Source organism: Spinacia oleracea, chromosome 3 (assembly GCF_020520425.1).
Source record: "Spinacia oleracea cultivar Varoflay chromosome 3, BTI_SOV_V1, whole genome shotgun sequence".
NCBI lineage: Eukaryota > Viridiplantae > Streptophyta > Magnoliopsida > Caryophyllales > Amaranthaceae > Spinacia > Spinacia oleracea.
This window is the reverse complement of record NC_079489.1, coordinates 119,648,963-119,721,051: the sequence shown is the minus strand read 5'-3', so window position 1 is coordinate 119,721,051 and position 72,089 is coordinate 119,648,963. Positions and strand designations below refer to the sequence as shown.

At 39.3% G+C, this 72,089-nt stretch overlaps 3 protein-coding genes across 3 annotated transcripts; 2 read left to right on the top strand and 1 right to left on the bottom strand.

The window, feature by feature from the left end:
* The first annotated feature begins 40,805 nt into the window (after positions 1 to 40,805).
* On the top strand, positions 40,806 to 50,239 carry LOC110777198 (uncharacterized). The gene is made up of 8 exons (XM_056840718.1): positions 40,806 to 41,001; positions 43,904 to 43,936; positions 44,019 to 44,117; positions 45,083 to 45,196; positions 47,610 to 47,739; positions 47,990 to 48,287; positions 48,390 to 48,444; positions 49,891 to 50,239. Exons 4-8 carry the CDS (start codon positions 45,194 to 45,196, stop codon positions 49,963 to 49,965), a joined length of 561 nt encoding a protein of 186 aa, XP_056696696.1. The 5' UTR covers positions 40,806 to 41,001; positions 43,904 to 43,936; positions 44,019 to 44,117; positions 45,083 to 45,193; the 3' UTR covers positions 49,966 to 50,239.
* A 1,601-nt stretch (positions 50,240 to 51,840) lies between these two features.
* Positions 51,841 to 52,807, bottom strand: LOC110777197 (uncharacterized). The gene has a single exon (XM_021981804.2). It carries the CDS (start codon positions 52,620 to 52,622, stop codon positions 51,978 to 51,980), a length of 645 nt encoding a protein of 214 aa, XP_021837496.2. The 5' UTR covers positions 52,623 to 52,807; the 3' UTR covers positions 51,841 to 51,977.
* A 1,511-nt stretch (positions 52,808 to 54,318) lies between these two features.
* LOC110777199 (uncharacterized) lies at positions 54,319 to 54,966 on the top strand. Its single transcript, XM_021981806.2, has one exon. The coding sequence runs from the start codon at positions 54,319 to 54,321 to the stop codon at positions 54,964 to 54,966; it is 648 nt and encodes a 215-aa protein (XP_021837498.2).
* Positions 54,967 to 72,089: the final 17,123 nt, after the last annotated feature.

Below are 72,089 nucleotides of genomic sequence, written 5' to 3'. Positions count from 1 at the left end.
CATATTTCGTAATCGTAATATGCAGCGATTGCTAACATTATTCGAATAGACTTTAGCATTGCAACTGGTGAAAAGGTTTCATCGTAATCCACACCGTGGACTTGCCTGTAACCTTTTGCAACCAATCTAGCTTTGAAAACTTCAAGTTTCCCATCCTTGTCCTTTTTCAGTTTGAAAACCCATTTGCTTCCAATGGCTTGGTAGCCATCTGGCAAATCGACCAAATCCCATACTTGGTTTTCAGACATGGAGTCTAATTCAGATTGCATGGCTTCTTGCCATTGCTTGGAGCTAGGGCTCGTCATAGCTTGCTTGTAAGTCGCAGGTTCATCACTTTCAAGTAATAGAACGTCATAGCTCTCGTTCGTCAAAATACCTAAGTACCTTTCCGGTTGAGATCTATATCTTTGCGATCTACGCGGGGTAACATTTCTAGATTGACCATGATTCTCACCAGATTCTTCTAAAGATCTCTGAGTTTCATCCTGAATGTCATCTTGAGCATTCTCTAGAGTTTGTTGTTCGACTCGAATTTCTTCGAGGTCTACTTTTCTCCCACTTGTCATTTTGGAAATGTGATCTTTCTCCAAAAAGACACCATCTCGAGCAACAAACACTTTGTTCTCAGATGTATTGTAGAAGTAATACCCCTTTGTTTCCTTTGGATAGCCCACAAGGATACATTTGTCAGATTTTGGATGAAGTTTGTCTGAAATTAATCGTTTGACGTATACTTCACATCCCCAAATCTTAAGAAAAGACACATTTGGAGGCTTTCCAAACCATAATTCGTATGGAGTCTTTTCGACAGCTTTAGACGGAGCTCTATTTATAGTGAGTGCAGCTGTATTTAGTGCATGTCCCCAAAATTCTAATGGAAGTTCGGCCTGACCCATCATTGACCTGACCATGTCTAGCAAGGTTCTGTTCCTCCGTTCTGACACACCGTTCCATTGTGGTGTTCCAGGAGGAGTCAATTCTGATAGAATTCCACATTCTTTCAGATGGTCATCAAATTCATAGCTCAGATATTCACCGCCTCTATCAGACCGCAGTGCCTTGATCTTCTTGCCTAATTGATTCTCTACTTCACTCTGAAATTCCTTGAATTTGTCAAAGGATTCAGACTTATGCTTCATTAGGTAGACATAACCATACCTACTGAAGTCATCAGTGAAAGTGATAAAGTAGCTGAAACCACCTCTAGCATTTGTACTCATTGGTCCACATACATCTGTATGGATTAAACCCAATAGTTCATTTGCTCTTTCTCCAACTTTAGAGAAAGGTTGCTTTGTCATTTTGCCAAGTAAACATGATTCGCATTTACCATAATCCTCTAAGTCAAATGGTTCTAGAATTCCTTCTCTTTGAAGTCTTTCTAAGCGTTTCAAGTTTATATGGCCTAATCGACAATGCCACAGATAGGTGAGATCTGAATCATCCTTTTTGGCCTTTTTGGTATTTATGTTATATACTTGTTTGTCGTGATCTAATAAATAAAGTCCATTGACTAATCTAGCAGATCCATAAAACATCTCTTTAAAATAAAACGAACAACTATTGTCTTTTATTATAAAGGAAAATCCCTTAGCATCTAAGCAAGAAACTGAAATGATGTTTTTAGTAAGACTTGGAACATGGAAACATTCTTCCAGTTCCAAAACTAGCCCGGAGGGCAACGACAAATAGTAAGTTCCTACGGCTAATGCAGCAATCCGTGCTCCATTTCCCACTCGTAGGTCGACTTCACCCTTGCTTAACTTTCTACTTCTTCTTAGTCCCTGTGGATTGGAACATAAGTGTGAGCCACAACCTGTATCTAATACCCAAGAAGTTGAATTAGCAAGTATACAGTCTATAACGAAAATACCTGAAGATGGAACGACTGTTCCGTTCTTCTGATCTTCCTTTAGCTTCAAGCAATCTCTCTTCCAATGCCCCTTCTTCTTGCAGTAGAAGCATTCGGATTCAGAAGTGGGTTGACTGACCTTCCTCTTTGCAGATTTGGCGCCAGTTTGCTTAGTTGGGCTGGCCTTGTTGCCACCTTTCTTAGCATTCCTCTTCTTTCCAGATTTCTTGAACTTGCCCCCACGCACCATAAGCACATCCTGCTTATCACTTTTGAGCGTCTTTTCAGCGGTCTTCAGCATACCGTGAAGCTCAGTGAGCGTTTTATCCAGACTATTCATACTGTAGTTCAGTTTGAACTGATCATACCCGCTATGAAGAGAATGGAGGATGGTGTCTATAGCCATTTCCTGAGAAAATTGCTGATCCAGCCGACTCATATTCTCAATGAGTCCAATCATTTTGAGAACATGTGGACTTACGGGCTCGCCTTTCTTAAGCTTGGTCTCAAGAATTTGCCTATGAGTCTCGAATCTTTCGACTCGAGCCAGATCTTGGAACATGTTCTTCAACTCACTGATGATTGTGAAAGCATCTGAGTTGATGAACGTTTTCTGCAGATCCGCACTCATGGTGGCGAGAATTAGACATTTCACATCCTTGTTGGCATCAATCCAACGATTGAGGGCAGCCTGAGTGACCCCGTCGCCAGGAGCTTCGGGCATCGCCTCATCTAGGACATACTCCTTTTCTTCCTGCATAAGAACTATTTGCAAGTTCCTTTGCCAGTCAAGGAAGTTTTTCCCGTTCAACTTCTCCTTTTCGAGAATTGATCAAATGTTGAATGAATTGTTGTTTGCCATATTAAAAACTACAATTGAAAAGAATAAACAAATAAATAACCATTCACAGTTTCTCTTAATAAACTTAAATTCTAGCATTCATGCATAATTCAATGTTTATTAAGCATTTTATTCAAGTTATGTGTTCCGGCAGGTGTGAATAAAATGATTCCAAGATCCTAAAATCATTGAAGAACTAAGCACAGTTTGTCGACTTAATCCTAGAACATCTTAGGTAAGCAAAAGCCTTTTGCTAATAGTCTAGAAACTATTCTTGGTTGATAGGTACGTCTAAGAACTTATTAGGTAAACCTATCGAATTTGCCACGACATAAAAGGACTCCTTACTTATATCGTTGAGTTTCACCAAAACTAACATGTACTCACAATTATTTGTGTACCTTGCCCCTTTAGGACCAATAAGTAATACCTCGCTGAGCGAAAACTATTACTAGATTGATGTAAAGGATATCCAAGCAAGTGTATATTTTGGCATGGCACCTTTTAACTCAATTTTTAAGTTTGGAACTTAAGGCTCTTACTATGTTGGTTAGATTTTAAGTGAACTAAAATCCTTAATCATGCAACATAATCAAGCTTTTGATCTCATGCATTTTAAGACATATTTAAAACAGTAAATAACTTAAAACATGCATAAGATATTTGTGATCTAGTATGGCCCGACTTCATCTTGAAGCTTTGACTTCAAAGTCCGTCTTGAAAATCTCCGTGGGAGGCACCATTTTCTTCAAATAGGATAAGCTATAACTAATTACAACTATTTGATGGTACGCAGACCATATTTGAATTGAAAATTAACTTTGGTGCTTTAGACCAATTACATTCAAATTAATGGTACGCAGACCATATTTTCTATCCTATTTGGGCCATACTAGTCACTTCATAACCTGCAAAACAGTACATATACAATATATACCATTCACCCATTCATTATCATGAATGGCCCACATAGCTGGTTAGTAAAACACATTATGCATCACGTAAACATTTGCAGCAATTAATCAAGGGCACCAATAATCTACCAATTATTCAGTCCTTATTAATTCTAATCAAGTTGTTTTAACCTTAAGGATTTGTAGACCTAATCAAGAGTTTATGACTAAAAAGCGCTCCCACTTAAACCAATAAATTCATATGCTTTACTAATTTTAAACATAAAATTGTATTTCTAGTCTAACCGGAAACATGCAAATTTAATTAAAATTTAAAGCTCATATCAATTTATAATTGAATCCAAAATTTAATTTAATTTCAGTCGTATTTAAATTAATTCATGATTTTAATTTTAGTAGAATAATTAGAATAAATTCCATTTATTATAATTATAATATTCAAAATTAAAATCCAAAAATTAATTCAAATTATTAATTTTAAAATTAATTAAAATTACGTGAACTGAAATTTTCAAATTAAACATTCAAAACGATCTAATCGTAACGCAAACACCCTACGCGTTGCACGCCCATGGGCCGTACGCACACAGCCATTGCTGGCCATGTGCGCGCAGCCCATGCGCTCGTCGCATAGCTGCTGCTGTCCTATCGCAAGCCTCCGCACAGCGCCCCATCGCACGCGAGCTATCGCTCGCAGTGCGCGCGCGCGAGATCGCTCGCTGGGCGCGCGACATCGCTCGCTGGGCGCGCTGGCTCGCTCGCTGTGCGCGCGAGCCATCTCTCGCTGGGGCGCGACATCGCTCGCTGGGCGGGCGACATCGCGCGCTGTGCGCGCGAGCCATCGCTTGCTGGGGCGCGACATCGCTCGCTGGGCGAGCGACATCGCGCGCTGTGCGCGCGAGTAGTGCTGGGCGCAGCGCTCGTGGCACGCGAGCTTGCGCTCGCTGCGCGCGAGGCTGCGCGCACTTGTGCGAGGCAGCGCGCGTTGTGGCGCAGCTCGCTTGCTGCCCACACGCGACTGCCTTGGCTCGCCCCTCGCCCATGCCTATTCGTTCATTGCTCGTGGCACACGACACAAGGCAGGGCTGCTGCCTTGTGCTCGTGCACTACGCCCTTGCTCATTGCATTCGTGCCGCACGGGCGACGAGCTCCCTTGCTCGTCGTCGCATGCCCGCATTATACAACACCCCTTAAGGGTAACACGAAGCGTCCATTGCTTCGTGCGTGCAAGTTATTTGAACGAATCGCATAAAAATTTAAAATTTATATTTAAAATTAATGACAAATTAATAAATAATATTAATTTCATAATTTTAGGGCGAAAAAATCGAAAATTTATTATCCAATTGATTTCCGATTGATATGGATTCAAGTCTAGGTCATAAAAATTTAAAATTTATCGTAAATTTACAATTTTTATGGTGGTTTTTAATCATAGGTTTCTAATTAAATTACAATTAATTATGAAAATCAAATTAATTCTAAATTATTCTAATTTTCAACAAATTAATCATAATTACAAATTAGATTGCATAATTAACAAGACTAGGCATTCAAACTTGTTAAACATATGCAGTAGGTCAATCAAAAATTCAAGATTTATCAACAAGAATCGCAAATATTTAATTTAACATCTTAAATTTACGAAATTTTGCATTCGAAAAACTAAAACCTTCGAAAAGTCATAGTTAGTCTTCGAATTTGAGAATTCTGGGTTCGGCAGAAAAATACTATTTTTGTCAAAATTTTAGAATGCCTTTTACATGCGGAATTGACACAAAAATCATTCAATTCGGATGAGTAATGAAGAAACTGCCGAAAAACTGCGTACGTATAATTAAATAAACGCAATTTGCAATTAATTAACAATTACGAAAAAATTAATCACCCCTTTTAATTCTTGCAAATTTGTAATATTTAACCATGTTCATGCAATTTAGATTATGAAAATAATAAGGGGCTCTGATACCACTGTTAGGTTATGATACATATGACATTACATAGATCATGCGGAAACAACCATTAACCCAGGACAACATATTATTTACACATAATCATATAGCATAATTTAGATGCATACTCTTTGTTGCGTGCCCTCCCTAGCTGCGCCCGAACCGAACAAGAACAAGTCTTTTAGGACTCCAAGTGTCGTCCCTCCGTAGATAGTCCACAGCACGTCCGGATCCGCCTTAAGATTGACCAACTAGAATCGCCCTTAAGGTACTAGAAAATTTCGGCACTTTATGAGCAAGATGTGTGTTTTAATTTTCTCTCAAAAACTCACTTTTTGAATACTTTGAAACTTGTGTATAAATTATGACCCCTAGGCCTTTATTTATAGAGTTATGGAAAAGGAATCGTAATCCTAGTAGGATACGAATTAATTGGAATTAGAATCCTACATGAATTCTATTTAATTAATTTATCCAATTAGGAATAGAAATTTAATCATACACTGACTCTTGTAGATTCAGGAATCACGCATGAGCACAAACTCACACACACACGGCAGCCACAAGGGCTGCCCATGCGCGTGCGAGCAGCAGCCCACGCAGCACGGCCCACGCATCCGTGGCCCTTGGCGCGCGCTGGGCCTGCCTTGCGGTAGGCCTGGGCGCTGCCTTGGCTGGGCTTGTGGCGCGCATGCTTGCTGGGCGATGGCCCCGGCTTCGTGCTGGGCCTTCGTCCGGCAAGCCTCGTCCGATGCTAATTCGTACGATACGCTTCCGATTAAATTTCCAGTTCCGGAATTTATTTCCGATACGAACAATATTTAATATTTCCGATTCCGGAATTAATTTCCGTTTCGAACAAATATTTAATATTTCCGTTTCCGGAATTATTTTCCGATTCCGGTAATATTTCCGATTCTGACAATATTTCCGTTTCCGGCAATATTTCCGATTCTGGTAATATTTCCATTTCCAATAATATTTTCCGATACGTACCATGTTTCCGTTTCCGGCAACATCTACGACTTGGATAATATTCATATTTCCGATACGATCCATATTTCCGTTTCCGGCAATATCATCGTTTCCGGAGTATTCATTTCTTGCCTGTGACGATCTTAGCTCCCACTGAAACCAAGATCCGTCGGTTCCGAATATTCATAGATGGAGTATTTAATGCCATTAAATACTTGATCCGTTTACGTACTATTTGTGTGACCCTACGGGTTCAGTCAAGAGTAAGCTGTGGATTAATATCATTAATTCCACTTGAACTGAAGCGGCCTCTAGCTAGGCATTCAGCTCACTTGATCTCACTGAATTATTAACTTGTTAATTAATACTGAACCGCATTTATTAGACTTTAACATAGAATGCATACTTGGACCAAGGGCATTATTTCCTTCATTATCAACTGCAAACCACGTACGGCTATTGACACGTGCGTCATACTCATTATTTCCAAAACCTGCTCTTACACCACCATTAGCATAATGACCATGTAACTTGTTTGGATACATCCTGTTGATATACCCTTGAGCCGTCCCCATGCTACTCATTGGCCTTGGTTGATGTAAACTCATGACACTAGCCCGAGGCTGCAAATTGTGAGTCCTAGCAAATATAATCCTCATGCTTGACCAATACCTATACAAATTATCCTATCCCATTCAACCCATCTTTCAAACCGTCTTGAGTCACGAATAAAAAAGAAGACAAATGAAAAGTACAAAAAATGTAAATAATACGAAAGAAACTTTGCAAAGCGCCTTTAAAAGTTCGTCTAAAAAAGAAAAAGAAGCATTTAGCGCACCAAAAAAAGATCCGCCCAGAAATAATTTTCAGCGCCCACAGCTGGGCGCCGAAATCTTTAACGCCCCAGCCTGGGCGCCGAATCTCTCTCCTCGCAAAATTTTGTCCAGAAGTTCTCGTCATTTTATCCGCACATGCACGAAAAAAATAACAAACACTTGGAGGGGTACAACACGTATTCAGATATAAGTACCACCAAAAAATACATGTACTCGAAAAAAATATAAAACAAATTTTTGGCTTACGGCAAAGCGGCAGATTAAAATAATAATAAACTTCACTTATTTCACCCTATTTCAAACATTACGATTCCACTCGAACGTACTTGTTTAAAATCAGCATTCTAAGAAACCATTTTCTAGGCTAAGAACTACGCAAGACCTGATTCCAAATTAAATCTATTTAAGGCGGATACGTAGGCAATCCATGATTCGGTCCAACCAATTTGCAAAAATATTAAAGCCTATAGAAAAACAAGAATAAAGAATAGAAGTCCCTTATTGAAATTTAATTACTTGCAACCCAAGTCGAAAGAAAAGTCAAAGGAAGAATCCAAGTCACCAAGATGCCAAAACGAGCACACATCAAAAAATAATAAGGGTACATACCCTTGCCAGGAGGAGCACTCACACTCCTAGGCACTTAGCCAAGACTCAAAAGATCGCTTTGCCTCAATCGAATGGGGGCTAGCGCAAGCGTCCATGACCTCTAAAGTACTCGACTTGACCCTCCCTAAAAGCGAACTAACTCACTTAAAAGACTTTCTTTCACCACTAAACATAGTCGTTCGCTTAAAGACCTTCTTTCACCACTAGACACGGTCATAATCGTCAACAAGTAATAAAGGCAGTAAGCTTGCAATAAAGAGGATTGTTCTACGGCGTCGCCCCATCGTTCCTTCGAACTCAGGGCACCCGTTCATGGTAATTCAAATGCTTGCTAATCCCCTTTGGAAAAAATAAGACATTGTCAAATAGGACTTGGCACTTAACCGAGGCTCACCCTACTCAGACATGTGACACGGGCATCTAAAATCGAAATCTGAAAGCATTATTAATGGGAAGACATAACAGCAACTGGGGGCTAAAAATTGAAATGAGAGAGCTAGGGAAAGAACTAAGTATACCTTGACCTTTCGTGCAGACATACACCAAGTAAATCTAAGTCAATTTGAAAACGGTTTATATTCCCGCAATTCTGGAAAAGATGGCCCTAAAAGCCTAAAGCATATGCCAAACGGGCACAAGTATATCTTGACGCCTGCACCCTGGCTTTCAGCAAATCCTTAGACAGCATTCCAAAAATCGTAACAGTATTTTGATTCACTCATCTTGTACGAACCCTTCTATAAGTCAACCTACTTAGGGCACCTTGGATTGTACACAGTAGGACTCGGATTTCAAATAATTTTCAAAGACTTCTTCGAACATAATAAAGAGTCGTTGGTTTAATCTAAGTATGCGTTTTGCAAGTGAGTCAAAGATATTTCTAAATATGATTATGGGTAAAGAAAGGCACCTAGCTTTTGGTCAAGGCACACTTCAACATGTGATTACCTTGACCATGGCAATGTCGCACAATACGACATTTACAAGAAAAGTAGCAGATCACTACTCGAACGCACCTCGCACTAAACAAGTCTGGTTCAAACTATTCATGATCCATGTCACCATGAATGCACAAAAACGTATGCAAGGCATTACAGCACCAAGCCAATCCCGTAGCTACAGTTGGAGGCTTGAGAAAAACACTCTAAAAATGCTCGAAATGACGATTTCATCGCAAATTCTCGACGCTAATGATATACATATGTCATAGGGGCTCAATCCTAAGCTTTAATCGTGTAAAACGAACCTTAGAATGGCTACAACCCCTCCCAAATTCTAAGCATTACTTAGAGTATATAAAGTCGCCCCACTAACAAGGGTAACTGAAAATCACGAGTCACCAAAACTCCGATCAAACCACTGCACACAACGCTCGCCCTATAAAGCGCCCGTTACACAGTCTACATCGTTCCAAAGCAAAAGCGAAAGAAAAAAAATCAAAAAAAAAAACTGTCAAAATTCTGCCCAGGAATCATTTTCAACGCCCAGAGCTGGGCGCCGATATCTTTAACGCCCCAGCCTGGGCGCTGAATCTTTCTGCTAGCCATGTTTTGCCCAGATATAAAAATAAGAAAGAAACACCTATGAATCCTCGCATCGAACGAAGTAATAAGCTGTGCAAACCCACGCAGAAGGTGCTACATTTGTTCGAGCACCTGAACGAGGCGTGATGAAGTACTCCAATGCAAAAAATAATAAAGATATCCCAACACCTGGAGAAATGTTCTAATACATGCGGTTAGGCCACACAAGCCTACGTCGCACCATAAGTTCAACTATCCCACGGTACAAGTCTAAAAAAGAGAGTAAGGCATATTGCACTAATGCGGGCACGACCAAAGAGCATGTGTAAAAGAGGCAAAGAATACTTATCGCCCAAATTCAAAATGCAAGCCACACGACTTCTACATTAAGGATTAAAGGTAGCAAAACATTACCTACCACGGAAGGGATAGCTCGCACCCACACGAGCAGGAACCCCAAGGCATTATTATCGAAAGAACCTACAAAAATCGTACGCCAAAAGGAAGCATCCCAACATGCATACTTGGGGGCTCCAAGCTGAAGGAAATAATGCCCTTGGTCCAAGTATGCATTCTATGTTAAGTCTAATAAGTGCGGTTCAGTATTAATTAACAAGTTAATAATTCAGTGAGATCAAGTGAGCTGAATGCCTAGCTAGAGGCCGCTTCAGTTCAAGTGGAATTAATGATATTAATCCACAGCTTACTCTTGACTGAACCCGTAGGGTCACACAAATAGTACGTAAACGGATCAAGTATTTAATGGCATTAAATACTCTATCTATGGATATTCGGAATCGACGGATCTTGGTTTCAGTGGGAGCTGAGATCGTCACAAGCAAGAAATGAATACTCCGAAAATGATATTGACGGAAACGGAAATATGGATCGTATCGGAAATATAAATATTATCCAAGTCGTAGATGTTGCCGGAAACGGAAACATGGTACGTATCGGAAAATATTATGGGAAATGGAAATATTGCCGGAATCGGAAATATTGCCGGAAACGGAAATATTGTCAGAATCGGAAATATTATCGGAATCGGAAAAATAATTCCGGAAACGGAAATATTAAATATTTGTTCGAAACGAAAATTGATTCCGGAATCGGAAATATTAAATATTGTTCGTATCGGAAATGAATTCCGGAACCGGGAATTTAATCGGAAGCGTATCGTACGAATAAGCATCGGACGAGGCCTGCCGGACGAGGGCCCAACACGAAGCCAGGCCATCGCCCAGCAAGCCAAGCGCGCCACACGAACAGCCAAGGCCACGCCAGGCCCAGCGCAAGGCCAGGCCCAGCAGGCCATGGCAGCGCGCGCAGCGATGGGCTGCGAGCTGTGCTGCTGCTCGCGTGGGCTTGCGGCTCGCGTGGGCCGAGCGGCCGTGTGGGCTGTGCGCGGGCATGGCCTGCACGCTCGTGGGTCATGCTCGTGTAGAGTTTGTGTTCACATACGAAACCTAAATTGTGTAGGATTTGTTTGATGATTAAATTCCTAATCCTAAAAGGATAAAATTAATTAATTAATTAGAGTCCTACTAGGATTCTAGTTTAATTAATTAGTATCCTAATAAGATTCCAGTTCCTTTTCCATACCTCTATAAATAAGGGCCTAGGGTCATTATTTGCAGGTACGATTGAAGTATTCAAAGGGTAAGTTTTTGAAATAAAATTAACCATACACTTGCAAACACTAGTCGAAATTCCTAGTAACCTTAAGGGCGATTCTAGTTGGTCTAACTTGAGGCGGATCCGGACGTACTGTGGACTATCTACGGAGGGACGACATTTGGAGTCCTAAAGACTTGTTCTTGTTTGGTTCGGGCGCAGCTAGGGAAGGCACGCTACAACATGTATGCATCTATTCTATGCTAAATGATTATGTGTAAATAATATGCTTTCCTGGCTTTATGGTTTTTCCGCATGATTTATGAATTGTCATATGTATCATAACCTAACAGTGGTATCACGAGCCTCTTATTATTTTCATAATCTAAATTGCATAAACATGGTTAAATATTACAAATTTGCAAGAATTAAAAAGGGGTGATTAATTTTCGTAATTGTTAATTAATTGCAAATTGCGTTTATTTAATTATACGTACGCAGTTTTTCGGCAGTTTCTTCGTTACTCATCCAAATCGAGTGATTTTTGTGTCAATTCCGCATGTAAAAGGCATTCTAAAATTTTGACAAAATAGTACTTTTCGGCCGAACCCAGAATTCTCAAATTCGAAGCCTAACTATGACTTTTCGGAGGTTTTAGTTTTTCGAATGCAAAATTTCGTAAATTTAATATGTTAAATTAAATATTTGCGATTCTTGTTGATAAATCTTGAATTTTTGATTGACCTACTGTATATGTTTAACAAGTTTGAATGCCTAGCCTTGTTAATTATGCAATCTAATTTGTAATTATGATTAATTTGTTGAAAATTGGAATAATTTAGAATTAATTTGATTTTCATAATTAGTTATAATTTAATTAGATACCTATGATTAAAAACCACCATAAAAATTGTAAATTTATGTTAAATTTTAAATTTTTATGACCTAGACTTGAATCCATGTTAATCGGAAATCAATTAAATAATAAATTTTCGATTTTTCGCCCTAAAATTATGAAATTAATATTATTTATTAATTTGTCATTAATTTTGAATATAAAATTTTAATTTTTTATGCGATTCGCTCATATAACTGGCACGCACAAAGCAATGGACGCTACGTGTTACCCTTAAGAGGTGTTGTATAGTGCGGGCATGCGACGACGAGCAAGGGAGCTCGTCGCCCATGCGGTACGAATGCAGCGAGCAAGGGCATGGTGCACGAGCACAAGGCAGCAGCCCTGCCTTGTGTCGTGGGCTGTGAGCAATGGGCGCATGGGCAAGGGCGAGAGCAAGGCACGAGCAGTCGCGTTAGGGCAGCAAGCGTGCTGCACCACAGCGCGCACTACCTCGCGCAAGCATGGGGAGCCTCGCGCGCAGCGAGCGCTAGTGTGCGTGCGACGAGCGCTGCGCCCAGCGATGGCGTGCAGTGTGCTTGTTGCGACGTGCGACGAGCGCTGCGCCCAGCGATGGCGTGCAGCGTGCTTGTTGCGACGTGCGACGAGCACTGCGCCCAGAGATGGCGAGCAGCTTGCTTGTTGCGACGTGCGACGAGCGCTGCGCCCAGCGATGGGCTGCGGCAGCATGCTTGTTGCGTCGAGCGCTGGCGCGCGCAGCGAGCACTGGCTCGCGTGTTCGATTGATGCCTTGCGATGGGGAGCAGCAGCGATGCGACGCAGCGCATGGGCTGCGCGCACATGGCCAGCGATGGCTGTGTGCGTGTGGCCCATGGGCGTGCGTTGCGTGGGGTTGTTGCGTTGCGATTAGATCGTTTTGAAATTTTAATTTGAGATTTTCAGTTTACGTAATTTTAATTAATTTTAAAATTAATAATTTAAATTATTTTCTTGGATTTTAATTTTGAATATTGTAATTATAATAAATTTTATTTATTCTAATTATTTTACTAAAATTAAAATCATGAATTAATTTAAATACGACTGAAATTAAATTAAATTTATGGATTCAATTATAAATTTATATGAGCTTTAAATTTTAATTAAATTTGTATGTTTCCGGTTAGACTAGAAATACATTTTTATGTTTAAAATTAGTAAAGCATATGAATTTATTGGTTTAAGTGGGAGCTCTTTTTAGTCATAAACTCTTGATTAGGTCTACAAATCCTTAAGGTTAAAACAACTTGATTAGAATTAATAAGGACTGAATAATTTGTAGATTATTGGTGCCCTTGATTAATTGCTGCAAATGTTTATGTGATGCATAATGTGTTTTACTAACCAGCTATGTGGGCCATTCATGATAATGAATGGGTGAATGGTATATATTGTATATGTACTGTTTTGCAGGTTATGAAGTGACTAGTATGGCCCAAATAGGATAGAAAATATGGTCTGCGTACCATTAATTTGAATGTAATTGGTCTAAAGTACCAAAGTTGTTTTTCAATTCAAATATGGTCTGCGTACCATCAAATAGTTGTAATTAGTTTTAATTATAGCTTATCCTATTTGAAGAAAATGGTGCCTCCCACGGAGATTTTCAAGACGGACTTTGAAGTTAAAGCTTCAAGATGAAGTCGGGCCATACTAGATCACATTTATCTTATGCATGTTTTAAGTTATTTATTGCTTTTAAATATGTCTTAAAATGCATGAGATCAAAGCTTGATTATGTTGCATGATTAAGGATTTTAGTTCACTTAAAATCTAACCAACATAGTAAGAGCCTTAAGTTCCAAACTTAAAAATTGAGTTAAAAGGTGCCATGCCAAAATATACACTTGATTGGATATCCTTTACATCAATCTAGTAATAGTTTTCGCTCAGCGAGGTGTTACTTATTGGTCCTAAAGGGGCAAGGTACACAAATAATTGTGAGTACATGTTAGTTTTGGTGAAACTCAACGATATAAGTAAGGAGTCCTTTTATGTCGTGGTAAAATCGATAGGTTTACCTAATAAGTTCTTAGACGTACCTATCAACCAAGAATAGTTTCTAGACTATTAGCAAAAGGCTTTTGCTTACCTAAGATGTTTTAGGATTAAGTCGACAAACTGTGCTTAGTTCTTCAATGATTTTAGGATCTTGGAATCATTTTATTCACACCTGCCGGAACACATAACTTGAATAAAATGCTTAATGAACATTGAATTATGCATGTATGCTAAAATTTAAGTTTATTAAGAGAAACTGTGAATGGTTATTTATTTGTTTATTCTTTTCAATTGTAGTTTTTCATATGGCAAACAACAATTCATTCAACATTCGATCAATTCTCGAAAAGGAGAAGTTGAGCGGGAAAAACTTCCTTGACTGGCAAAGGAACTTGCAAATAGTTCTTATGCAGGAAGAAAAGGAGTATGTCCTAGAAGAGGCGATGCCCGAAGCCGCAGGCGACGGGGTCACTCAGGCAGCCCTCAATCGTTGGATTGATGCCAACAAGGATGTGAAATGTCTAATGCTCGCCACCATGAGTGCAGATCTGCAGAAAACGTTCATCAACTCAGATGCTTTCACAATCATCAGTGAGTTGAAGAACATTTTCCAAGATCTGGCTCGAGTCGAAAGATTCGAGACTCATAGGCAAATTCTTGAGACCAAGCTTAAGAAAGGCGAGCCCGTAAGTCCACATGTTCTCAAAATGATTGGACTCATTGAGAATATGAGTCGGCTGGATCAGCAATTTTCTCAGGAAATGGCTATAGACACCATCCTCCATTCTCTTCATAGCGGGTATGATCAGTTCAAACTGAACTACGGTATGAATAGTCTGGACAAAACACTCACTGAGCTTCACGGTATGCTGAAGACCGCTGAAAAGACGCTCAAAAGTGATAAGCAGGATGTGCTTATGGTGCGTGGGGGCAAGTTCAAGAAATCTGGAAAGAAGAGGAATGCTAAGAAAGGTGGCAACAAGGCCAGCCCAACTAAGCAAACTGGCGCCAAATCTGTAAAGAGGAAGGTCAGTCAACCCACTTCTGAATCCGAATGCTTCTACTGCAAGAAGAAGGGGCATTGGAAGAGAGATTGCTTGAAGCTAAAGGAAGATCAGAAGAACGGAACAGTCGTTCCATCTTCAGGTATTTTCGTTATAGACTGTATACTTGCTAATTCAACTTCTTGGGTATTAGATACAGGTTGTGGCTCACACTTGTGTTCCAATCCACAGGGACTAAGAAGAAGTAGAAAGTTAAGCAAGGGTGAAGTCGACCTACGAGTGGGAAATGGAGCACGGATTGCTGCATTAGCTGTAGGAACTTATTATTTGTCGTTGCCCTCCGGGCTAGTTTTGGAACTGGAAGAGTGTTTCCATGTTCCAAGTCTTACTAAAAACATCATTTCTGTTTCTTGCTTAGATGCTAAGGGATTTTCCTTTTTAATAAAAGACAATAGTTGTTCGTTTTATTTTAAAGATATGTTTTATGGATCTGCTAGATTAGTCAATGGACTTTATTTATTAGATCACGACGAACAAGTATATAACATAAATACCAAAAAGGCCAAAAATGATGATTCAGATCTCACCTATCTGTGGCATTGTCGATTAGGCCATATAAACTTGAAACGCTTAGAAAGACTTCAAAAGGAAGGAATTCTAGAACCATTTGACTTAGAGGATTATGGTAAATGCGAATCATGTTTACTTGGCAAAATGACAAAGCAACCTTTCTCTAAAGTTGGAGAAAGAGCAAATGAACTATTGGGTTTAATCCATACAGATGTATGTGGACCAATGAGTACAAATGCTAGAGGTGGTTTCAGCTACTTTATCACTTTCACTGATGACTTCAGTAGATATGGTTATGTCTACCTAATGAAGCATAAGTCTGAATCCTTTAACAAATTCAAGGAATTTCAGAGTGAAGTAGAGAATCAATTAGGCAAGAAGATTAAGGCACTGCGGTCTGACAGAGGCGGTGAATATCTGAGCTATGAATTTGATGACCATCTGAAAGAATGTGGAATTCTATCAGAATTGACTCCTCCAGGAACACCACAATGGAACGGTGTGTCGGAACGGAGGAACAGAACCTTGCTAGACATGGTCAGGTCAATGATGGGTCAGGCCAAACTTCCATTAGAATTTTGGGGACATGCACTAAATACAGCTGCACTCACTATAAATAGAGCTCCGTCTAAAGCTGTCGAAAAGACTCCATATGAGTTATGGTTTGGAAAGCCTCCAAATGTGTCTTTTCTTAAGATTTGGGGATGTGAAGTATACGTCAAACGATTAATTTCAGACAAACTTCATCCAAAATCTGACAAATGTATCCTTGTGGGCTATCCAAAGGAAACAAAGGGGTATTACTTCTACAATACATCTGAGAACAAGGTGTTTGTTGCTCGAGATGGTGTCTTTTTGGAGAAAGATCACATTTCCAAAATGACAAGTGGGAGAAAAGTAGACCTCGAACAAATTCGAGTCGAACAACAAACTCTAGAGAATGCTCAAGATGACATTCAGGATGAAACTCAGAGATCTTTAGAAGAATCTGGTGAGAATCATGGTCAATCTAGAAATGTTACCCCGCGTAGATCGCAAAGATATAGATCTCAACCGGAAAGGTACTTAGGTATTTTGACGAACGAGAGCTATGACGTTCTATTACTTGAAAGTGATGAACCTGCGACTTACAAACAAGCTATGACGAGCCCTAGCTCCAAGCAATGGCAAGAAGCCATGCAATCTGAATTAGACTCCATGTCTGAAAACCAAGTATGGGATTTGGTCGATTTGCCAGATGGCTACCAAGCCATTGGTAGCAAATGGGTTTTCAAACTGAAAAAGGACAAGGATGGGAAACTTGAAGTTTTCAAACCTAGATTGGTTGCGAAAGGTTACAGGCAAGTCCATGGTGTGGATTACGATGAAACCTTTTCACCAGTTGCAATGCTAAAGTCTATTCGGATAATGTTAGCAATCGCTGCATATTACGATTACGAAATATGGCAGATGGATGTCAAAACTGCTTTCTTAAACGGCGTTTTAACATAAACTGTGTTTATGACACAGCCTGAAGGTTTTGAGGATCCAAAGAATGCTAAAAAGGTATGCAAGCTAAAGAAGTCAATCTACGGATTGAAGCAGGCATCCAGGAGCTGGAATATACGTTTTGATGAAGCAGTCAGTGACTTTGGTTTCATCAAGAACGCAGACGAATCTTGTGTATACAAGAAGGTCAGTGGGAGCAAAATTGCTTTCCTAGTATTATATGTCGACGACATATTACTTATCGGAAATGACACTCCTATGTTGAACTCTGTCAAGATTTGGCTTGGGAAATGTTTTTCGATGAAAGATCTAGGAGAAGCACAGTACATATTGGGCATCAAGATTTACAGAGATAGATCTAAAAAGATGATTGGACTTAGTCAAAGCACTTATATCAATAAGGTGCTTGATAGGTTCAAGGTGGCAGACTCCAAGCGAGGCTACCTACCCATGTCTCATGGAATAACTCTAAGCAAGACTCAGTGCCCAAAAACACTTGATGAGCGTAGACGAATGAATGGGATTCCATATGCATCATTGATTGGTTCAATAATGTATGCTATGATATGTACACGCCCGGATGTTGCGTACGCACTCAGTGCTACGAGCAGATACCAGTCAGACCCAGGAGAGGCGCATTGGACTGCTGCCAAGAATATTCTGAAGTGCCTGAAAAGGCACAAAGATGACTTCCTGGCCTATGGTGGAGATGATGAATTAATTATTAAAGGTTATACGGACGCAAGTTTCCAAACCGACAAAGATGATTTCAGATCACAGTCTGGGTTTGTCTTCTGCCTCAACGGAGGTGCAGTAAGCTGGAAAAGCGCTAAGCAAAGCACCATTGCGGATTCTACAACTGAAGCGGAGTACATTGCTGCACATGAAGCAGCAAAGGAAGCTATATGGCTAAGGAAGTTCATAGGTAAACTTGGTGTAGTCCCATCCATTAAAGGACCAATAGCCCTGTATTGTGATAATAACGGAGCTATTGCACAGGCAAAGGAGCCTAGACACCACCAGAGAGTCAAGCATGTACTTCGTAGATTTCACCTTCTACGAGAGTTCGTTGAAAGAAAGGAAGTCGAAATAAGCAAAATTGGAACTGATGACAACATATCAGATCCATTGACTAAACCTCTGCCGCAGGCGAAGCACAACTCGCACACTGCAGCTATGGGAATCAAGCATATTGGAGAATGGCTTTGATATCCTTGTTTAATGTTTTAAAGTTTTAGAGTTTAAATCTTTGTAAAACATTATTGGTTAATCATTCACAATAAATGAAGAGAATTCATTTTTCCATTTAATTTGTGGTTTATTAAATGATGAGTCCCTTCAATTTGGCGATATATTCAAGATAGACTGTCAGGACCAGTCCTGTGACTAAGAAATGTCTATCAAGTGAACTTGAATGTCAAAGGTTGAAAATGGTCCCTAGTCGGAGTTTTCTATAAAATTGGACGCATAGAAAACGTTAGACGATTAGAATGCAAGATGACTAGTAGTTCTGTTTCTTGAACTATGTGGACATGGCAATGTCATAATCATTTGCATAGATACTTACTTTGGGAAGACTAGTATCGGACAAGACCTATGAAACTTTACTGTAAGAGATGAAAATCTGTCATAAGTAAATTTCATTAAAATTATTAGACACTAAATCCTCAATACCTGAGTGATTTGAGATTACTTGTTTGAGAACTGGTTGCTTTGACGTTGACCAACCGTCGCACCGTAAAAGGAGGCTATAAAGGCAACGCTCAGGTAATCACCTATCAAACGAAGTCTAATCTCAAGATCGCAAGATTGGGATTGTCCTCCCATAAATCGGGATGAGATGCTTAAAAGTTGTACAAGGCCACTCGGAGAGCTAGAAACTGTGAAATGCATGGCCGTGCTCGGATGAATCATAGGCTATGATTATCTGTTTATTTGATCAGTTGAACTCTGAAACCGAGGAACACCTCTGGACATAATAAGGATGACAACTCTTACCTTATGTTCAAGAGCAAGCATCGAGAGACAAAGGAATTAGGAAATGCACACTTGTCCCTAAGGACAAGTAGGAGACTGAAGGAAATAATGCCCTTGGTCCAAGTATATGCATTCTATGTTAATTCTAATAAGTACGGTTCAGTATTAATTAACAAGTTAATAATTCAGTGAGATCAAGTGAGCTGAATGCCTAGCTAGAGGCCGCTTCAGTTCAAGTGGAATTAATGATATTAATCCACAACTTACTCTTGACTGAACCCGTAGGGTCACACAAATAGTACGTAAACGGATCAAGTATTTAATGGCATTAAATACTCTATCTATGGATATTCGGAATCGACGGATCTTGGTTTCAGTGGGAGCTGAGATCGTCACAAGCAAGAAATGAATACTCCGGAAACGATGATATTGCCGGAAACGGAAATATGGATCGTATCGGAAATATAAATATTATCCAAGTCGTAGATGTTGCCGGAAACGGAAACATGGTACGTATCGGAAAATATTATCGGAAATGGAAATATTGCCGGAATCGGAAATATTGCCGGAAACGGAAATATTGTCAGAATCGGAAATATTATCGGAATCGGAAAAATAATTCCGGAAACGGAAATATTAAATATTTGTTCGAAACGCAAATTGATTCCGGAATCGGAAATATTAAATATTGTTCGTATCGGAAATGAATTCCGGAACCGGGAATTTAATCGGAAGCGTATCGTACGAATAAGCATCGGACGAGGCCTGCCGGACGAGGGCCCAGCACGAAGCCACGCCATCGCCCAGCAAGCCAAGCGCGCCACACGAACAGCCAAGGCCACGCCAGGCCCAGCGCAAGGCCAGGCCCAGCAGGCCATGGCAGCGCGCGCAGCGCGCGCAGCGATGGGCTGCGAGCTGTGCTGCTGCTCGCGTGGGCTTGCGGCTCGCGTGGGCCGAGCGGCCGTGTGGGCTGTGCGCGGGCATGGCCTGCACCTCGTGGGTCATGCTCGTATAGAGTTTGTGTTCACATACGAAACCTAAATTGTGTAGGATTTGTTTGATGATTAAATTCCTAATCCTAAAAGGATAAAATTAATTAATTAGAGTCCTACTAGGATTCTAGTTTAACTAATTAGTATCCTAATAAGATTCCAGTTCCTTTTCCATACCTCTATAAATAAGGGCCTAGGGTCATTATTTGCAGGTACGATTGAAGTATTCAAAGGGTAAGTTTTTGAAATAAAATTAACCATACACTTGCAAACACTAGCCGAAATTCCTAGTAACCTTAAGGGCGATTCTAGTTGGTCTAACTTGAGGCGGATCCGGACGTACTGTGGACTATCTACGGAGGGACGACATTTGGAGTCCTAAAGACTTGTTCTTGTTCGGTTCGGGCGCAGCTAGGGAAGGCACGCTACAACATGTATGCATCTATTCTATGCTAAATGATTATGTGTAAATAATATGCTTTCCTGGCTTTATGGTTTTTCCGCATGATTTATGAATTGTCATATGTATCATAACTTAACACAAGCTACGAAACGACCATAGAAAAATAAAAAACTCGAAGCAAATGTTTGAACGATCAAGAAGGCACGATGCTTGAGCCCACTTCATGAATGGGCCTGAACCCTATCAAGCTTCTAAGCAAACTATTCAAAATCAGTCATTGCTCAAAAAAAAATGATTCAAACAAACTGATTAATGGACCGCACACAACGGCCATTCTATGAACGCTCGTTCGCACATACATATCATCATTCTAAGTATCGAACATTCACGAATGCGTTCAAAAGGAAAAATATACAACAACAAGAGCGGTCAAAGTCTTACGCCTCAAGGTATGTTCCTCGGGCCATATAGACTCGCCCAACTATTGCAATAACTGTACGCCTTAAGAGAAACAGTTCCTTAAAATAATCGCCCCAAAGCGACAAGCACCGTAGTCCACCAATCGGCTACGGCTTCTCAAGAAAATCATCACGTTCTAAAAACAAAAGAAAAGAGAATACATAGAACTTCCAAGTGAAATAACGAATGAACAAGAGGCCAACTGTGTCATCAAAAGACATGCCCAAACAACACTTTCAACGCCCCACCTGGGCGTGAATTATTTCAACGCCCAGGCCTGGGCGCCGAAAATGAAGACAGGCTCAAAAAAGGCCCTAACTTCTAGTGGGCCCTGTCGCATCCATTCGACTCGAAAATTGCCGATTTCCTTACTGAAAGTCGCACCTCACGACTTTGTCAAGAGTAGCACACCACTACAAAGATGGCTCGCACTTACGAGCACGATCCCAAACACAATCAAGGACATCACAAATTGCGTATCCCCAAGGAACCCCTTTGACAAGAAATGACCGTCAAGCACGAATGCTTGGGGGCTCGAAAGAAAATATATATTTCAAAAGAGAGTATGAAAAGTTAAAACAATATTCCCAGACTACGCTGTACGAAGTCCCGTGTTTGGATGTCTCAAAAAATAAAATCGGATTACGACCTCGAGACAAAGGTGGTCGTTGATACTTATACATAGTCCCCTAATCAAGGACCCATGTAGTAGCAAAATTGAGCTGTAAAGACTAGCTCAAAACCATGAAAAAGACCACAAGACAAAGGTCCGTCTAAGCACGTTGTCAACCCACATTCAGGTTACAACTAAATCCGAGCATCCCTCGAAAGAATTCGCTCTTGCAAAGAATGAATAAAAAGAAATTCTCAAAAGAAATCACAAGAACAAATGAAATAGGGACTTGCCCACCTCAATCAGGCAAGATCGGCGCCACGAACCACGCGAGTTCTAAATCAAGAAAAAAACGAATTCAGGGACGTCCACCCTCAGCGGACAAGGCTCGCCCACCTTCAGCGGGCGGGGTCTGCGTCACTAGCCGCGCAGGTCCTCAGTTTTAGAAAAAATAGAATCTTCAAAAAAAAAATGAAACAGGCTCGCCACCTTCAGCCGGCGGGGTCTACGGCGAAAACCACGTAGGTCCTTATTTTCAAAAAATGAACACAAAACAAATTTCAAAATAGATTCGTCCACTTCTATCGGACGGGGTGTCCACCCTTAGCGGATAGGTTCGCCATCTTTAGCCGGCGGGGTCTACGTCACAAACCGCGTAGGTCCTTATTTTCAAATTTCAAAAACAGATTCGTCCACTTCTATCGGACGGGGTGTCCGCTCTTAGCGGACAGGCTCGCCATCTTTAGCCGGTGGGGTCTGCGTCACTAACCGCGCAGGTCCTTAATCGCTGCAGCGATAACTTTTTTTGGTTTTCCGTTTTTCCCAAAAAAGAACGATGTGAGTAGCTTTTGGTTTTCCGTTTTTCCAAAAAAAAAGAACGATGTGAGTAGCTTTTGGTTTTCCGTTTTTTCCAAAAAAGCGATGTGAGTAGTTTCCCTTTTTTCCAAAATTTAAAAGATTGGTTTTCCGTTTTTCCAAGAAAAAAGAACGATGTGCTGGATTTTCCTTCGTTTTACGTCCCATAAAAACAAGGGGGTTTTCTCGTTTAGCTAACCCTGAAAATGAGAATCTTTAAAAAAAATTTACCTCGTGATTGGGCTTGGCCAGGCCCAATTACACTTTATAGCTTTGATTTCGAAAACATCTGTAGCTACTCCCAATGACAAAGTGAGGGAGTTCCTACGCCTCTTTAGATACTTAAAATGACAAAGTGAGGAAGTTTCTATACTATCCGTTGACAAATCCCAATGACACGTGAGGGATATGTCGACACTTCAAGTGATGACCCTTAAGTCAAATGTTATCACTCGGGGGCTCGTGAGACCCTCGCAAAAACAGGTCACCATGACTTGTGTGACGCACTCCGTCTAAAACTTTGACCATCGTCTTACTCCAACACTCAGTCAAAGTGAGGGCTAACTGTAGACACCTACTTTTGTCCCTATTCCCGAAAGGGAAGGTTCGATGATAAGAATATAAAATCTCCACTTGGCAACGCATCTCCTATAAAATAACGAATCTCAATCACCCTTTTGATTTCACCCGAAGCCTGCTATTTATGGAAACCTGCTAAAAATAGTAACTGCCGTAAAGGGTAGTTGCTAAAAGTAGTAAGAATAAAAAGATAGAAACCTGTCAGAATTAGGTGTTGCACTCCAACATAAATCCTAAAAGAGATAGAAATTGTAAAAGGAATTATATTCCTATCGCAGTTCGATAAAAGAGTTAATGTATTAATTAAACTCATAACGAACCTAGAGTTTGTAAAGGGCCCAGACGCATTCCGTCGTAAATTGATACGCACCAAATAACTCGGATTAAGTGTCTTAATGAACTCCGTACCATAGAGTCCAATCTGACAAAGAATTCTGCCAGACCCTATTTTCAACGCCCAGCCCTGGGCGCCAAAATCTTTGACGCCCAGAGCTGGGCGCCGAAAATACCTGGGACGGATTCTTTTCCTAATCCGTTTCGTATTCAAATTCCTGAAAATCTATCTTTCGACGCCACTCTTTCCTATAAATAGACCCCTAAAGCCGACGTGAAAAGGACAACAACACAAAATTATTATTCTGAGTATTGACTCTGAACCCCTAAGCCTAAGCCTCACGCTGCAAAACTGATCACGCGTTCTGTCGCAATCGATCCATAAATCGAACAGAACGTATCCTGTCCCATAATTTGAGATTCGTTAAATAAAAGGAGAAATAGCAAAGTCAAAGTGGTTAGTTTTCTGAGAACCGTGACGCACCTCTCAAGGGTGCGTCGTAATGTGTCCCTTTTCCATGGTTTAATTGCTTTCCTCGCCCTTTTATGAACTGTTAAACTAACTAAATCTGATTGTTCGATCACGCTTAATAAATATGATATTTTTGGGAAATTGGATTATCATGCTAGGTCCCTTAAAACAATCTAAATCAGATAATCGCGCTCGATCTAGTACTATATGTTGCATATTGTTAAAATCAACTCAGATTAGTTTAATAGTTAACGCATGTCCCTTCAATTATTTATGCTGAGCTAGTAAGGATATCCTGCCTCTGGAGTTATCGAAGAGCGGGTACTCCTCTAGGTAGTTACAGTCCCCCGAACCCTCAATCTCTACCTTGCGGGTGTACGTTAAGCGATCCCCACGCCAGGGATCACAAGGGAACCTATGGCCGTCGTGGTCAAACATAATTGCACTCCCTTTATGTCACGATAACCGCGTTTTGTCAGTTTTTCTCATTGTCGTTAAAAACTGAATGGCGACTCCTATATTACTAGTCAATTAGGTGTAAACTCACAGGAAATCCAATTACACTTGATTTGACAAAAAGAAACGTCACGCCCAAGAGGGACGAGGTCACGCATTAGCCTCGTGCTTTTTCGACCCCCTCACAGTGGCGACTCCACTGGGGATAGTGAAGGAAATACTCGTGCTCGTAGGTAATCAAAATAGTCGAAGGGTGAAACGATCCTACCCCGCGCTTATTTCCCCATCAAGTTGGGACGACCTGAAAATCAGCATATTAATGTGAACGGGCAGAACCGCATAACGAATCTTGGCTCCCTTGAGATGTTTCATCTCGCGAGTTGGGACTAAGGATACCCATCGCCAACCGGGGGGTGCATACGCTTCGAATGTTGTCCACTCGGCACTTTTCGCTAGTAGTACACCCGTCCCAAACCCAATCGCTCGCCCACTAGGTCCCTCTCATTGGTGCATGCCCCCTTGGCTTACATCGTGATTGGCCTCTTGGGCGAAATTCGTCTGTTGAAGGCACTACCTCGACCGGGGCATGTGTTAGATCTGCGATAGAAGCGGTACCAAGCCGGCGCAAATACTACCCATAGAAGCCTATCATAAACTACATGACATATTATTATTTTGCCTCATGGTATAATGTTAGTTATGTGTAGCGAATTATGTGATTGTGTGTGACATATAAACCTAGAAAACCAACGACCTTAAAAATTGCCCAAACATTCATAAACCAATTGGCCAAAGAGTTATACCAAGATACGTGTTCCGCAACCCCGAACGATCGCCACAAAAATAAGCGACGCTCAGGAGGGCCCGTAACGAATCCCACAACGCTGCACAATGCGTAAAGGACGTTATTAGGCAAGCACGCAAAATTAAGTCGCGTATACAAAAAAATATACGCGAACCCAGTCAGGGACGCATTTTCAGCGCCCCTGGCTGGGCGCCAATATTTCTCACGCCCACCGCTGGGCGCTGAAGTTGCTGCCTGGCCTTTTGGTCAGGCACAGCAGCCTCGGTGCCCGCGCATAAAAAAAAATACGTAGCAAAAAAAATAAATTTTCGTAAAAATTGCTGCGAGGGCGTATGAAAAGGCACTCGATTCTAAAAACGACTTATAAAAATAAATAACTCTTTGTGTCGTTGTTAGGCCTCCTATGACGACAATGTTCGGCACCAAAACCGAGCATGCTAATTAAAATAACCTTGAATGTCACATGGGCAAAGTATTCAAAAAATAATGTTCAAATAGAGTCTTCAAGGAAAAATAATGTTCGAATAAAAAAATAAATCTGAGTCTAGACTAGGCTATGCCAAAGTACAATCTATATCCTAAGTCTTAGTTGTCTTATCCATAGAATCGGTCCTAATGCTTGGTGTCGTTCTGCAAGTTAAAAGGTTAAACCATATTGAGTCTCCCTTCCTAACAATTAAATCAATAAGCACCCATATGTAATTTTCATCCCTTGCCAAGAATCTACGGCCTCAATACTCTCTCTCACCAATAAAAAGAATATACTATAGTATTTGCAAAATGGAAACAGTCACATTCTGAAAATCATTCCCCATAGTCGCACAACCCCCAAAGTGAACCTAAGGTGTCAATACCATTAGCAAAAATTAATGGCCTCAAGGCTTATGATCACATTGGGTCACGACTATCATAGTCCTCTCGAGCCACTCGCTCCTTGAAATACTCCTAAGTACGGACTAAAAGATTTTCCATGAATGCAACATGACGAACCATAAAAATACCCAAATCGGCATGCCATAAGGCTGCCATCGGGGTAAAGCAATACACACTAAGAGGGAAGCCCACTTATGATTCTAGTCTTGCAAAAATAAAAATTCGATCTCCCCGACTAACTACCTTGCCAACATTAAGCAAAATGGCGCACGACAAATGAACACCCAAGGGTTAAAATCTAAAGTGTCAACCAACGAAAGTTATGGTCCAATTAGCCTAAGTCTGAAAGTTGCTTGGTCAAGTATTATAGGCTTACGCCACGTCATTATTTTGAGTCTAGGCCACCTCCTTGTATTCATACACAGGTTATAATCAGAAAGATTAATGAAAGTTCGAGTCTAAATCACAACTTCCAATTAAATCCCAGAAACTGGAGTCTGAAAAGAAACAAAAAATTATTTTCGATGTAATTCTTTCGTTAAATTTCAATAAAGTAAAAACAACATTTTGAATCTACCCTATTTGCACATTTTAAGAAATGACTAAATACGCTTGCAAAGTAAGATAATTTAAAGGTCCACCCTAGGCCTACTAAAGCTAAAGGTCCACCCTAGGCCTACTAAAGTTAAAGGTCCACTATAGGCCTACCAAACGAGGCTCACTCAGTCTCGCCTAGTGACTCAAAGACCACGACCATCTACCTTTTAGCCCAAATAAAAAAATTTGAAGGATTTATGTTGGGGAGAAATCCCAAGCAAAAAGAGAAAATAGAAAGAGAAAAGGGAGAGCGAAGAGAGCGAGCCATGAAATACTTAGCCCGTACCTCCCAAAGTGCGAAATTTACCCAAGTAAACGAAGGAAAAGAATTGAGTCAACCAATCCAAATCATGCCACAAAAACTACATAAAGTTCTACGATGTCTACCCTTTCCAGTCCTTATGTTCTTAGACGCCTCCGCTCTGGGGCCCCTGTTCAGCTCATTTAACCCATCCATGTTCTCATTGCCATAACCCAAGAAACCATTACCTCGACTCTTGTTCTTGAACTTGTTGTCAACTGCAAACCACGTACGGCCATTGACACGTGCGTCATACCCATTATTTCCAAGGCCCAAATCGGCTCTTACACCACCATTAGTATAATGACCATATAACTTGTTTGGATACACCCTTGAGCCGTCCCCATGCTACTCATTGGCCTTGGTTGATGTAAACTCATGACACTAGCACGAGGCTGCAAATTGTGAGTCCTAACAGATGTAATCCTCATGCTTGACTAATACCTATACAAATTATCCTATCTCATTCGACCCGTCTTTCAAGCCGTCTTGAGTCGCCAAAAGAAAAAGAAAAAACAAATGAAAAGTACGTTCTGCGCTTAGCGTAAAAAAAAAAAAAAGAAGCAATAAAAAAAAAAACTTTGCAAAGCGCACAAATAAAAAAAAAAAAAAAGAAGCATTTAAAAAAGGAAAAGAAGCATTTAGCGCACAAAAAAGATTCGCAAATATTTGGCACGAAACGAAAAGGAGCAGCGCAAAAAGGCAGCCCAGAACTCGCTTTCAACGCCCAGACCTGGGCGCCGAAAATAATAGCGCCCAGCCCTGGGCGCCGTTCTTGCTTCCAACTCCCAATTCCTAAAAGTGTTCGTATATTTTCCTATATACATGCGGAAGAATAACGAACACTTGGGGGGTAGAAGATCGTATAAAATACGCAAAATACGCGCGCTCCAAAATTTTCGTACACTTATTTCACCCTCTTTCAAACATTACGAGTCCACTCGAACGTACTTGTTTAAAATCGGCATTCTAAGAAACCATTTTCTGACTAAGAACTACGCAAGACCTGATTCCAAATTAAATTTATTTAAGGCGGATACGTAGGCAATCCATGATTCGGTCCAACCAATTTGCAAAAATGTTAAAGCCTATAGAATAACAAGAATAAAAAATAGAGTCCCTTATTGAAATCTAATTACTTGCAATCCAAGTCGAAGGAAAATTTAAAGCACGAAGAGGAATCCAAGTCATCAAGATGCCAAAATGAGCACACATCGAAAAATAATAAGGGCACATACCCTTGCCAGAAGGAGCACTCACACTCCTAGGCACTTAGCCAATACTCAAAAGATCGCTTCGCCTCAATTGAATGGGGGCTAGCGCGAGCGTCCATGACCTCTAAAGTACTCGACTTGACCCTCCCTAAAGCAAAGTAACTCACTTAAAGACCTTCTTTCACCACTAGACACAGTCATAATCGCCAACAAGTAGTAAAGGCAGTAAGCTTGCAATAAAGAGGATTATTCTACGGCATCGCCCCATCGTTCCTTCGAACTCAGGGCACCCGTTCATGGTAATTCAAATTCTTGCGAATCCCCTTTTTTTTAAAAAAAAATCAGACATTGTCAATAGGACTTGGCACTTAACCAAGGCTCACCCCACTCAGACATATGACACGGGCATCTAAAATCGAAATCTAAAAGCATCATTAATGGGAAGACATAATAGCAACTGGGGGCTAAAAAAAAATTGAAATGAAAGAGCTAGGGAAAGAACTAAGTATACCTTGACCTTTTGTGCAGACATACACCAAGTAAATCTAAGTCAATTTGAAAACGGTTTATATTCCCGCAATTCTGGAAAAGATGGCCCTAAAAGCCTAAATCATATGCCAAACGGGCACACGTATATCTTGACGCCTGCACCCTGGCTTCCAGCAAATCCTTAGACAGCATTCCAAAAATCGTAACAGTATTTTGATTCACTCATGTAATCCTGTACGAACCCTTCTATAAGTCAACCTACTTAGGACACCTCGGATTGTACACAGTAGGACTCGGATTTCAAATAATTTACAAAGACTTCTTCGAACATAATAAAGTGTCGTTGGTTTAAGCTAAGTATGTGTTTATCTCGATGTTGCAAGTGAGTCAAAAGATTTCTAAATATGATTAGGGGTAAAGAAAGGTACCTAGCTTTTGGTCAAGGCATACTTCAACATGTGACTACCTTGACCATGGCAATGTCGCACAATACGACATTTACAAGAGAAGTAGCAAATCACTACTCGGACGTACCTCGCACTAAACGAGTCTGGTTCAAACTATTCATGATCCATGTCACCATGAATGCATAAAATCGTATGCCAAGCATTATAGCACCAGGCCAATCCCGTAGCTACAATTGGGTTTTTGAGAAAAACACTCTAAAAATGCTCGAAATGACGATTTTATCGCAAATTCTCGACGCTAATGCTATACATACATCATAGGGGCACAATCCTAAGGTTTGATCGTGTAAAACGAACCTTAGAATGGCTACAACCCCTCTCAAATTCTAAGCTATATAAAGTCACCCCACTAACAAGGGTAACTGAAAATCGCGAGTCACCAAAACTTCGATCAAACTACTGCACATAACGCTCGCCCTACAAGCGCCCGTTACACAGTCTACGTCGTTCCAAAGCAAAAGCGAAAAAAAATCAAGGATGATAAAAAAAATAAAAAAAAAAATAAAAAAAAGAGAGAAAGAAACATCTATGAATCCTCGCATCGAACGAAGTAATAAGCCGTGCACACCCACGCAGAAGGTGCTACACTTGTTCGAACACCTGAACGAGGCGTGATGAAATACTCCAATGCAAAAAAAAAAATGATATCCCAGCACCTGGAGGAATGTTCTAAGACACGCTGTTGGGCCACACAAGCCTACGTCGCACCATAAGTTCAACCATCCCACGGTACAAGTCTAAAAAAAAAAAGAGTAAGGCATATTGCACTAATGCGGGCACGACCAAGAGCATGTGTAAAAGAGGCAAAGACTACTTATCGCCCAAATTCAAAATGTAAGCCACACGACTTCTACACTAAGGATTAAAAGTAGCAAAGTATTACCTACCATGGAAGGATAGCTCGCACCTACACGAAAGGGACCCCAAGGCATCTTTCTCGAAAGAACCTACAAAAATCGTACGCCAAAAGGAAGCATCCCAACATGCATACTTGGAGGCTCCAAGCTACGAAACAACCATAGCAAAATAAAAAATCTCGAAGCAAATGTTTGAACAATCGAAAGGGCACGATGTTTGAGCCCACTTCATGAATGGGCCTGAACCCTATCAAGCTTCTAAGCAAACTACTCAAAATCAGTCATTGCTCAAAAAAAAAATGATTCAAGCAAACTGATTAATGGACCGCACACAACGGCCATTCTATGAACGCTCGTTCGCACATACATATCATCATTCTAAGTATCGAACATTCACGAACGCGTTCAAAAGAAAAAACATATACGAGCGATCAAAAATATACGCCTCAAGGTATGTTCCTCGGGCCATATAGACTCGCCCAACTATTGCAATAACTGCACGCCTTAAGAGCGACAGTTCCTTTAAATAAGCGCCCCAAAGCGACAAACACCGTAGTCCACCAATCGGCTACGGCCTTTCGAGAAATCAACACGATCACTCAACTCATTGTAATCTCTAATAAAATTCTACGTTCCAAAAAATAAAGAAAAAAAATACCAAAAAGAAGAGAATACGTAGAATTTCCAAGTGAAGTAAACGAACGAACGAACAAGAGGCCAACCGTGTCATCAAGAAACCTCGCCAGAAATCATTTTCAGCGCCCAGAGCTGGGCGCCGAAATCTTTAACGCCCAGGCATGGGCGCCGAAAATGATCCCAGGCCCAAAAAAGGCCCTAACTTCTATAGGGCCCTGCCGTATCCATTCGACTCGAAAATTACCGATTTCTTTACTGAAAGTCGCACCTCACGGCTTTGTTAAAAGTAGCACACCACTACAAAGATCGCTCGCACTTACGAGCACAATCCCAAACACGATCAAGGACATTACAAAATGCGTATCCCCAAGGAACCTCTTTGACAAGAAATGACCGTCAAGCACGATTTCTTGGGGGCTCGAAAGAAAATATATTATGCATTAAAAATAATATTCCCAGACTACGCTGTACGAAGTCCCGTGTTTGGATGTCTCAAAAAATAAAACCGGTTTACGACCTCAAGACAAAGGTCGCCGTTGATACTTATACATAGTCCCCTAATCAAGGACCCAGGTAGTGGCAAAATTGAGTCGAAAAGACTAGCTCAAAACCATGAAAAGGTGATGACCACGAGACTATGGTCCATCTAAACACATTGTCAACCCACATTCAGGTTGCAACTAAATCCGAGCATACCTCGGAAGAATTCGCTCCTACAAGAATGAATAAAAAGAAATTCTCAAAAGAAATCACAAGAAAAAAATGAAATAGGGACTTGCCCACCTAAATCAGGCAAGATCGCGGCACGCGAGTCCCAAATCGAAAAGACGAATTCAGGTTCGCTCACCTCCAGCGAGCGGGGCGTCCACCCTTAGCGGACAGGGCTCGCCCACCTTCAGCGGGCGGGGTCTGTGTCACTAACCGCGCAGGTCCTCAGTCTTCGAAAATGAAAAGAAAATAAAATCTTCAAAACAAAGCAAAAAACAGGCTCGCCATCTTCAGTCGGCGGGGTCTACGTCACTAACCGCGTAGATCCTTATTTTCAAAATCAAAACAGATTCGTCCACTTCTATCGGACGGGATTTCCACCCTTAGCGGACAGGCTCGCCATCTTTAGCCGGCGGGGTCTACGTCACAAACCGCGTAGGTCCTTATTTTCAAAAAAAACACAAACAAATTTCAAAATAGATTCGTCCACTTCTATCGGACGGGGTGTCCACCCTTAGCGGACAGGCTCGCCATCTTTAGCCGGCGGGGTCTGCGCCACTAACCGCGCAGGTCCTTAGTCGCTGCAGCGATAACTTTTTCGGTTTTCCCTTTTTCCAAAAATTAAAGGATCGATTTTCCCTTTTTCCAAAAATTAAAGGATTGGTTTTCCGTTTTTCCAAAAAAGAGCGATGTGCTGGATTTTCCTTCGTTTTACGTCCTATAAAAACAAGGGGGTTTTCTCGTTTAGCTAACCCTGAAAATGAGAATCTTTGAAAACATTTTACCTCGTGATTGAGCTTGGCCAGGCCCAGTTACACTTTATAGCTTTGATTTCGAAAACATCTTTAGATACTTCCAATGACAAAGTGAGGGAGTTTCTACAATCTATAGATACTTCCAATGACAAAGTGAGGGAGTTTCTATACTACCAGTTCACAAATCCCAATGACACGTGAGGGATATGTCGACACTTCAAGTGATGACCCTTAAGTCAAATGTTATCACTCGGGGGCTCGTGAGACCCTCGCAAAACAGGTCACATACACCATGGCTTGTGTGACGCACTACGTCCAGTACTTTGACCATTGTCTCATCCCCAGACTCAGTCAAAGTGGGGGCTAACTGTAGACACCTACTTTTGTCCCCATTCCCGAAAGGGAAGGTTCGATGATGAGAACATAAATCTCCACTTGGCAACGCATCTCCTATAAAATAACGAATCTCGATCACCCCTTTTCATTTCACCCGAACCTGCTATTTATATAAACCTGCTAAAAATAGTAAACTGCCGTAACGGGTAGTTGCTAAAAGTGGCAAGACATAAAAGATAGAAACCTGTCAGAATTAGGTGTTGCACTCCAACATAAATCCTAAAAGAGATAGAATTTGCAAGAGGAATCCTATTCCTAGTATAATTCGAAAATAAGAGTTACGTATTGATTAAAATCCTAACGAACCTAGAGTTTGTAACGGGCCCAGACGCATTCCGTCATAAAGTTAATACGCACTAAAAGACTCGGATAAGTCTCAAACACTCCGGATTCTAAGAGTCCAAACCTGACAAAGAACTCGGCCCAAACATCATTTTCAACGCCCAGCCCTGGGCGCTGAAATTGCCTGGATCCCATTTTCAACGCCCAGAGCTGGGCGCCGAAATCTTTAACGCCCAACCATGGGCGCTGAAATTACCTGGGTACGTGTTCTCTCCTAATTCTTCTTGGATTAGTGCTCTAAAATTCTATCTTTCCACGAACTCTTTTCTATAAATACATCCCCAAATTCGACGTGAAAGAACACACACAATTCATATTCTGAGTATTGACTCCAACCCCTAAGCCTAAGCCTCACGCTACGAAATTGATCCCGCGTTCTGTCGCAATCGATCCAAAAATCGAACATAACGTATCCTGACCCTTGTAGCTGAAGAATTAAGCCCGGATACTGGAACCTTGCCCGGAAACTTGAGATTCGTTAAATAAAAGGAGAAATAGCAAAGCCAAAGTGGTTAGTTTTCTGAGAACCGTGACGCACCTCTTAAGGGTGCGTCGTAATGTGTCCCTTCGCATGATTTAATCGCTTTCCTCGCCCTTTTATAAAACTGTTAAACTATTAAATCTGATTGTTCTATCACGCCTAATAAAGATAATATCTTGGGAAATTGAACTATCATGCTAGGTCCCTTAAATCAATCTAAACAAGATAATCACGATCGATCTAGTATTATGTGTTGCATATTGTTAAAATCAATTCAGATTAGTTTAATAGTTAACGCATGTCCCGTCAATTATTTATGCTGAGCTAGTAAGGATATCCTGCCTCTGGAGTTATCGAAGAGCGAGTACTCCTCTCGGTAGTTACAGTCCCCCGAACCCTTAATCTCTACCCTGCGGGTGTACGTTGAGCGATCGCCACACCAGGGATCACAAGGGAACCTATGGCCGTCGTGGTCAAACATAATTGCACTCCCTTTATGTCACGATAACCGGGTTTTGTCAGTTTTTCTCATTGTCGTTAAAAACTGAATGGCAACTCCTATATTACTAGTCAATTGGGTGTAAACTCACAGGAAATCCAATTACACTTGATTTGACAAAAAGAAACGTCACGCCCACGAGGGACGAGGTCACGCATTAGCCTCGTGCTTTTTCGACCCCCTCACAGCGCCTAGCAAGGCAGGCACAGCCAAGCGCAAGGCAAGGCCAGGCACAGCCAAGGCAAGGCATTAGGCTGGCAGCGCCCTCGCAAGGGCCGCGTGCACAGCGCCCCTTGTGGGCTGCTCCTGTGTGTCGTTGTGTTCGTGCATGCCTCGAATCCTTAGAAGCTTAGGATTTTTCCGGTTAGATTGTTTTCCTAAATCCACTAGAGTTAGTCTTTTAATTAAACACTAAAAATAAAGGATTAATTTAAGTAGAATGCTAATTGAATTAGTAAATTGAATCCTAGTGGATTTCTAAGTCCGATAATTCCTCCCTATAAATAGGTGATGAATAATCACAATTTATACAACATATTCATAAGTATTCATATAGTTTTAAGAATAAACTAAGCTTAATAGTTTGCCAAATAATTAAGTTCGAATAACATAAAACCTTAGACTATATTCTAGTTAATTGAATCTAAGACGGATCCGAACGTGCTGTGGACTATCTACGGAGGGACGACACTTGGAGTCCTAAACTTGTTCGTGTTCGGTTAGGGAGAAGCTAGGGAAGGCACGCGTCACATGTATGTATCCTGAATTATGCTAATTGACTATGTGGCAATTAATTTGGATTCCTGGCTTTATGTTTTTTCCGCATGGAATATATGTTTTATACTTGTCATAACCTAACAGTGTCAACCCAAGGGCCAAACTGGTGGCAACAGGGTTGATGAATTGGCTAATTCAATGAGCAATCTCAAACTCATTACCCCACACAGGTCGTGTCTAGAGAACGAGTTTCTAGAGGCACAAAAGCGCATTTACTCAATTAAGATGGACAGAAACACACCAATTCGGTCTCATGTGAGTATGATGACTGGATTATTCTTCACAATTGAGAGACTTGGTGGTTCCATTAGAGAGCCAATAGCTATTGCACTAGTGTTGAATTCTCTTCATAAGGATTATGAGGGGTTTAAGATGCATTATCTCTTTAATCAGAAAGAGAACACATTAAGTGAACTTATGGAATTGCTCGAGAAATTCGAGAAAATCCTTAAGTTAAAGCAAGACCCTTTGAATGTGAGGTGCACCAAATTCAAGAAAGTGTGCAAGGGGAAGAAAAGCAAGGTTGCATCTTCATCCACTCCCGGAGGGCAACTGGCGCCTTCCAAGACCAAGATGAGGAAGAATGCTTCTCCTTCTACATCGCAATGCTTCAATGGTAATGAAATTGGTCATTACAAGCAAGATTGCCCTAAACTAAAGGAAGAGAAGAAGGACGGAAATGTTGCTTCTCCTTCAGGTATGTATGTTATACATTGTAATCTTGCTAATTCTACTTCTTGGGTATTAGATACTGGTTGTGGCTCACACTTATGTTCCAATTCGCAGGGACTAAGGAGAAGTAGAAGGCTTGATAAAGGCGAGATGGATCTACGCGTGGGAAATGGAGCACGGATTGCTGCATTAGCCGTAGGATCTTATTTTATTTCTTTGCCTAGTGGCTTTGTTTTGGAACTAGAAAACTGTTACTATGTTCCTAGTATCACCAGAAACATCATTTCCGTTTCAAGTTTGGATTCTAAAGGTTTTAGTTTTCAATTTAAAGACAATAGTTGTTCTTTTGCTTTAAATGGAATGTTTTATGGTTCAGCACAACAAGAAAATGGTCTATATGTGCTAGATACGAGCAAACACAATCATAACATAAATATCAAAAAGGCTAAAAATGGTGATTCCCATCTCACATATCTGTGGCATTGTCGATTAGGACATATAAACGTAAAGCGCATGCAATTACTTCAACGGAAAGGAATTCTAGAATCATTCGACTTAGAGAAGATTAATCAATGCAAATCTTGTTTACTTGGCAAATTAACAAAGCGACCTTTCTCAAAGGTGGGAGAAAGAGCAAGAGAACTACTAGGGCTAATACATACGGACGTATGTGGGCCTATTAGTACGAAAGCTAGAGGTGATTTCAGCTATTTCATAACGTTTATGGACGATTTCAGTAGATATGGCTATATTTACTTAATGAAACACAAGTCTGAATCATTTGAGAAATTCCGAGAATTTCAAAATGAAGTAGAGAATCAACATAGCAAGAAAATCAAAGCTCTAAGATCAGATCGAGGAGGTGAATATCTTAGCCACAAGTTTGATGACCATCTAAAAGAATGTGGTAATCTTTCTATTGACTGCTCCGGGGACACCTCAATGGAATTGAGTGTTGGAACGGAGAAACAGGACCTTACTCGATATGGTCAGGTCAATGATGGGTCAAGCCGAACTTCGTAACAATTTTGGGGACATGCGTTGCAAACAGCAGCACTCACACTGAATTGTGCTCCGTCAAAAGTTGTTGAAAAGACTCCATACGAATTATGGACTGGGAAACTTCCGAAGTTTTCTTTTCTAAAGATTTGAGGTTGCAAAGCATATGTCAAGCGATTAATTTCAGACAAGCTCGAACCAAAATCTGACAAATGTTTATTCGTTGGGTATCCAAAAGAAACAAAGAGGTATTACTTCAACTCTACAACAAGTCAGAGAACAAAGTATTCGTTGCTCGTGACAGTGTCTTTTTGGAAAGAAATCATATTTCCAAATTGACAAGTGGGAGAATAATAGACCTCGAAGAGATTCGAGACGAACCAAGAACTCTTTAGATGCATTTCAAGGTGATGAACCTCCAAGGCCTTTAGAAGAGCCAGTGGGAGTAGTTCCTCAAAATGTTGTTGCCCCTCGTAAGTCAAATAGAACTAAGGTTCAGCCGGACATATGGACATGCGTCCTCTTGACTCAAAACTTAGACGTTCTCATATTAGATAGTGATGAACCTATGACTTACAAACAAAGATGGGTTTACGTAGATTTGCCGGATGGGTTTGCACCTATCGGATGCAAATGGGTACGTCTTCAAATTGAAGAAAGACAAAGATGGAATTGTATACATATACAAGGCTAAATTGGTAGCAAAAGGTTACAGGCAAGTTCACGGCGTTGACTACGATGAAACTTTTTCTCCAGTCGCGATGCTTAAGTCTATTCGGATAATCCTTGCGATTGTCGCGTTTCATGACTATGAAATATGGCAAATGGATGTCAAAACTACCTTCTTGAATGGTGTTCTCGAAGAGACTGTGCTTATGACAAAGCCGGAGGGTTTTGTCGATCAAAAGAATCAAGGAAAGGTATGCAAGCTTAAGAAATCCATTTATGGATTAAAGCAGGCATCAAGGAGTTGGAATAAACGATTTGATGAAGCAGTCAATAAGTTTGGCTTCATCAAGAAACAAGACGAATCTTGTGTATACAAGAAGGTCAGTGGGAGTAAAATTGCATTCCTAGTCTTGTATGTAGATGACATACTACTTATTGGAAATGACATTCTATGTTGGAGTCTGTAAAGACTTGGCTTGGAAAGTGTTTCTCAATGAAGGACTTAGGAGAGGCACAGTACATATTGGCCATCAAGATCTATAGGGATAAATCTAAGAGGATGATTGGACTAAGCCAGAGCACTTACATTGACAAAGTGCTAGCTAGGTTCAATATGATGGAAGCCAAGAGAGACCATATACCCATGACACATGGCACATATCTAAGCAAGATTCAGTGTCCCAAGACATCTGATGAGCGTAGAAAGATGAGTAGAATTCCATACGCTTCGGCTAATGGATCCATCATGTATGCTATGATTTGTACAAGGCCGGATGTTTTGTTCGCACTCAGTGCAACGAGCAGGTACCAATTAGATCCAGGTGAGGCGCATTGGACTGCTGCCAAGAATATCCTAAAGTACCTGAAAAGGACTAAGGATCAGTTTCTTGTCTATGGTGGTATAGATGAGTTGATTGTTAAGGGCTATACGGACGCAAGCTTTCAAACCGACAGAGATGATTTCAGATCACAGTCTGGGTTTGTGTTCTGCCTTAATGGCGGAGCAGTAAGCTGGAAAAGTGCTAAGCAAAGCACTGTTGTGGATTCTACAACTGAAGCCGAGTACATTGCTGCCTCAGAAGCAGCAAAGGAAGCTGGTTGGATTCGGAAGTTCATCGAAGAACTTGGGGTTCTCCCCTCCATTAAAGGACCAATGGCTTTGTATTGCGACAATAGCGGAGCCATTGCCCAGGAAAAGGAGCCTAGGAGCCACCAGAAGTCCAAGCACGTACTGCGGCGATTTCATATACTTCGAGAAATCGTTGAAAGGAAAGAAATCGAGATTTGCAAGGTTGGAACTGACGACAACGTCGCGGATCCATTGACTAAACCATTGCCACAAGCGAAGCACAACACACATGTAGCAACCATGGGAATCAAGCATATTGGAGAATGCCTTTGATTTTCTAAGTTTTGTTTTAGAACATCTGTTAGATCTGTGTTTAAAACAATTGGTTTAACCATTTTATATTTGTGAAATTTATTATTTCATATTCATTTAATTTGGTTTAGTATTAAATGATAAGTCCATGTGATTCAAAACATTCAAATGGGATGTCAAGATGGATTCTTCGACAAAGAAACACCCATAAGTGAACTTGAATATTGAAGTCACAAAGGATCCCTAATCCAGGTCATTGAAAGGTGGACGACCAATGACTAATGAAGATTAGATTGCAAGTAGATTTGTAGTTCGGTTTCTTGAACTAGATTGACTGGATGTCAGAATCTTTTGCATAGATACTTATTGGATCTTGTATCGGAATGACCATGAGAACACTTTAAGAGATTAAAGTCATTTCATAAGTAGTTCTCATTAATGGTGATTAGAACCATTCCTCAGAACATGAGTGAGTATGACTGCTCGTTTGAGAATTAGTTCGCTCTAATGCTAGCTAAACATCGCACCGTAAAAGGAGGCTATAAAAGCAGTTATTGGGCGTACTATGAATCAAAGTGAGTGTTCATAGATTGCAAGAATGGATTGTCCTCCTATCTTTGATAGGATATGGGGTTATTGTGTAACAAGGCCTCTCGGAGAGTTAGATATTGTGAAAATGCATGGCCGTGCTCAGAATGGTTAAAGCTTAACCTTCTGTAAAAGTTTAACAGTTGAGCTCACTAATCCGAGAAACACTTCTGGACCTAATAAGGATGGCTTGGATCTTACCTTATGTTCAGCAAGTAACACTAAGCGACAAAGGAATGTGAATGCACACTTGTCTGAATGACAAGTGGGAGACTGAAGGAAATGTGTCCTTCACCCAAGGTGCATTAAGTCTAATACCAAGGTTCAGATTAATTACGAACAATTAATTCAGTGAGATCAAGTGATCGGAACAGCTAGCTGGAGCAATGCTTCCGATCAGTGAGTTCTAATCCATATTAGGCTCACATCTTACTCTTGACTGAACCTATAAGGTCACACCAATGACATGTAAGATCACCGGATTAAATGAATCGGAAATTCATTTAATAGCTTTTCGGGAATTAGTTCGGAAAAAAATATTATACGATACGACCTTGCATCGGAATCGTATATCGTATTGTGAATATTGGTAAGCTGGGCGAAACGAATAATCGTATCGTACGACGGTGATTCGTCGTGTACGATACGATAAATAATAGCTGTAAGGCGTTCGTCGCGAATACGAGCCGCAATGGAGCTGCCGGCCCGTCGAGCCAAGCGCGCATGCGCGCAAGGCCCAACGAGCCAGCGAGCTCGCAGCGCAGCGAAGCAAGCCAGCCCGCGTGGCCACGAGTGCGCGCACAAGCACAACAGCAAGCAGCGAGCAAGCAAAGGCCCATGGCCCATCGCTGCTCGGTTGCGCTGTGAGCTTCGGCTTGCGGTATGCTGTGCGCATGGGCTTGCGGTGCGGTGTGTGTGTGTGTGCATGTGGTCGGTCAAGGCTTGTGTCTTGGCCGGTTAAACTAAATATAATTTAGGTTATATTTTTCCTTACTCTCCAAACAGTTTTTCCATAACCCTAAACCTAATTATGAAATTGCTTACGTTCAGTTTTGCTCTCTACTCAAAACTGTTCTTCCCGAAAAGCAAACACTCTTGAACGTTGTCTAAGCTACGATTATCAAGATGGATCTGAACGTGTCGGTGAACCAAATAGAGGAACGACAATTGGAGTTCTTTGTTCGTGTTCGTTGATACTAAACTCGGGAAAACACGCTTCGAATGTAAGTATGCTTAATCTGTGCTTATACATATTTCCTGGCTTTGGGGATCTTCCGCATATGTTATATGTATTTAATTGTATTCCCCTACATGAATTAGATCAATTTAGTTTAGTGATCGATTAGACGATTAGTCAGTTGAATACTAGTCAATAAAAGAGTGCACATTCAATTCTACAAGATTATAACTATACAGTAAATAACTATATTGGAAATACATCTAATAGAGAACAACATGTTAAATGATAACATGTTTAGTTACTTAGTCAGTTGATAAACAACAGTTCGAATACTCGGTTGAACAACGCACATTGAATTATATCTTTGGTTTATAAAGGTTTAAGAAGTACAATTACTTACGAATTATATCATTTGATATCTTAGTATTTCGGCTCTGTTTGGTTTGAGGGAAAACATTTCAAGTAAAAACTTATTTTTGAGGCGGGTTATGAACGGTTTGAATTAAACGGGGTGTACACGGGTTACGGGTTGTAAACGGTTCGGGTTGAAACAGTCCGGGTTGTAAACGGTCCGGGTTGAAAGGTTAGGGTTGTAAACGGTTCGGGTTGAAACAGTTCGGATTGTGAACGGGTTTTCCCCGGGTTTAAACGGTTCGGGTTGAAATAAATCGGGTCATTTACGGTTTTCGAGTCTATTCGGTTCGGGTAGAAACGGTTTCGGGTTGACGAATGACGGTTTGTTATTGGGTATCGGGTCTCAATCGGTTTAATATTTTCGAGACGGTTTGGGTTCGGGTTGAATGTTATCGGTTCGGTTAGTTTTCTGGTTCCAACTAACGGGTTATTAACGGTTCGGGTTCTTAACGAATCGGATTAACCCAGCGGATTTAACGGTTCGGGTTGAGATTCGACGGCGCTATCTAATACACTTCCATTTTGTTCATTTTTCATCAATTCCTTCGTTATCTTTCTTTTTCATCAATGCAGACGGTGCCGCAGCTTATTGATTTCGCGGAATTTGTGTAATTTTCCATCTACTCAATTTGCTTATTTGCATTCAACTCCAATTTACAATGAGAAGCGGAAGAACAAATTATATTCTGTAAGTTTTCCCTCCTTTTCAATTTAAGTTTTTATTTTCTTCATATTTTATCTACAGTATAATTTTGAGCTGCAATTATTTGGTACTTATGTTTATAATTAATTTAGAGAAACTGGGGAAATGGAAAGAGAAAAAATGTCATCCTTAATGTATGTGGTAAACTGAGAATTAGGGTTTGAACTGCTGGAATATTAGCTTGATGAGTGGTATATGCTGGTATTGATTGGAATTGGATTGTTGATGCCGCTTTTTTGCCGCTTGTGCTAAGATTGAAGTTCAGTTAGGGATCCGCTTAGGTTAGTAGGCCACATGGTTTAGTTCATTCATCTTTACATTGCTACTAGAAGTAAGGCAATTCTATGGATACTGATTTTCGTTTATTGGATTATTATTTTTTGCCATTGGACGAGTAATGGGCTAATTGCAGTACTGCACCAATTAGTTCATGAATTGTTGATGGCGCTTATGCCAAGATTGAGTTGTTGATGCCGCTTGTGTGAAGATTGAGATTTCAGGTAGGGATAGGGTCATAGAAAAAGAAATGATAGTTGATACAAAGAACATAGTGGAATCAAGATTGACATGTTGGCAAATGTGGCAATAGTCCTTATTCATATGCCCATCATTTTTGCCTCCTTACACATTAAAGCCAAGGACTTCAAATAGAAAAACAGATGAACTTCTGCTATCCAGGCCCGGCCCTGGGGGTTGAATTGAGGGGCGGCCGCCCAGGGCCCCCGACGACAAAGGGCCCCAAAATATACAACAGTCTTATACGTTAAATAAATTATAAACACAAATATTAACCATAAAATGCTAGTGGCTAGTTGGTTGAATCCTATTAAATGTCTCCCAAACAACAGGGGTTCGAAACCCAATAGCTGAAATTTTGTTAACATTTTTTGGACGTTTTGATTGTCTCTGTTTATTTTGATATTAATCCTCTTCTTCTTTAAATGGACTTATTTTTATGGGTTATCTAAACAAAATATTTATGTGCAATTTTTTTAAAACATTGTGTCATTAAGAAATACGTAGTACGTGCAAATTTTTAAACATTGTGTCACTAAGAAATACGTAGTACGTAGTAAGTATTATTTGTATACTTTATTTTGCATAACTAATTGTTTTATGGCATTGTATATTCATATATGTTGTTAAATATGGTTCAAATATTTAAAGGAGAAATAAATATACTCGAAATGCCATATGTAATATGTACATACGGTGGATATTTTAAGACCTCGCACCATATATAAGGGCCCCCTTGAGACCCCCTTATCGTGATTCGCCCTGGGCCCCTAAAATGTCAGGACCGGCCCTGCTGCTATCAAACAAGGTTCTCTTTGTAGTTTGACTGTTCTTCACTTAATTTGCAAGATTGATGCCTGCATTTGGCCCATAGACCCCCACAAGGCCTAGGAAAGAGGATTAACAAGGAGTATCACTTATTTATGATTATTGGAGTATTTTTGTGTTGGCTGTGTTAACATCTTTTTTAGTTATTCAAGATGCTTCAACTAGTTTGACTCATTTTGTCAACGACTCAAATTTTGGCTGAGTCGATTTCAGTTTCCAAATAGCTCCCTAGTTGGCTCATCACACTATCCTACTCAGAGGTTGGATTTTCATATACTTAGGAGAGGGTTTGATTTGTTTTAAATCCAATATGACATAATTCAGGTTTGAGTTTTGGCTCTATTCAATTTCCTTAATGAAGTTTAATGGCAACACGAATATGTTTGACTGTTTGAGTGTGTGGATAGATTTGATTTAAGGATTAGTTTCTATTCATATTCCTCTTCCTTGTTCAAACTTCAAAGGTAATGCGGCATATCTCTGGTTTTGTGTGCATCGGAAGCAAGAGATGTTATCCTGTTTTGTGGGGGGCAGGTTTATGACCCTAAGAGGTTTCAATGTATATTGTTAAGTTGGTGTTCTGTGTATATGCTGGAAGTTGGTCTTTGACTCATTGTCCTTCTATGGAGCCTTTTTCTTTTTCACTTTGGAACACCGAGTTGTACTAAGAACTTTGTACTGAATTCTTTGAACCCTACCTTTCCCAATCGTTGGGTTTTCTTCTTTGCTTGATCATGCATGTCACTGGTGTTTTATGGGATTCTTTGCGGGAAGGTAGCTGGAATTTCATATTAATGCCTATATCAAGTCTTTATGTTGGATTGGTATGGAGACCTCTTGTGAGTCCTTTTGGTTGCGTGGCCTATTAGCTTCTCAGAAGTTTCTTAGTAGAGGGGTAGGGTTTCTACGTATCTTTAAAGGTCGTGCCTTAGCACGATGGTTAAGTTTCTACCTGCTATGATGCTATCTGCTAGGTCACGGTTTCGATCCTTAAAAACAACCTCTTTTATGAAAAAAAGGGTAAGGCTACTTACATTTGGATCTTTTCCATATCCTTGTCCACTAGGTACGGCTTTTGGGTAGGGTATCTTCTTTAAGGGGGACCAACTATTATTTATATCTATAACTCTTTTAGTTAGGTAGGAGAGTTTAGAATAGTGAATTTCTCTGTTTAAATTATCCCCCCCCCCCCCCCCCCCCCCTTACGTTGAAATTTCAAGTGATTGACACTTTGAATTGGCATACTTGAATGCAGTTTCTACTCCCTATAAATGAATAAAATAGTTTTTTTGGATCTAAATCAATGGTAGAGCGTCATATGTGGTTACAACTTATCTAAACATGTTAGAACTTATTAGAACTTATTAAAACTTCCTAAAATTATCTTGAATTAAAAATAAGTGGAAGTTTGGCGAATACTGAATAGAGCATGGCCTTAGTGGTAAACTTCAAGATAGCTCAATTCTCACAGTTATTTCTTAAATTGTTTATATAAGTCTTGAAAAGTTATGACTAGTGTTTCTTCTCCCTTTCTCCATGCCAGGACTTCAAGGGAGGAGGCCAGCCAACATCGAAAGTACACATTTATTTTCCTTTTTTATGTTACCTTAGTTTCTCTTAGCTTGCTCATAATCTCATATATAGAACAAAATTTCTAGAATTATACCCGATATGTGACGCGTCAAAAACGAGCTGATTCAAAGAAGGCACTTTGGAGTCTCCTCTCTAACTATGGGGAGTCAGGAACTTCTTTTCAGGTATTGCACTGTCATGCACTTCATTTTTTTTCCTTTTAATTGCAACGTTATGCATTTTGCATTTTTCACCAACTCACTTGGACCATATTTTATTTTGTTATTACGTAAAAGGTTGTTAGATTAGTCTTAATGTACAAGTTCAAAATAGCAAATTTTCATAATTTTTACTAATAGTAATAGATAACTTAAAGATGTTAATGGTCAAACTTGTGCATTAACAAGTGTAAAAGTTAAAACATTGCAACTAAAAGAGAAAAGAAAAATATATAGAACTACTGTATCTTATATATAGAACTACATAAATTTCAGATTATTTTGGCTTAGTTAGATTCAGGAACTATATATCCTATTATTTGTCTTAGCTGGTTGAGAGATTCATGTATAGAACTACGGTATCTTTTGACCTCCCAAAGTCACAATCAATCCAAAGCTTTATGTGGTTTGCCATTTGTTGTATCCTTCTGCAACAGATATTTGGGTATATTACCAAGTATCTGTGTTGGTTGATACACATAGGGTTATTATAAGCATGTTCTTCTGGCAGAAATCTGCTAGTGTTCTTGAAAATGTCTAGCAGAAGAGGTAACTGCATGGGTGATCATAGGCTTTACCCTGATAGTGTTTGGCCGAGCTTCTAAGAGTGTTTCTAGGACCCAAAGGCTAAAACATGGCCAAACACCATATCTTTAGGAATTTCTCAAGAAACTCAAAAAGGGCTCAAATTTGTTTCTTGGGAAACATATTTCTTTATTTAATGAAATTTTTACACAGACAATAACACCCTAATGAAAAGAGAAAATGACCCATTCCACAAAGAATGCTCACCCTCCCCAAATCCCCATCCCTCCTCTCTCTGTTTCTCCCATGAGTCCATGACTAAGAACTCCAAAAAGAACACTTCTTCCCGATGTCGATGACACTGACTATTGATGACACTGACTATTTTATGACACTCCACTTTCCAGAGAAATCAACCTTCAGTTACTGAGACTGCGAAAAAAACCCTCACTTACGGAGATTTTCCGGAGAAATCAACCTTCAATCACTTTCGTGGTGTGAGAATAAAACTACTGGGGATGGTAAGTTCATTGAAAGATATTGTCTCCGTCCCAGATTAGTTTTGACACTTATTAGGCACATAGTTTTAGGAGATAAGTTGTTTGATTATCAAATACGAAGTATATTTTATTAGAAAAATTGGTGGAAAAGTAGATAGTGGGGTATTATTTTAGAGGAAGTATATTGGCATAACAGTTATGTAATACCAATTACATAACACAACAAAAAAAAAACAAGATAGAAAAAAGACAAACTTTTGCTGTCAACTTTTTTTTTTTAAATAATATTTTTATGATTATTTTTTGGATTCGAAAAAATGAAGAAATGATACAAAAAATTGGAACAATGATACTTTTTTTTAAAGAAATAGTACTTATAAGAAATGGTACTTTCTCTCTCTACTTTGTCACTTTCTCTCTCTTGTTCGTCTCCTTCTTTCTCTTACTTTTTTTCTCCTTCTCTCTCTTCTTTTTCTGTTGTGATTGTTGTTTTTGTCCTTTACTTGTCATTTTCCTCTTGCCCTTTTTCCCTATTTTGTCTTTTTGCATTTGTTATGTATACATAAGAGTATGCCGCTACACCTCCCTCATTATTTTATTGAAAAGTAGACAGTGGAGTAATTTTTTAAAATGGAATTCGAGAGATTGTGGGACCTAACTTTTTGATAGTGGAAAAAGAGATGTATTAAATAATTGTGGGGTCTTCTTTTCCAAAACACAAGTGTAAAAACTAATATGGGACGGATGAAAATGGAAAGTGTAAAACTAATCTGGGACGGAGGGAATAAAAATCTATGTCGGTTGTTAATCAAGGAGAGCTTGATGATGATGATGATGATTACTTAAGTCATGTATTGATTTGGGAGGAGGATTTGACCACTACCGCGAGAACTTCTTACAATTAGGAGCGACCGGTAGGTGGTGGTCGGTGGTATTAGTAATCTTTTTTATCAAACGGTATTACTAAACCGGTAACAATAGATTGGAGAAGATATTACTAGGAGAGATGATGATACTGGTTTAATCAATTATACGAAGGATGCAATTAGAGCCACAACAATAAATGTTTTTTGTTTAAAAGTTAAAAAAGATAGGGGATGAGTATTGACTTTTTTCTTCTTATAATTCTATATTTCTAGTGTAGCGTTGTAGGTTTATTTTTATTTTTTTCTAATTACGTGTTTCATAGTTGTAGTTAACACTTTTTACTTGTAAGCGTTTGTTATCCACATTACTTTCTATTTTTGGCTAAAAATACTTTTTTAAACTATTAATAAAAATAAAATATTCTTCTAATTATGATTACATATAAAGTGTTCACCAAATTACAATAAGTACTTTTTTTTAAAGAGTCATAAGTAAAAAAACTCGAAAAATATACAATGTGTCAAACAATGTTAACATGTTTCTGCTTCTTAGAAACGCTTCTTAAATTTTGTGGCCAAACAATTCTATTTGTTAAAAGTGTTTTTCAATAAACAGTTTCTGTAGAACTACTTCCAGGAAGCAAAAGCTTGGCCAAACAAAAAGTTATCTCCTTTCGTATGTAAGTAAATTTGCTTCGGAGCGATTATTTGACTTTCTTCATAGTATACCAGCAATAAGAATGGCAACGTCCTAATTATCTTTTAGGAAATCCACATAACTGTAATGGGTAAGAGTTACGTATGAACCAAGGCATTTGTTGGCAGAACTTATCACATTCTAACAATCTTATCTGAATTGGTAAGTGGAACTGACGTCTTTTTTCAATAACAAAAAACAAATTGGATCCTTGTGGTGTCATGGTGTGCATCATAGATAAAAAATGCGGTATCGGTCACGGTCGCGGGTCGGTCGCGGAGTCTTGGTAACGGAACTGATGCGTTAGTCGCGGACCGTGTCGCGGTTGTCACGTAGGAATTTGAAATTTAAAAAGAAGCCCCATTCACTACCTACCCTAGTCCCCCTCCCCTAAACTGTACACACGACATAATTAAAATGAATTCCTTTCTCTACCTTCTCTCTCCTCTCTTGTTTTAGATTTGAAAATGGAGTTCTCTACCCTATTTCAATGGAGTTTCTCCATTTCTTTCATTTTTCCCTTTCTTTTTGTCGAAAACATGGGAATTCGACTGAAAACCGAGTAGATGTGAGGTTTATAACGTTTAATGCGGACAAAATTCGTTGGGGTCGGTTGAACCGGCCGAGATCTCGCCGTTTTTAAAAACACCTTTACAACTCGGGATATCTCGTATCGCCAGCCTCCAAAACCTTGTTAACTCGGGCGATACGAGTTAACTCGGGCTAGTTTTTACACCATGGTACTGTGCATTCTGTTTTGAAATTAAAACCTGCATTGTCAATTTTGTAATAAGTTTATTTGCATTTTGATGCAATACAGGTAAATTTTGTTAAGGTTTAGTAACACTTGTCTGGCAATTGTATATTTCAGAAAGATGAACAGAAATTGCATGGAGCAAGTAACCAGGATCTCAACAGTGGTGAGAAATCGAAAAGCTCCACAAATAAAGGCCGTTCGAAGTCAGACCGTTCTCAAAAGATCCACAACCATAGAATGAGACGTGAGATTGTGTTACTTCATTTTTATCATACTCCGTGTTTCATGCACAACCAGCTAATTGCTGTCTGAAATTCTGAATGTTACTGTGTACATATTTTCTTGCTTTTTTTGTAGTCTCTCCGTCATGGCCTATCACCTTCTTCTTCCTGGACCTTTTGTTAACTCCTTAATTCTTATGTTCTGTGAGTTCTTTCATAAAGATATTCATTATTTAAAAGAAAATCTTCTGATATAGCTGATGCTTCACTTAGGTAAGTTTCGAAAAGGTTATCTGTCAGAAGACGATGATGATCATCCTGAACCTCTATTTCAAGCTTCTTTTGGAAATAAATGGTATTCATGGTCGAGGGAAGGAACTTCTCAAAGATCAACTCCTGGATTTGACTGGAGAGATTCTTTTCACCATACAAGTTATCGTCAAAAAGAATGGAAAACAGCAAATGAACCTGATTCTGAAGATGAGGTTTTTAATGTAGGATTACGTTCAGACAGAGCTGTCCTTGGTCTGCCACAAAATGGTCCTCTGACGTTGAAAGATGTGAAAAATGCGTAAGCTCTAAAGACTGGGTTTATCAACTCAAATTCAGTGTTGTACAGTGAATCATGGGTGATTGTTTTACTATCTCTAAACGGATGTTTCTACCCTTGCAGTTTTCACTTGTCGGCGCTGAAGTGGCATCCTGATAAACATCAAGGATCTTTACAGGTTAGCATTCCAAATTTCAATTCTTCACCCAATATTGCACAGTAAATGTCACTCAGTTTATCCAGCTTAAGAATTATGTCACCTAGTAATTCTTAAGCTGATCTTTACAGGTTAGCATTCCAAATTTCAATTCTTCACCCAATATTGCACAGTAAATGTCACTCAGTTATCCAGCTTAAGAATTATGTCACCTAGTTAAGTATAAATTTCTTTCCATTTGAATTATACTACATTACTGCAATAGTGCAAGAATTTTTTTTTGTGTCTCGTTACTCTGGAATTTTAAGATCAGTAAATTGGTGCTTGTTGGAATGGGAATTCTTTCATGGGTGTTCGTGTTATTTTCTTCGAAAGAAGTGATATTAGGAAATGGGGTTGTCTTGAAATGTTCCCCAGTCCTTTTTTTGGGTTTTTGGTCCCTTTTTTCTTTAACTTCCTTCTACGTAACCCTTATGTCTATATTGACGCGGTGACTCACTTGAAATACGCCATCAGCCCCGTTCCTTACACTTTTGGGGCCCTTGGCGAAATAAGGGATTAGGGCCCCTGCCGAAATGGTATGTCTAATAGATAACTTAAATATATCGTTTCACTATTGGGAAAAAAAAGGCATCATAAATTTCGTCGAATCGACAACATATTCAAATTCAAATAAATAAAAAGAAATATTTTATGTCCTCGAATCTATTAGTAGAATAGATAATTACTTGATTACTATATACGGAGTAGTCCATATGCATTAATAGGTTTATATTTGATCCAAAATAATAGTATATATTTATTTTGTAAAAAAAAGTGAATTAAAAAAACACAATCTAAAAGGTTTTAAAAAATAGAATGAACAAGAAAATGTGGAAAATTGTCAACGGAAAAAATATAAAGCTTTTTGCTAGCATACGGTATCGAACACACGGCCCCAAAAAGTCAAATCAATACATCTTGCACCAACTTACCACTGACCCAAAGGTAAATTACAGTTAATATAGCGCGTTTTTTATTTCTTGTACTAATATACTGCAAAGATTTCCATTTTGGGCCCCTTTTCGCCCTGGGCCCTAGGCGGTTGCACTCCCCGCCTACCCTCAAGGCCGAATTGTACGCCATTAGAATAGATCTGTATAGGCGGCAGTACTCTAGCGAAGGACAGTCCTGAAGGGATAAGGAATTAGAGGAAAAGAGGCCAGACATTATTTATACGTTCGATGTTCATAACATAATTCCTTTTCACATGTTATCCCTGTTAGAGTTGTTAGAGCGTGTACCATCACATACTGAAAAACTCCTACCTGAGTAGTGAGTATCACTAATTCCTGTGTAAACTTTTTGTAGATCCATCATTTTTCTAGGGTGTTCACGATGATAAAAATTGTCGACTATTTTTCAAAGTTGTCTTTGCTACTCTTAAGTCTTAACAAGTTAACATCGTGACTACTTCGATTAATGCAGGCAGCAGCTGAAGAAAAATTCAAACTGTGCGTCAACGCTTATAAATCGTTGTGTAGTGCAGTGTCTGAAATCTGAAGCAGGAAAAACACTTCAAGATCTCTATTTAGGTTATTTTTCTAGTTATTATTTACAGTAATTTCTACGACCTTTGTTTATAAAATAAGGGGGTTAAGGAGTACTGCGTATATATTTATATTTAATTCTTGTTGTCAAACACAAACCCTGTTAACATTATTTTCTGTCATAGTACTGTAAAACAGATCATTTGAACAATGTAGTTTCTGTAGTATGATTGTTCATATGAATATGTTGACAAATTAGTTATCAAAGTAAATGTTTTTCCGCAAAATTCGGAAGTGTGTTAGTTACCCTCATAAGCCATACCCATTGTGAAAGTAGGAAACTATTGTAGTGTGTCCAAATTGACAGACTAGAATTCGACCAAAAATATCTTTCACCTTGATGGTGAAAAAAATGCCCAATAATTGAACATCAGAAATCTCAGTCTTTTTGACTGATTATTACTCCGTACACAATTAAAGTCCTCAAAATTTGTGCACCTTTGATTTAGAAGAAAGAGAAATATTGAAAATACCACTTTGTTGATTTTAACATATAATTTGTTCAATCTAGGAGTTGAACCCATAACCAATTGTGACAATATCATACTCCCCCCGTCTCGGAATACTCGACCCGGTTTGACCGGCACAGAGTTTAAGGGACTTGAATTGACTTATTTAATTTAATAGGTAGTAGTTGATAGTGGGGTATTATTTTAATGTAGTTAGTGAGAGGTGGGTTAAGAGGTGGGGTTGGGGGAGAGTAAGGGTTGAATTTTTAATTATTTTTTGTATGGAGTAGGGGGTAGGTGGGTTAATAGGGGTGGATTAAAAAATAATATAATATTGTTAGAATATTTCCATTTTTAGAAACAGGTCAAGTATTAAGGGACGGCCCGATAAGGAAAACAGGTCAAGTATTCCGGAACGGAGGGAGTAACTAAATTTCCTCATTGACCACTTCAGCATCCAGGTACTCAATATTCCAGCTTTCTTTTTTTCTTTTTTTTCCGTGGGTCCGCCATTGCATACAACTACTTTGCTGAATTTCATATTCTCATCTGATTTTTAATTTCTACTTCGTATATTTTTAAGCTTTGTTGTTATTTGTTTATATACATTTACCTTGTATAATCTTTAAAATTTTAGAATTTCTACTCCGTATACATTTACCTTGTATAATCTTTAAAATTTTAGAATTTATAAAATAACGGTAAATGGTGAAATTGGTAAATTTTATGTAAACATTGTAATTAGTACTCCGCAAATTGTCATTTCCATTGTATCTTTTTTTTAAAAAATATTATAGTTTTATTTCTTTTAAAATTGTCTACCCTGTTTCAAAATCCTTGATACGCCACTGGTTGATAGTGGGGTATTTTTTTAATAAGTGTAAGGGGTAGTGGGGGTATGCACTTTAAATGATTTTTTTGTAAGGAGTGAGTTAGTAGGAAAGTGTGAAAAATAATATAATATTGATAAACCCATTTATAGAAACGATGCAAATATTAAAATACGGTAAAAAAAAAGCGGTGCGAATATTATAGGACGGATAGAGTATTTGCCTATGTGAATAGAGCACGTAAAAACTGGTTTTTACAACGGATGTGCCAAAACAAAAGTCCTAATAAATGTAGTTTATAATTGATTAACAATACAGTAGCTAACCGTTAATCCATTGACCCACAGTCTTTAGTCTTTACTACACACATGCCTTTGCTGTTTCCCTTTCAAACTACACCTATTCACTGCAATACTGGCACTTGTTCACCATTTTCCTACCATTCCTTTTTTAGTTAACTACACCAATCATCCCAATGCAGTTGACGCATTACTAATTTGAATTACACTATTAACGTCACTATTCACTTTAGAGTATCTAACATCCATATTCAATTGTCTATTAAATAAAAAGGAAAAATACATTTAAATTAGCCAAAAAAAGGATGTAAAATAACTATAATTACTAAAAAAGAAAAAAGAATGTAAATGAATACAAAAGAATAGCAAAAAGGTTCCTAGTAATTACTAAAAACAAAGAAGAACAACAGAGGAAGAAACCATAAATCCATAAATCAAAATCAAAAACCCAAAATAAAGAGCCCAATTTCTCTTAAACTTACCAAAATAACTCTCAGGAGGTTCTTGATAATGAATTTCAAACTCATCCCCATTTACAAAACAACCCTCATCATCATCATCATTATTAGTAACTCCATTAGTATTAACACGAAAGGAAGCGTGATCTGAAGCATCGATCAATTTAACCATCTTAAGCTGCCTGAGTTTGTCAGTAGCAAGTCCAAGTGTAAGCTTATGACATCTTCTTTGGTATTTGAATCCATTGATACACCTTAATGTTTGTGCAACAGAGACATAGAAGATGAGGTGGGAGAAGGAGAGGAGAAAGATTGGGATCCAACAATGGCGGCATTGAAGCCGAGTGGTAAGCGAAAGGGTAGCGAAGATGAGGGATAGGAAAAGGAAGAAGCGTTGAAATAGCTTCCAAAGTTGTTTCTTTTGGAGGTCTACTGCTCGTTTTTTCTCAAGGGTTTTTTCGAAATGGAGTTGGATTATTGTGTTTAAGGTTTGAATTGCGGTTTCTTTTAGGATTATTGTGGGTTGCTGATGCTGATGCTGATGCTGATGCTGATGAGTTTCATAGTCTGCCATTTTTATGGAGGTGAGAGAAAAGAGCTGAGTGTGATCTTGATCTAGTTGTAGACTCTAGTGATGATTAGATGAGATGAGATGTGCTGCTCATCTCAAAATCTCAATAGGAGAGAGATTAGAGATTAGAGATTAGAGATTAGAGATATGCTGTCTTCTTGTTTTTTTCGAAACCTGTGGCTATTTTAATATCTAACGGTAATAAACTTGGATTTCACTGCTTTGTGGGGCATTGCCCTTGACTCGTCTTTAACCGTTCCCTTTGTGTTCATTTTGATGAGAGCCTCGGAACACCTCAGACCTTGGAGGTGACGCGCCGTAAAGGTTAATTAAGGACAACTAGGGGTCTAGGGCTGGGTATGGTCCCGGACCAGCACACGATCTGTCTGTGCCGGGCACGGCACGGGAGGCATGACTATAGGTCATGGGTCGTGCATAAATATCATTTTAGAAATTTGGCATGAACATAGCGGGTTGACTAGTACATCAACATGCTTATTCTTTAAGCAATTAACATAACATCTTTCCCTTATGGAAGACAAACACGAATCTGACAAGACACGTGGGAATATGGTTTAAGGTTTAGTGATTTTGAAGAGGTAATTTTTATTAAAGAAAAAAAACTATTATTAAACAATAAGTGACTTTTACCTTATACGTAGTACTCCCTCCGTTCCTAAATACGTGTCCACTTTGGACATTTACACGGTAATTAATAAAATTGAATGGTGTGTAAGAGGTAATGATTATGAATGTTTTTTTAGGGGAAAGGAAAAAGTAGATAATTGTTTATTGTATAAAGTACAAAAAGAAATCATAAAAAGGAGGAGAGAAAATCAGAAAAGTAAAAAGGTGTCAATTCAGCAATCCACTAACTCAAAAACCAACCAATAGAATTCTGATTCCAAAAATCCAACAGCCAATAGGAAAACAACAATAAAATTACATGGATCAGCCAACAAAAGTGGGGACTTCTCACTTTTGGGGGGAAATTTTTGGCAGAAAAGGGACTTTTCCCTCCAAAAATTTTATATACATCAGGAGAGAGAATTTTTTGTCCAAAAAGGAACCAAAAAATATACAAACACAAAGCATTTCTTCAAAACAGGGGCTGGTAGCTTCATTGCACTTGGCTTCTTGTGCTCAGACAAAATGGAGGAAGATGCTGAATGGGAAGATGCTGCTTGGAACATTAATGATGCGTGGATACCAGAATCAGATGATGATGGTGACCACATTGATGAGGAGGGGACTTTTTTCGACTTGAATGAAGCAGCAGAAGAACAGGGGACATGGAACACATAGTGTTTCCATTTGATCTAAATGAGACACCAGAGCAGCATCAACAAAATTTTCAGCAACAACATGTAGGAACACGGGGTCATCAACGCAAGAAGAAGCCAAGGCTCAGCTGTGACACAAGGGTGCAAATTCTGATGTGGTTGTTGAACAACCATCGCAAAAGGGACAAAAACCAACCATATTATGGAGCATATAAACATATTGCTCAAATGTACAATGTGCATCCAAGAACAGTCAGAAGAATTTGGAAGCAAGCAAGGGCACAAAAAGAGGCATTCCAGAGATACAACGTGTCAACAAATGCAAAAAATGCTGGCAGAAAACGCATTCTAGTTGAACAAGACACAATCACAAGTCTAACCATGGGGACAGAACATGCATTAGGGATTTGGCAATGATGCTAGGTATTGGACCAACAACACTTTGGAGAATGATAAAAAGGGGTGATGTTAGGGCACACACAAATCCACTACATCCGGGTTTGCAAGACCCCAACATGCTACAAAGGGTCAAGTGGGTCCTAGATTTACTAGAAGGGGACAATCCACAAACAAAGAGGCAATACCAACCAATGTTTGATTTCGTGCATATTGATGAAAAGTGGTACTACTTGAGCAAAAAAACACAAAGGGTGTATTTGGGGAAGCATGAAAGGGCAAAATACAGATCGGGAAAGTCAAGCAAATTCATACCAAAGGTAATGTTCACAGCAGCAGTTGCACGGCCTAGATTTAATGCTCAAAATGAATGTATATTTGATGGCAAGTTGGGGATCTTTCCATTCACATATCAAGAAGCAGCAAAGAGGAATTCAAAAAACAGAGAGAAGGGGACAATGGTGACTAAAGTAGTTGAATCAGTCAGAAAAGAAGAGACAAGAGACATGCTCATCAATCAAATCGTTCCAGCAATCATGCAAAAATGGCCTCCAAGTGAAGGGCCAAAAACAATATTCATACACAAGACAACGCAGGAACACACATCACTCAATCCTATGCAATATGGCAACAAGCACATCAACAAGGTGACTTCACTTTCATTCTAGTTCAACAACCACCAAACAGTCCGGACTTGAACATATTAGACTTGGATTTTTTCAGAAGTATTCAAAGTTTAATGCACAAGAAAATGCCAAAGGATGTTGATGACATGATGGATGCAGTTAACCAAGCTTATTATGAGTTAGAGGCAAGAACACTTGGAAATGTTTGGTTATTATACCAATATGTGATGAATGAAATACTAAAAGCCAAGGGTTCAAATGATTATAATCTACCACATGTGAACAAGGTAAGACTTTTTGCTCAAGGAAGGTTACCCATTCAAGTAATTGCACCAATGTGGGAAGTTCATGATAGGTGGGATTTATTGTATGGAACACAAAATGGGCAACACACTGAAAATGCACAAGATATGCAAGAGGACAACAATGCACAAAGAATTACAAGTGAGGCAGCAATGACAAACATTCCAGAGAGCTCAATGCACAACAAGGAAGAGGCAATCAAGCATGGGAAGACATTCCAGAGAGCTCAAATGCACAAGCAAACAGATCAAGTCAAGAATGAGAAGTTTGGGAAGACATGCCAGAAACAAACAGAGAATCAAGGGGACTAAGGATCATGGGTTGATCAAAGGATACAACACTTTTGTGTTTTGGGAACATGTATTTTTGGGGGACAAGTAGTCACTTTTGGAAGCTTGAATGTAAGGAATACATGTATGCAAAATATTTTGTAAGCAAAGTAACCTTTTGGAATGAAATGAATGAATAGTTTGTTAAATTCGTTTGGTTCAAGTAATATCATTGCATTAAAAAACGCATTAACATGCACATTCACAGATCAACCAGAAGACATGAATGATAACAAATGAAAGAATCATCATAGATCAAACAACATAAGATCTTAGATTGTCCCCAAGCATCATTGACCGAACCCCTTTCCCATAATACTTGGCTCCTGAAAAGCATCATTGATGCTAATGGTGCACGAGTATTATTGAAAAATAACAGGGTTTCAGCCTCAGCAAAAGAAGTCTCATCATAGATCACACATAAAACCAATAAAGGTAGTAATATCAAACAACATAAATTTTTTTAGGTACCAAACATGGAAATTTCATTAAGTCAAATGTTGTGGACATATACACAAAAGGATCTCAAAATGTCTCAAAGCATCACAATCACAAATCCAAGAAACAAACACTTAGTGCCGGAGAAGCATCGTAATTGATATTAATAGCAGCAAATGAAAGACTCATCATTGATCACACACAAAGACAAATAAAGGGGACACAATCGGGAATCAACATAGAAATGAATAGGTTTCCCGGTCTAATGCCAGTTTATATGTGTCACGAAACTATCCGTTTCCTAAGACATGAAAACTGGCAAAAGATCGGAAACCTAAAAAAATCAGTTAAACATGGTCAAACATATTCAATCACAGTTTGTAACACAAAAGGATCTCAGAATGTCACCAAGCATCACAGTCACAAATCCAAACTACAAACACTTAGCGCCGGAGAAGCATCGTAATTGATACTAATGGCAGCACGAGTGTTTGTAGTTTATTGGATTTATTTCTCAGCCATTGAAAGACTCATCATTGATCACACACAAAGACAAATAAAGGGGACACAATCAGGAATCAACATAGAAATGAATAGGTTTCCCGGTCTAATGCCAATCTATATGTGTTACGAAACTATTCGTTTCCTAAGACATAAAGACTGGCAAAAGATCGAAAACCTAAACAAATCAGTTTAAACATGGTCAAACATATTCAATCACAGTTTTGAAGGAAATAATGCCCTTGGTCCAAGTATGCATTCTATGTTAAGTCTAATAAGTGCGGTTCAGTATTAATTAACAAGTTAATAATTCAGTGAGATCAAGTGAGCTGAATGCCTAGCTAGAGGCCGCTTCAGTTCAAGTGGAATTAATGATATTAATCCACAGCTTACTCTTGACTGAACCCGTAGGGTCACACAAATAGTACGTAAACGGATCAAGTATTTAATGGCATTAAATACTCTATCTATGGATATTCGGAATCGACGGATCTTGGTTTCAGTGGGAGCTGAGATCGTCACAGGCAAGAAATGAATACTCCGGAAACGATGATATTGCCGGAAACGGAAATATGGATCGTATCGGAAATATAAATATTATCCAAGTCGTAGATGTTGCCGGAAACGGAAACATGGTACGTATCGGAAAATATTATCGGAAATGGAAATATTTCCGGAATCGGAAATATTGCCGGAAACGGAAATATTGTCAGAATCGGAAATATTATCGGAATCGGAAAATAATTTCGGAAACGGAAATATTAAATATTTGTTCGAAACGGAAATTAATTCCGGAATCGGAAATATTAAATATTGTTCGTATCGGAAATGAATTCCGGAACCGGGAATTTAATCGGAAGCGTATCGTACGAATAAGCATCGGACGAGGCCTGCCGGACGAGGGCCCAGCACGAAGCCAGGCCATCGCCCGGCAAGCCAAGCGCGCCACACGAACAGCCAAGGCCACGCCAGGCCCAGCGCAAGGCCAGGCCCAGCGCAAGGCCAGGCCCAGCGCAAGGCCAGGCCCAGCAGGCCATGGCAGCGCGCGCAGCGCGCACAGCAATGGGCTGCGAGCATTGCTGCAGCTCGCGTGGGCTTGTAGCTCGCGTGGGCCGAGCGGCCGTGTGGGCTGTGCGCGGGCATGGCCTACACGCTTGCGGGTCATGCTCGTGTAGAGTTTGTGTTCACATACGAAACCTAAAGAGTATAGGATTTGTTTAATGATTAAAATTCCTAATCCTAAAAGATAAATTAATTAAATAAGAATTCTACTAGGATTCTAATTTAATTAATTCGTATCCTAGTAGGATTCGATTACTTATTCCATGGTCTATAAATATGAGTTAAGGGCTCATAATTTATATCGAGTATTGAAGTATTCAAAGGGTAAGTTTTTGAAATAAAATTAACCATACACTTGCAAACACTAGCCGAAATTCCTTGTAACCTTAAGGGCGATTCTAGTTGGTCTAACTTGAGGCGGATCCGGACGTACTGTGGACTATCTACGGAGGGACGACATTTGGAGTCCTAAAGACTTGTTCTTGTTCGGTTCGGGCGCAGCTAGGGAAGGCACGCTACAACATGTATGCATCAATTCTATGCTAAATGATTATGTGAATATAATATGATTTCCTGGCTTTATGGTTTTTCCGCATGATTTATGAATTGTCATATGTATCATAACCTAACAGTGGTATCACGAGCCTCTTATTATTTTCATAATCTAAATTGCATGAACATGGTTAAATATTACAAATTTGCAAGAATTAAAAAGGGTGATTAATTTTCGTAATTGTTAATTAATTGCAAATTGCGTTTATTTAATTATACGTACGCAGTTTTTCGGCAGTTTCTTCGTTACTCATCCAAATCGAGTGATTTTTGTGTCAATTCCGCATGTAAAAGGCATTCTAAAATTTTGACAAAAAGAGTATTTTTCGGCCAAACCCAGAATTCTCAAATTCGAAGCCTAACTATGACTTTTCGGAGGTTTTAGTTTTTCGAATGCAAAATTTCGTAAATTTAAGATGTTAAATTAAATATTTGCGATTCTTGTTGTTAAATCTTGAATTTTTGATTGACCTACTGTATATGTTTAACAAGTTTGAATGCCTAGCCTTGTTAATTATGCAATCTAATTTGTAATTATGATTAATTTGTTGAAAATTGGAATAATTTAGAATTAATTTGATTTTCATGATTAGTTATAATTTAATTAGATACCTATGATTAAAAACCACCATAAAAATTGTAAATTTATGTTAAATTTTAAATTTTTATGACCTAGACTTGAATCCATGTTAATCGGAAATCAATTAAATAATAAATTTTCGATTTTTTCGCCCTAAAATTATGAAATTAATATGATTTATTAATTTGTCATTAACTTTGAAAATAAATTTTTAATTTTTATGCGATTCGCTCATATAACTTGCACGCACAAAGCAATGGACGCTACGTGTTACCCTTAAGGGGTGTTGTATAGTGCGGGCATGCGACGACGAGCAAGGGAGCTCGTCGCCCATGCGGTACGAATGCAGCGAGCAAGGGCATGGTGCACGAGCACAAGGCAGCAGCCCTACCTTGTATCGTGGGCTGTGAGCAATGGGCGCATGGGCAAGGGCGAGAGCAAGGCACGAGCAGTCGCGTGTGGGCAGCAAGCGTGCTGCACCACAGCGCGCACTGCCTCGCGCAAGCATGCGGAGCCTCGCGCGCAGCGAGCGCAAGCTTGCGTGCCACGAGCGCTACGCACAGCATCGATGGCTCGCGCGCAGCGAGCGCCAGCTCGCATACTGCTGCCTCGTACGATGAGCGCAAGCTCGCGTGCGGGAAAGGCAGGCGCGCAGCGAGCGATGGCTCGCATGGATCGAGCGCTGGCAAGCGAACGTAGCGAGCGATGGCTCGCGTGCATCGAGCGATGGCTCGCGTGTATCGAGCGCTGGCGCGCGCAGCGAGCACCAGCTCGCGTGTTCGATTGATGCCTTGCGATGGTGAGCAGCAGCGATGCGACGCAGCGCATGGGCTGCGCGCACATGGCCAGCGACGGCTGTGTGCGTGTGGCCCATGGGCGTGCGTTGCGTGGGGTTGTTGCGTTGCGATTAGATCGTTTTGAAATTTTAATTTGAGATTTTCAGTTTACGTAATTTTAATTAATTTTAAAATTAATAATTTAAATTATTTTCTTGGATTTTAATTTTGAATATTGTAATTATAATAAATTTTATTTATTCTAATTATTTTACTAAAATTAAAATCATGAATTAATTTAAATACGACTGAAATTAAATTAAATTTATGGATTCAATTATAAATTTATATGAGCTTTAAATTTTAATCAAATTTGTATGTTTCCGGTTAGACTAGAAATACATTTTTATGTTTAAAATTAGTAAAGCATATGAATTTATTGGTTTAAGTGGGAGCCCTTTTTAGTCATAAACTCTTGATTAGGTCTACAAATCCTTAAGGTTAAAACAACTTGATTAGAATTAATAAGGACTGAATAATTTGTAGATTATTGGTGCCCTTGATTAATTGCTGCAAATGTTTATATGATGCATAATGTGTTTTACTAACCAGCTATGTGGGCCATTCATGATAATGAATGGGTGAATGACATATATTATATATGTACTGTTTTGCAGGTTATGAAGTGACTAGTATGGCCCAAATAGGATAGAAAATATGGTCTGCGTACCATTAATTTGAATGTAATTGGTCTAAAGTACCAAAGTTGTTTTTCAATTCAAATATGGTCTGCGTACCATCAAATAGTTGTAATTAGTTTTAATTATAGCTTATCCTATTTGAAGAAAATGGTGCCTCCCACGGAGATTTTCAAGACGGACTTTGAAGTTAAAGCTTCAAGATGAAGTCGGGCCATACTAGATCACATTTATCTTATGCATGTTTTAAGTTATTTATTTCTTTTAAATATGTCTTAAAATGCATGAGATCAAAGCTTGATTATGTTGCATGATTAAGGATTTTAGTTCACTTAAAATCTAACCAACATAGTAAGAGCCTTAAGTTCCAAACTTAAAAATTGAGTTAAAAGGTGCCATGCCAAAATATACACTTGCTTGGATATCCTTTACATCAATCTAGTAATAGTTTTCGCTCAGCGAGGTGTTACTTATTGGTCCTAAAGGGGCAAGGTACACAAATAATTGTGAGTACATGTTAGTTTTGGTGAAACTCAACGATATAAGTAAGGAGTCCTTTTATGTCGTGGCAAAATCGATAGGTTTACCTAATAAGTTCTTAGACGTACCTATCAACCAAGAATAGTTTCTAGACTATTAGCAAAAGGCTTTTGCTTACCTAAGATGTTTTAGGATTAAGTCGACAAACTGTGCTTAATTCTTCAATGATTTTAGGATCTTGGAATCATTTTATTCACACCTGCCGGAACAATAAATTCGAATAAAATGCTAATAACTTGTTGAAATTGCATGATTGCTTTAATTTTCAAGTTATTACTCATGATAAATGTTTAGACTTTGCATGCTTCAATGTATGTTTTAATTATTATTTATAATTAAATATCTTGCACTCCAATAAATCCTTTTAGAAAGTTAACAGTAAATTTCCTCGATTGGTAATGAATCCAAGAACGATTCACGGAAATGAGAGAAAATGAGCAATTTAAATGTACGTTTCTTTTAATGACTTTTATGGTTGTTTTCGAGTATCAAAATCGAATGGCAAACCGATTGGTGCTTGTGAATTCAAAATACAAGGTAGTTTTGAGATCATAAAGAATTGAGTTTAAACACTCAGCTTTACCAATGGTTAACAACCTAATATCTTTGTCCATTTAATTCTCGAATGAGTCTAGTCCCTAGACATTCGAATAGATCGATGCTTAGAAGAACTTTAGAAGCTTCTGGTAAGATCATTTAGTTGAAACAGAATATTCAACATAAATTAAATGGTAAGAACCTTGTTGGAGTGACATTGGACATGTCTAACAAAGTATAAAAGTCAACACTAAAGAATTCAATTCTTAAGACTATAAGAAAGGGTACAAGAAATAGGAAAACAAAGGAACAGATGACAGGAATTTACAATTCCGTTTCTACCTATAAGTTTATGTTTAAAGAGAAGTGACCTAGCAATCAAACTTCCTTGGTATCATATACCGCTTGAGGTTCTTACTTCGGTAATAACTCAAAAAATGGAAGCTAGGCTACACTAATGACCTACAAGTGGGAAATGAAGCATGGCAATGCTACATTAGTTGTAGGGTCATCTAGTTTGTTTTAAGTCCTTTCAAGGCTGGAACTAAATGGCTATTTTGTTCCATAATCAGCATACCTAAATTTCTGTTTCAAACACAGAAAGACTCACATTCAGAAGAACAAAAACAATGTTTGTTTGTTTATTTGAATGAAATGGTCATTTACGGGTTGAGTCAATATGCTTGATTAAAACAAACAACTCTTTAAAAATAAAAACTTTACTAGGTTCAAATCAACCCCTTGATTTGAGTTCCACTAATCTTTGGCACTGTTGCTTAGACCATATCAACAAGTTAACATTCAAAAGCTCTATTTTGATAGACTTTTGAAAGTTGATTGATTTCTAGATCAATTTAAGACAACTAGTCTTACTTGTTGAAAGTAACAAAAGATATGAACTATTGTTAGAACGCCTAGACAATAGAGTTCAAAGCTAAAGAAAGATTTTATGACTTTATGGATTTGAGTGAATATAGGTTTATTTACTCAAATGTGATATAAGTTGAATCTGTTTGGCTAGTTCAAAGATTCAGAAGTATAAAATCCACTTGGCAAGAAATCATAAAGATCTAGGTTAGATCATGTTGATGATTACTTGAGACCAAATATGATCATCAATGATTGTGTGTTGTAATTTCACAATCTAGCTCCATAAGATATGGCATATCTACGGTTGGAATGATCGAAGTCAATTAGTACCTGATTCGATCAATGATGAATCATAAAGACTTTTCCTATAATTTCTAAAACAAAATGCTCAACTACCACCAAATTCGTCAAAGCTATTGAAAAGAAATTTCATAATAACTTTTCATAAAATATATCTAGAAAGTTGCAAAACTCAGTGGGAGCTTAGTGTTTGTCATTCGACAAACTAATGCCCAAGTATAGATATATGTTTCATTGTGATTTATTCAAATGAGGCACAAGGGTATTGTTTCTACCACGAATTTTGAGAACATAATGTTTGTTTGCTCGAAATAATGTCCTTTTGGAGATTCGTTTCCAAAATGACAAGTGAGAGAAAATAGACCTCGAAAGTCTTCGAGGCGAACAACAAACATAAACGGACATTCCGGAGGCTTTTCGAAGTGCTTCAGAAAATCCGAACTTATTCTTTAAGGACTTTAGAAGTGGCTTTAAAGAATAGACATCTCTTAGAAGACTTTACAAGTGCTTCAAGGAGAACAGAATATTCAAAGGACTTTCAAGTGGCTATTGATATTCTATTGTTTGATGTTCTATACCCAAGTAGGCATAGAGTTCAGGTCACTGAATCTATGCGATTCTTCCATTAGATAGTAAAGAAACCTACAACTTGCAGTCAAACTATTATCATGTAGATTAATGAGTTTGTGACCTGTAAGAAAGCTATGACGAAACCCAGATTCCCTAAAATGGTTAGAGGCCATATATAGACTCAAATGTTTTAGATGGTTAACGGCCATAAAACATAACCAATGTTTTGATGACAAAATTGAAATTTTGTTGATTTGCAAGAATAGTTTCACACCTATTGGTTGCAAGTTTGTTTTAAGGATAAAAACCATCAAATATGAAAGTGTGTTCACACACAAAGCTAGATTAGTTGCTAAAGGTTACAAGCAAATTCACGGTGTGGATTGTGTTGAAACCTCATGCAAAATCGTAATGCTTAAGTCTATAATTCAAGCAATGATTGCATATGGCAATTGGATGACAAAACATCTTCCTCAGTCAAATGTTGGAAGAAACTATGTACATGGTATGTCATAGGATTTGTGGATCCAAATAAATGCTTGAAAAGAAACGCTAGTTTATAAAATCTAAGTACAGATTTAAGCAAGCAATTGGGAATTAGATGTTAGGTTATGATACATATGATATTACATAAATCATGCGGAAACAACCATTAACCCAGGATTACATATTATTTACACATAATCATATAGCATAATTTAGATGCATACTCTTTGTTGCGTGCCCTCCGGATCCGCCTTAAGATTGACCAACTAGAATCGCCCTTAAGGTACTAGAATTTTCGGCACTTTTGAGCAAGATGTGTGGCTGAATTTTTCTCTCCAAAACTCACTTTGAATACTTTGAAACTCGTTATAAATTGTGAACCCAGGCCACATATTTATAGGGTTATGGAAAGGGAATTGGAATCCTATTCAGATACAAATTAATTAAACCTAGAATCCTACAAGAACTCTAATTTAATTAATTTATCAAATAGAATTAGGAATTTAATCATTAACCGAACTCTGCACGTTTTAGGAAACGTGCACGAACACAAACACTTACGCACACACACACACGGCAGCCTCGATGGGCCGCCCATGCGTGCGTGCGAGCAGCAGCCCACGCAGCGAGGCCTGCGCGAGCCACAAGCCCACGCAAGCACCCGCGCGCGCTGCGCGCGCTGTTGGGCCTGGCCTTGCACTGGGCCTGGCGTGGCTGTTTGTGTGGCGCGCTTGGCTTGCTGGGCGATGGCCTGGCTTCGTGCTGGGCACTCGTCCGGCAGGCCTCGTCCGATGCTAATTCGTACGATACGCTTCCGATTAAATTCCCGATTCCGGAATTCATTTCCGATACGAACAACATTTAATATTTCCGATTCCGGAATTAATTTCCGTTTCGAACAAATATTTAATATTTCCGTTTCCGGAATTATTTTCCGATTCCGATAATATTTCCGATTCTGACAATATTTCCGTTTCCGGCAATATTTCCGATTCCGGCAATATTTCCATTTCCGATAATATTTTCCGATACGTACCATGTTTCCGTTTCCGGCAACATCTACGACTTGGATAATATTTATATTTCCGATACGATCCATATTTCCGTTTCCGGCAATATCATCGTTTCCGGAGTATTCATTTCTTGCCTGTGACGATCTCAGCTCCCACTGAAACCAAGATCCGTCGATTCCGAATATCCATAGATAGAGTATTTAATGCCATTAAATACTTGATCCGTTTACGTACTATTTGTGTGACCCTACGGGTTCAGTCAAGAGTAAGCTGTGGATTAATATCATTAATTCCACTTGAACTGAAGCGGCCTCTAGCTAGGCATTCAGCTCACTTGATCTCACTGAATTATTAACTTGTTAATTAATACTGAACCGCATTTATTAGACTTAACATAGAATGCATACTTGGACCAAGGGCATTATTTCCTTCAGTCTCCCACTTGTCCTTAGGGACAAGTGTGCATTTCCTAATTCCTTTGTCGCTCGATGCTTGCTCTTGAACATAAGGTAAGAGTTGTCATCCTTATTATGTCCAGAGGTGTTCCTCGGTTTCAGAGTTCAACTGATCAAATAAATAGATAATCATAGCCTATGATTCATCTGAGCACGGCCATGCATTTCACAGTTTCTAGCTCTCCGAGTGGCCTTGTACAACTTTTAAGCATCTCATCCCGATTTATGGGAGGACAATCCCAATCTTGCGATCTTGAGATTAGACTTCGTTTGATAGGTGATTACCTGAGCGTTGCCTTTATAGCCTCCTTTTACGGTGCGACGGTTGGTCAACGTCAAAGCAACCAGTTCTCAAACAAGTAATCTCAAATCACTCAGGTATTGAGGATTTAGTGTCTAATAATTTAATGAAATTTACTTATGACAGACTTTCATCTCTTACAGTAAAGTTTCATAGGTCTTGTCCGATACTAGTCTTCCCAAAGTAAGTATCTATGAAAATGATTATGACATTGCCATGTCCACATAGTTCAAGAAACAGAACTACTAGTCATCTTGCATTCTAATCGTCTAACGTTTTCTATGCGTCCAATTTTATAGAAAACTCCGACTAGGGACCATTTTCAACTTTTGACATTCAAGTTCACTTGATAGACATTTCTTAGTCACAGGACTGGTCCTGACAGTCTATCTTGAATATATCGTCAAATTGAAGGGACTCATCATTTAATAAACCACAAATTAAATGGAAAAATGAATTCTTTTCATTTATTGTGAATGATTAACCAATAATGTTTTACAAAGATTTAAACTCTAAAACTTTAAAACATTAAACAGAGACATCAAAGCCATTCTCCAATATGCTTGATTCCCATAGCTGCAGTGTGCGAGTTGTGCTTCGCCTGCGGCAGAGGTTTAGTTAATGGATCTGATATGTTGTCATCAGTTCCAATTTTGCTTATCTCGACTTCTTTTCTTTCAACGAACTCTCGTAGAAGGTGAAATCTACGAAGTACATGCTTGACTCTCTGGTGGTGTCTAGGCTCTTTTGCCTGTGCAATAGCTCCGTTATTATCACAATATAGGGCTATTGGTCCTTTAATGGAGGGGACTACACCAAGTTCACCTATGAACTTCCTTAGCCATATAGCTTCCTTTGCTGCTTCATGTGCAGCAATGTACTCCGCTTCAGTTGTAGAATCCGCAATGGTGCTTTGCTTAGCACTTTTCCAGCTTACTGCTCCTCCGTTGAGGCAGAAGACAAACCCAGACTGTGATCTGAAATCATCTTTGTCGGTTTGGAAACTTGCGTCCGTATAGCCTTTAACAATTAATTCATCATCTCCACCATAGACCAGGAAGTCATCTTTATGCCTTTTCAGGTACTTCAGAATGTTCTTGGCAGCAGTCCAATGCGCCTCTCCTGGGTCTGACTGGTATCTGCTCGTAGCACTGAGTGCGTACGCAACATCCGGGCGTGTACATATCATAGCATACATTATTGAACCAATCAATGATGCATATGGAATCCCATTCATTCGTCTACGCTCATCAAGTGTTTTTGGGCACTGAGTCTTGCTTAGAGTCATTCCATGAGACATGGGTAGGTAGCCTCGCTTGGAGTCCGCCATCTTGAACCTATCAAGCACCTTATTGATATAAGTGCTTTGACTAAGTCCAATCATCTTTTTAGATCTATCTCTGTAAATCTTGATGCCCAATATGTACTGTGCTTCTCCTAGATCTTTCATCGAAAAACATTTCCCAAGCCAAATCTTGACAGAGTTCAACATAGGAATGTCATTTCCGCTAAGTAATATGTCGTCGACATATAATAATAGGAAAGCAATTTTGCTCCCACTGACCTTCTTGTATACACAAGATTCGTCTGCGTTCTTGATGAAACCAAAGTCACTGACTGCTTCATCAAAACGTATATTCCAGCTCCTGGATGCCTGCTTCAATCCGTAGATTGACTTCTTTAGCTTGCATACCTTCTTAGCATTCTTTGGATCCTCAAAACCTTCAGGCTGTGTCATAAACACAGTTTCTGTTAAAACGCCGTTTAAGAAAGCAGTTTTGACATCCATCTGCCATATTTCGTAATCGTAATATGCAGCGATTGCTAACATTATTCGAATAGACTTTAGCATTGCAACTGGTGAAAAGGTTTCATCGTAATCCACACCGTGGACTTGCCTGTAACCTTTTGCAACCAATCTAGCTTTGAAAACTTCAAGTTTCCCATCCTTGTCCTTTTTCAGTTTGAAAACCCATTTGCTTCCAATGGCTTGATAGCCATCTGGCAAATCGACCAAATCCCATACTTGGTTTTCAGACATGGAGTCTAATTCAGATTGCATGGCTTCTTGCCATTGCTTGGAGATAGGGCTCGTCATAGCTTGTTTGTAAGTCGCAGGTTCATCACTTTCAAGTAATAGAACGTCATAGCTCTCGTTCGTCAAAATACCTAAGTACCTTTCCGGTTGAGATCTATATCTTTGCGATCTACGCGGGGTAACATTTCTAGATTGACCATGATTCTCACCAGATTCTTCTAAAGATCTCTGAGTTTCATCCTGAATGTCATCTTGAGCATTCTCTAGAGTTTGTTGTTCGACTCGAATTTCTTCGAGGTCTACTTTTCTCCCACTTGTCATTTTGGAAATGTGATCTTTCCCAAAAAGACACCATCTCGAGCAACAAACACTTTGTTCTCAGATGTATTGTAGAAGTAATACCCCTTTGTTTCCTTTGGATAGCCCACAAGGATACATTTGTCAGATTTTGGATGAAGTTTGTCTGAAATTAATCGTTTGACGTATACTTCACATCCCCAAATCTTAAGAAAAGACACATTTGGAGGCTTTCCAAACCATAATTCGTATGGAGTCTTTTCGACAGCTTTAGACGGAGCTCTATTTATAGTGAGTGCAGCTGTATTTAGTGCATGTCCCCAAAATTCTAATGGAAGTTCGGCCTGACCCATCATTGACCTGACCATGTCTAGCAAGGTTCTGTTCCTCCGTTCCGACACACCGTTCCATTGTGGTGTTCCAGGAGGAGTCAACTCTGATAGAATTCCACATTCTTTCAGATGGTCATCAAATTCATAGCTCAGATATTCACCGCCTCTATCAGACCGCAGTGCCTTAATCTTCTTGCCTAATTGATTCTCTACTTCACTCTGAAATTCCTTGAATTTGTCAAAGGATTCAGACTTATGCTTCATTAGGTAGACATAACCATACCTACTGAAGTCATCAGTGAAAGTGATAAAGTAGCTAAAACCACCTCTAGCATTTGTACTCATTGGTCCACATACATCTGTATGGATTAAACCCAATAGTTCATTTGCTCTTTCTCCAACTTTAGAGAAAGGTTGCTTTGTCATTTTGCCAAGTAAACATGATTCGCATTTACCATAATTCTCTAAGTCAAATGGTTCTAGAATTCCTTCCTTTTGAAGTCTTTCTAAGCGTTTCAAGTTTATATGGCCTAATCGACAATGCCACAGATAGGTGAGATCTGAATCATCCTTTTTGGCCTTTTTTGTATTTATGTTATATACTTGTTTGTCGTGATCTAATAAATAAAGTCCATTGACTAATCTAGCAGATCCATAAAACATCTCTTTAAAATAAAACGAACAACTATTGTCTTTTATTAAAAAGGAAAATCCCTTAGCATCCAAGCAAGAAACTGAAATGATGTTTTTAGTAAGACTTGGAACATGGAAACATTCTTCCAGTTCCAAAACTAGCCCGGAGGGCAACGACAAATAGTAAGTTCCTACAGCTAATGCAGCAATCCGTGCTCCATTTCCCACTCGTAGGTCGACTTCACCCTTGCTTAACTTTCTACTTCTTCTTAGTCCCTGTGGATTGGAACATAAGTGTGAGCCACAACCTGTATCTAATACCCAAGAAGTTGAATTAGCAAGTATACAGTCTATAACGAAAATACCTGAAGATGGAACGACTGTTCCGTTCTTCTGATCTTCCTTTAGCTTTGGACATTCTCTTTTGTAATGGCCTATTCCATCACAATAAAGACAGCTTGATGTGGACTTGTCCTGCTTTGATTTAGCATTGCCCTTGGACTTTCCACCTTTCTTGAATGGTCTCTTTCTAGCCTTGAGTAAATCTTTGGCTTCACAGTCCAGTACTATTTCAGCCTTTCTGACAAGGTGAATAAATTCTGCAACTGTTTCTTCTCTTGGTTCACTTAGGTATAGTTGCTTGAAGCGACCAAACCCACTGTGTAGTGAATTGAGCAAGACAGAGACTGCCATCCTTTCGCTTATTGGTGTTCCTAGTAGACTTAGGCGATCAAAATATGAACACATAAGATCCACATGGAACCTCAGTGGGACGCCTACCCTCTGTTTAGTGCGAAGGAGCTGAACATGTGTTTCTTGGACCTCCATCCTATAACACCTGTTGGGAGAACTAACCTTTAGACCAGACATTGATTCAATCAACTCATGGACGTTCAGGTCCCTGTCCTCCGTACTTCCACGACAGATATCCCTCAGATTCTTGATGAGCGTAAAAGGTTCATAGGCTACAAACCTTTTAGCCCAATCATCAGGGATATTGTTCAGCATGAGACTCATAACCTTTTTGAGATCCGCATCCCAGGCGTAAAATCTCTCAGGGGTCATGTCTCTGGCATAGTAGCTTGGCATGGGATGTGACAGTACATACTCAAGTCCATTGAGTTTGACTATTTCAACTAGCTTAGCTTCCCATTCAAGAAAATTTGTCAGGTTCAGCTTGACCATAAGCTCAGAACCCATGATGATGTTTTGATTGTTGTTTGCCATATTAAAACTACAATTGAAAAGAATAAACAAATAAATAACCATTCACAGTTTCTCTTAATAAACTTAAATTCTAGCATACATGCATAATTCAATGTTTATTAAGCATTTTATTCAAGTTGTGTGTTCCGGCAGGTGTGAATAAAATGATTCCAAGATCCTAAAATCATTGAAGAACTAAGCACAGTTTGTCGACTTAATCCTAGAACATCTTAGGTAAGCAAAAGCCTTTTGCTAATAGTCTAGAAACTATTCTTGGTTGATAGGTACGTCTAAGAACTTATTAGGTAAACCTATCGAATTTGCCACGACATAAAAGGACTCCTTACTTATATCGTTGAGTTTCACCAAAACTAACATGTACTCACAATTATTTGTGTACCTTGCCCCTTTAGAACCAATAAGTAACACCTCGCTGAGCGAAAACTATTACTAGATTGATGTAAAGGATATCCAAGCAAGTGTATATTTTGGCATGGCACCTTTTAACTCAATTTTTAAGTTTGGAACTTAAGGCTCTTACTATGTTGGTTAGATTTTAAGTGAACTAAAATCCTTAATCATGCAACATAATCAAGCTTTTGATCTCATGCATTTTAAGACATATTTAAAAGCAATAAATAACTTAAAACATGCATAAGATATTGGTGATCTAGTATGGCCCGACTTCATCTTGAAGCTTTAACTTCAAAGTCCGTCTTGAAAATCTCCGTGGGAGGCACCATTTTCTTCAAATAGGATAAGCTATAACTAATTACAACTATTTGATGGTACGCAGACCATATTTGAATTGAAAAATAACTTTGGTACTTCAGACCAATTACATTCAAATTAATGGTACGCAGACCATATTTTCTATCCTATTTGGGCCATACTAGTCACTTCATAACCTGCAAAACAGTACATATACAATATATACCATTCACCCATTCATTATCATGAATGGCCCACATAGCTGGTTAGTAAAACACATTATGCATCACGTAAACATTTGCAGCAATTAATCAAGGGCACCAATAATCTACCAATTATTCAGTCCTTATTAATTCTAATCAAGTTGTTTTAACCTTAAGGATTTGTAGACCTAATCAAGAGTTTATGACTAAAAGCGCTCCCACTCAAACCAATAAATTCATATGCTTTACTAATTTTAAACATAAAAATGTATTTCTAGTCTAACCGGAAACATACAAATTTAATTAAAATTTAAAGCTCATATGAATTTATAATTGAATCCAAAAGTTTAATTTAATTTCAGTCGTATTTAAATTAATTCATGATTTTAATTTTAGTAAAATAATTAGAATAAATAAAATTTATTATAATTACAATATTCAAAATTAAAATCCTAGAAAATAATTTAAATTATTAATTTTAAAATTAATTAAAATTACGTAAACTGAAAATTTCAAATTAAACATTCAAAACGATCTAATCGTAACGCAAACACCCTACGCATTGCACGCCCATGGGCCGCTCGCACACAGCCATCGCTGGCCATGTGCGCGCAGCCCATGCGCTCGTCGCATAGCTGCTGCATCTCCATCGCAAGCCATCGCACGCTGTGGTGCTTGCTGCGCGCGCGCCAGCGCTCGTCGCACGCGAGCCATCGCTCGCAGTGCGCGCGAGCCATCGCTCGCTGGGCGCGCGACATCGCTCGCTGTGCGCGCGACATCGCTCGCTGTGCGCGCGAGCCATCGCTCGCTGTGCGCGCGAGCCATCGCTCGCTGTGCGCGCGAGCCATCGCTCGCTGGGCGCGCGACATCGCTCGCTGTGCGCGCGAGCAACGCTGGGCGCAGCGCTCGTGGCACGCGAGCTTGCGCTCGCTGCGCGCGAGGCTGCGCGCTCTTGCGCGAGGCAGTGCGCGTTGTGGCGCAGCTCGCTTGCTGCCCACACGCGACTGCCTTGGCTCGCCCTTCGCCCATGCCCATTCGTCCATTGCTCGTGGCCCACGACACAAGGCAGGGCTGCTGCCTTGTGCTCGTGCACTACGCCCTTGCTCATTGCATTCGTGCCGCACGGGCGACGAGCTCCCTTGCTCGTCGTCGCATGCCCGCATTATACAACACCCCTTAAGGGTAACACGAAGCGTCCATTGCTTTGTGCGTGCAAGTTATATGAACGAATCGCATAAAAAATTTAAAATTTATAAAATTAATGACAAATTAACAAATATTATTAATTTCATAATTTTAGGGCGAAAAATCGAAAATTTATTATCCAATTGATTTCCGATTGTTATGGATTCAAGTCTAGGTCATAAAAATTTAAAATTTATCATAAATTTACAATTTTTATGGTGGTTTTTAATCATAGGTTTCTAATTAAAT

Excerpts from the sequence above, each read along its gene's own strand:
- LOC110777198 (XM_056840718.1), top strand. Across the intron at positions 48,288-48,389 it reads TTGAAAGATGTGAAAAATGC|TTTTCACTTGTCGGCGCTGA; the intron begins GTAAGCTCTAAA and ends CTACCCTTGCAG. Across the intron at positions 48,445-49,890 it reads AACATCAAGGATCTTTACAG|GCAGCAGCTGAAGAAAAATT; the intron begins GTTAGCATTCCA and ends CGATTAATGCAG.
- LOC110777197 (XM_021981804.2), bottom strand. The coding sequence starts at position 52,622 with ATGGCAGACTATGAAACTCATCAGCATCAGCATCAGCATCAGCATCAG.
- LOC110777199 (XM_021981806.2), top strand. The coding sequence starts at position 54,319 with ATGCTAGGTATTGGACCAACAACACTTTGGAGAATGATAAAAAGGGGT.